At 39.5% G+C, this 72,089-nt stretch overlaps 2 protein-coding genes across 3 annotated transcripts; one reads left to right on the top strand and one right to left on the bottom strand.

Moving 5' to 3' along the window:
• Positions 1-39,463: 39,463 nt before the first annotated feature.
• LOC110625298 (60S ribosomal protein L8) lies at positions 39,464-41,036 on the bottom strand. The gene is made up of 2 exons (XM_021770910.2): positions 40,501-41,036; positions 39,464-39,952 (listed from the first exon to the last, which is right to left on the bottom strand). The coding sequence occupies exons 1-2, from the start codon at positions 40,938-40,940 to the stop codon at positions 39,607-39,609; spliced, it is 786 nt and encodes a 261-aa protein (XP_021626602.1). The 5' UTR covers positions 40,941-41,036; the 3' UTR covers positions 39,464-39,606.
• A 24,292-nt stretch (positions 41,037-65,328) lies between these two features.
• LOC110624933 (protein DEFECTIVE IN MERISTEM SILENCING 3) lies at positions 65,329-69,934 on the top strand. Of its 2 annotated transcripts, XR_002489495.2 has the most exons (9): positions 65,329-65,709; positions 66,110-66,220; positions 66,412-66,526; positions 67,085-67,322; positions 67,714-67,905; positions 67,990-68,310; positions 68,779-69,004; positions 69,500-69,572; positions 69,699-69,934. XR_002489495.2 is itself a non-coding variant. In XM_021770406.2 (8 exons), exons 2-8 carry the CDS (start codon positions 66,125-66,127, stop codon positions 69,515-69,517), a joined length of 1,206 nt encoding a protein of 401 aa, XP_021626098.1. In that variant the 5' UTR covers positions 65,330-65,709; positions 66,110-66,124; the 3' UTR covers positions 69,518-69,934. The 2 variants fall into 2 exon arrangements, 1 of the variants encoding a protein (XP_021626098.1); XM_021770406.2 differs by having other exon boundaries at positions 65,330-65,709; positions 69,500-69,934.
• Positions 69,935-72,089: the final 2,155 nt, after the last annotated feature.

The following is a 72,089-nucleotide window of genomic DNA, read 5'->3' as shown; positions in this document are numbered from 1 at the left end:
TCTAAAGCACCCTTAATTAACATGCAATTAAGAACACTTATAATGGATTGATTTTAAGAGCAGCAAGAATAAGAAACATACAAGTTAGTATCAAACCTTATTTGTGATGCAATGTCAAGAACCAAGATCTCTCTTAAGCTCTCAAAGAAGAATCGCATAAAGCAATTGTATTGAATAATTGATAATCTGTCTACAATATGGAAAAAGAGATGCTTTATATAACATAAATAAAAACCCATGACCTTTGCCACTTCCCACTACTATGCATGGACCCATGATCTGTGCCACTACCCACTACTCTGCATGGATCCATGATCTATGCCACTATCCACTACTGGATAACTACCCACTACTGTTTAACTACCCACTACCAAATAACTACCCACTACTGGTTAACTACCAACTACTAAATAACTTCCCATTATAAATACAAAATTTGAATTGTCAATAAGGACACATTTGGCCTAATTGACTTGGAATGGCCAGATTGTTCTTCCACTTCAAAATGAACTTGCAAAGCTTCAACATATTCCTTTATGAATCCTTGAAGTGCTTCCTTCAATCTCTTGGATCTCAACCTTGTAATTAGTCCTTGAGGCAATGCTAGCTCATCATTTTTGGTGTTGTTGGTCGTGCTTACATCAATAATAAATCATTATACTTAAAATTTATGCTTTCATGAAATGCATCACATCACAAACAAATCACCTCAAGGATGAACTTGTCACCAATAGCCCCCTACATATCCAATAGTGCCAGAACGTAGAATGGGTCCTGGTCTTTTCCCTTACATAACATATCATGACATTCCAATGTGCCAGGGACGTAGAATGGGTCTTCCTGGACTTTCTCTTACATAGTGCCAGGGACGTAGAATGGGTCTTCCTGGACTTCCATACCGTATCATCACCATATCATATCATACCATATGAGGGCTAATGGATCACTCAATGTTCATCCACATCAACAACATAATATGCAATGCAACATATTCGTGAATTCTAATGCAAACAACCTAATATATCTCATGGCATTCATGATGCGTGAATCATGCTAAAACTTTCATTATTTGCTTTGAAACATAAAGAGTCATTCTACTCACCTCAGGCTAGCTTTGAAAAGACACTGAAGCAGCTGTCTCACTGCTGGGGTCCTTGGTTCCTCGGGTCCGAACCTACACAGGTGGACTCAAATGAGGGACCAAACATACATAAACATGACTCTAAAATACTCCCCAAAAACTCCCTAAAATACCTTAAAACAATCATAGAAATCATGCAAAGGAAGGCTGAACAGGGCACTTTCGGCGGCAGGTTCGGCGGCCGAAAGTCCCTCCAGAGCCGAAAGTCATGCACCTTCGGCGGCACTTTCGGCGGCCGAAGGTTCCTTCCAGATTCGAAACTCGTGCATGTTTGGCGGCACCTTCAATGGCTGAAACTCCCTTCTAGAGCCGAAAGTCCACTTTCAGAGGCAGGGTTCGGCAGCCAAAAGTTTGCCTCCACAGGTAGGTTCAGCGGCCGAAAGTGCTTTCGGCTGTCGAACCTGAGTTCTTCCAGCAATGGCAGAACTCAGCCCTCATGCACATTTGCCTCCCAACACCTTCCAACTCAAATCCAACACTTCCAAAACATGCATACACACAAACATAAGCTTATAGGTGTAATACCCGGCTAGAATCCGGCATCGGGATTCCTGCCTTCCGGCGGAATCTAGGGTGTTGGATCTCTCTAGAAGGGGTAAAATGTGTTTTCTAAAATGTTTTCACATGATTTCATGGTTTTAAAAGGAAAGAGAATTTAGTTTTGAAAGGAAAAAGACCAAGGAGGCAATTGCCAGGTTCGGCCGCCGAAAGTGAAGTTCGGCCGCCGAACATGGGAAGGCTTCGGGAGCGCCTTTGGCCTCCGAAAGTCTTGCTTGAACGAGCCAAGGTTCGGCCGCCGAAAGTCAAGTTCGGCCGCCGAACATGCATGAGTTTAGGGGGCACGTTAGGCTGCCGAAGGTCTTTGACCAGGCCACCTATAAAGGGCCCTCAGATCGGAAATGGATGAGTTTTCTCCCCATTCTCGAGCTCAGGTGAGTTTATGCCTTCCTTTGGTCGTTTTCGTGTTTTCTATACCCATCTCTCAAGTTTTTCATGATTTCTACCCTTGTGTTTGAAGATTTAAAGCTTAAAAGGAGTTTTGGGAGCTTGGAGCTTTTGGAGCTTGGATTCTCCATACCTCCGAGTTAGAGATCACGCAACCCTCGATCTTCAAGAGGTAAGTGTAGATCTATGCTTCCTTTTATGTTTTAATGAGTTTTAAGTAAGTTTATTGGAGTTTTGAATGGGTAGAATGGCATGTTTAGGTTTATGTGGGTTTTATACCCAATGTATGTTATATGATGTTTGTGTTGAGGAGTTTATGTTAGTTTATGCTCCTTTATGCTTGTGGGAGTGAGTATGCATGATTGGGAGAGAGTATGTGAGGATTTGGGTATATTTGAGTTTAGTTTTTGGCTTGGCAGAATCGGACCTGTCGTCCAGAGGGGACCAGGTTCGGCCGCCGAAAGGAGTTTCGGCCGCCGAACCTGCATGGGAGGCAGTCTTTAGGCTGCCGAATGTGCCCCCGAAGGAGGGACTTTCGTTTCTGTCCTAGGGTTTCGGCCGCCGAACCTGCCGCCGAACCTACCCGAGTTTCGTCTCTGGAAGGGACTTTCGGCCGCCGAAGGTGCCGCCGAAAGTGCCCTGTCCAGCCTTTTCTTGGGTGTTTTCTATGCATGTTTAAGTGATGTTTAGAGGGGTTTTAGGGGAGTTGTTTATGAGTTGTTAGAATGTGTTTGGCACCTCATTCGAGTCCACCTGTGTAGGATCGGACCCGAGGGATCGAGGAGGCCATCAGTGTTAGCAGTTGCAGAGTCAGTCAGCGTCTGCCAGGAAGTGAGTAGAACTAAACTTAATCTTTTATGTACGAAATCGAATGCATAAAGCATGCTCATGCATCATGATTATATGTAATAGGATGATTGCACTAGTTTCACGAATGTGACGCATTGCATTATTTGATGTTGATTCAGGAGGTTCGGACCAAGGCGACTTCAATAGCCCATATCTGTCATTGAGTCTTGGGTGAGTCTTTTGAGAGCCGGACAAGTACATATAGGAAAGTCCTTGTGAGCTCTCTGTGGACTAGGCACCTTGTCATGTATGTGAAAGTCCTGTGTGAGCTCCTTTGGGGGAGCCGGGCATCGACAGAGGGATTTTTGAGGTCATGTCTGATCCTTGAGAGTAAAGGTTGCTAGCAAAGAAAGAAAGAAACTCTCAAAAACAGTCCGTGGGGAATATTTATTTGCATGAACCCCGAGACGGACCTAGTTATGTGATTTCTTTGTGATATGACGCATTTCATGAGAGCATGTAATGAATGAACTGTTTTTCTATGTTTCTACTCACTGGGCTTCTTAGCTCATCCCTTTCCCCTAACCCCAGTGTTGCAGGTTTAAGTCAGAGCTCAGAAGTCAGCAGGGTAAAGACTAAGAGACGTGTGTTTTATGTAATAGCTTATGTTTATGTATCAGTTTAGTAGTTTTAGAAGTGGACATGTAATATAAGTTGATGTAATGTAAATTGAGATAATGTATGTAACTGATAGTAGAGTTTATGTTTATGGATTAAAGTGTGCTTGGCCCTATAGACTGGTTAGTCCCTGTTAATGCATGGTTATGTCTATGTTATATGTTGAGTTGAGAACCAAACTTGAGGCATGTAATGTTACCCCATTGGAGTATATGATGAGGACTCCAGTGGAGGTTTTATGATTTTATGATGTATGTTTCATGTCAGGATACATGCACAGGTCAGGTTTGGGTTCATCAGATGTTCAGTTTTCATGTTTTTATGGTTAAGTTTTAATCATGTATGGGATTTGACCAGGTAATAGTATGTATGTTTGGCTTGCTACGGGTCCCGGCGGCCTTAAGCCGATCTGGATCCTAGCGCCGGTGGCGGTTCGGGCCGTTACGGTAGGGTATCGGTTTCCGGGCTGTTACAGAGTGGTATCAGAGCTTTGGGCCTCGAGAGTACGGTGTGTTGCACATCGGAAAGAGGTTGGCTTAGAGGTCATAGAAGGGCAAGCACAATAAGAAAGATCAAGAGTAGAATCATGTCCACTAGGATAGGATGTAGAGTCCTGTCTTGATGATGATGTGTAATGCCATGATTTTATGCATGTGCATTAATGTTATGTATGATATGCTATGTATGTATGTATGACATGTATGTAGGTTCATGTGTTTTCATATGAACCGTATGATGCTAATGATTGATTGTATGCTCGTGTGTTGTTCTTCAGAGGAGCCAGAATGCGAGGTGCTCGTCGATCTGTGGAATCGACTGGAGTTCCATCTGAGAGGGAAGGTTTGGACACCTTTCCCCCTGCTCTACCAAGAGCGCAGTCATGGGGAGTTAGCAGATGGGAAATATCAAGGGACCCTGGAAGGTCTTTTGATGCAAGCAGAGAAGGAATGGCTCCAAGAAGGATGTCAGCTAGTATGAGGGAAGTGGAGATGGATGTTCAGAGAAGGGATGTCAGTATGGGAGTCAGAGTACCTGAAGAAGGTATGGGAGATTCTCAGGAGGATGCTCAAACTCAGGATTCCAGAATTTCAGGTTCAGGAGGGATTGATCCCTCCACTCTGAGTACAGCCGCCACTAGAAGAGTGAAGTGGGGCAGAACCCTTAGGGGTAAGAAGAAGAAGTTTTGGCAGAATTTGAAGGCTAGTTTGGGTTTTGGTGGCTCAAGCTCTGGCTCAGGCAGTTCAAGGTGCTTGAGGTGCGGAAGGCCGCACAAAGGAGCCTGTCGGGTTGGAACGACAGCTTGTTTTAGGTGTGGACAGGAAGGACACATAGCACGTGAGTGTCCCACTGCGCCCAGGTTGGCTCTGTCCCAGCAAGCAGTTTCAGGTAGATCAGCTCAGCCAGTAGCTCCAGCCATAGTTCAGGTTAGTGGTCGAGGCAGAGGAAGAGGGTCAGTCCCTCATTCTTCAGGTTCCCGTGGAGAAGGTCCGTCAGTTTCAGCTCGGATCTTCACCCAAGCTCAGCAAGAGGCAGACACATCGAACATGGTGGTGCCAGGTATGCTCACTTTTGAATGTTCTGATGTGTATGTTTTGTGAACCCTAGTGTTTTCTCCTTCTTTAGTTGCTCTAGGAGCCGTCGAGAGGTTGAGTTGATAGCTTCTGGGCTAGAGTGTTCTCTTTGGTCAGTAGACTCTCGTGTGATTCATCTGTGGCAGAGTCAGTTTGCCGGTCCAGTTCTGTGTCAGTTGGGAGTAGATGCCTTCCACTCGACTTTGAGGTCCTAGACTTGATTGTCTGGACGTCAATCGAGGGATGGATTTGGTTTTTCTACTCGTGGTGCTATCTTGGTCTGCAGAAACAAGGTAGTCAGGTTCAGAGGACAGGATGGGTCAAAGATTTTCTTCTGAGGGGACACAGTAGGGATGCCTAGAGGTTTGATGTCAGCCTGTAAGGTTCGTAGGGTGCGTAGGAGGGGTTGTCAGAGGGTTCTAGCTCTTGTTTGAGAGTTCAGCAGTCAAGTCGGGGAACCAGCCTCAGTGCCAATTGTTAGAGAGAATCCTTAGATGTCTTCCCAGGCGAGTTGTCAGGTTTACCATCTGTCAGGGAGTTAGAGTTTGGTATAGGAGTGGTGTCTGGACGCAGAACCATTTCTACCCTTCCTTATAGGATGGCGCCTGCATAGAGAGAGGTAGCAGTAGAGTAGAGGCGAGACTTGGTAGACGAGGGGTTTTGTCCGACCTAGTACCTCACTCTGGATTGCTCCAGTATGGTTGTGGGAAACGAAGGATGAATCCTTGAGACTTTGTAATGACTGTAAGCGGTTAAACAAGGTCACTACCAAGGGCAGGTATTCCCATGTAGGATGGATGATCTATTGGGACAGCTAGTAGGAGCTGTTTGTTTTTCCAAGATAGGTCTGAAATTCGGGTACTACCTGTGAGAGTTAGAGTTAGTTTTGGGTTGTAGTGAGAAGAAGCCAGTTAGTAAAGATGAGAAGAGAAGAGTAAGAGCAGAGAAGGAGGAAGATAGAGAAGGATCAGAGTAGCGCAGCAGAAGCTTGTGGAGTTTAGGAACCTGGGAGTTCTTACTCCAGCTTTTGATGTCTCTCTCTGGAGAGAAGCTTTAGGATTCGCTTGCTTGCTTGCATGCTTGTGTTTGTTGTTTTAACATTCGGGGACGAATGTTTTTGTAAGGGGGGTAGAATGTAATACCCGGCTAGAATCCGGCATCGGGATTCCTGCCTTCCGGCGGAATCTAGGGTGTTGGATCTCTCTAGAAGGGGTAAAATGTGTTTTCTAAAATGTTTTCACATGATTTCATGGTTTTAAAAGGAAAGAGAATTTAGTTTTGAAAGGAAAAAGACCAAGGAGGCAATTGCCAGGTTCGGCCGCCGAAAGTGAAGTTCGGCCGCCGAACATGGGAAGGCTTCGGGAGCGCCTTTGGCCTCCGAAAGTCTTGCTTGAACGAGCCAAGGTTCGGCCGCCGAAAGTCAAGTTCGGCCGCCGAACATGCATGAGTTTAGGGGGCACGTTAGGCTGCCGAAGGTCTTTGACCAGGCCACCTATAAAGGGCCCTCAGATCGGAAATGGATGAGTTTTCTCCCCATTCTCGAGCTCAGGTGAGTTTATGCCTTCCTTTGGTCGTTTTCGTGTTTTCTATACCCATCTCTCAAGTTTTTCATGATTTCTACCCTTGTGTTTGAAGATTTAAAGCTTAAAAGGAGTTTTGGGAGCTTGGAGCTTTTGGAGCTTGGATTCTCCATACCTCCGAGTTAGAGATCACGCAACCCTCGATCTTCAAGAGGTAAGTGTAGATCTATGCTTCCTTTTATGTTTTAATGAGTTTTAAGTAAGTTTATTGGAGTTTTGAATGGGTAGAATGGCATGTTTAGGTTTATGTGGGTTTTATACCCAATGTATGTTATATGATGTTTGTGTTGAGGAGTTTATGTTAGTTTATGCTCCTTTATGCTTGTGGGAGTGAGTATGCATGATTGGGAGAGAGTATGTGAGGATTTGGGTATATTTGAGTTTAGTTTTTGGCTTGGCAGAATCGGACCTGTCGTCCAGAGGGGACCAGGTTCGGCCGCCGAAAGGAGTTTCGGCCGCCGAACCTGCATGGGAGGCAGTCTTTAGGCTGCCGAATGTGCCCCCGAAGGAGGGACTTTCGTTTCTGTCCTAGGGTTTCGGCCGCCGAACCTGCCGCCGAACCTACCCGAGTTTCGTCTCTGGAAGGGACTTTCGGCCGCCGAAGGTGCCGCCGAAAGTGCCCTGTCCAGCCTTTTCTTGGGTGTTTTCTATGCATGTTTAAGTGATGTTTAGAGGGGTTTTAGGGGAGTTGTTTATGAGTTGTTAGAATGTGTTTGGCACCTCATTCGAGTCCACCTGTGTAGGATCGGACCCGAGGGATCGAGGAGGCCATCAGTGTTAGCAGTTGCAGAGTCAGTCAGCGTCTGCCAGGAAGTGAGTAGAACTAAACTTAATCTTTTATGTACGAAATCGAATGCATAAAGCATGCTCATGCATCATGATTATATGTAATAGGATGATTGCACTAGTTTCACGAATGTGACGCATTGCATTATTTGATGTTGATTCAGGAGGTTCGGACCAAGGCGACTTCAATAGCCCATATCTGTCATTGAGTCTTGGGTGAGTCTTTTGAGAGCCGGACAAGTACATATAGGAAAGTCCTTGTGAGCTCTCTGTGGACTAGGCACCTTGTCATGTATGTGAAAGTCCTGTGTGAGCTCCTTTGGGGGAGCCGGGCATCGACAGAGGGATTTTTGAGGTCATGTCTGATCCTTGAGAGTAAAGGTTGCTAGCAAAGAAAGAAAGAAACTCTCAAAAACAGTCCGTGGGGAATATTTATTTGCATGAACCCCGAGACGGACCTAGTTATGTGATTTCTTTGTGATATGACGCATTTCATGAGAGCATGTAATGAATGAACTGTTTTTCTATGTTTCTACTCACTGGGCTTCTTAGCTCATCCCTTTCCCCTAACCCCAGTGTTGCAGGTTTAAGTCAGAGCTCAGAAGTCAGCAGGGTAAAGACTAAGAGACGTGTGTTTTATGTAATAGCTTATGTTTATGTATCAGTTTAGTAGTTTTAGAAGTGGACATGTAATATAAGTTGATGTAATGTAAATTGAGATAATGTATGTAACTGATAGTAGAGTTTATGTTTATGGATTAAAGTGTGCTTGGCCCTATAGACTGGTTAGTCCCTGTTAATGCATGGTTATGTCTATGTTATATGTTGAGTTGAGAACCAAACTTGAGGCATGTAATGTTACCCCATTGGAGTATATGATGAGGACTCCAGTGGAGGTTTTATGATTTTATGATGTATGTTTCATGTCAGGATACATGCACAGGTCAGGTTTGGGTTCATCAGATGTTCAGTTTTCATGTTTTTATGGTTAAGTTTTAATCATGTATGGGATTTGACCAGGTAATAGTATGTATGTTTGGCTTGCTACGGGTCCCGGCGGCCTTAAGCCGATCTGGATCCTAGCGCCGGTGGCGGTTCGGGCCGTTACGGTAGGGTATCGGTTTCCGGGCTGTTACAATAGGGGTCTCAAGACCAGCCTAAACCCCAACCAAAACACATCAAACATACATATACAACACACATTAACCATACAAGCACATAAGCCTTAACACTAAACAACTAACCTAATTATGCATTTCTACCCCATGAATCTTCATGAAACTTAACCAAAATATGAAAAGAGGTGAGGATCTACTCTTACCTCTTGAAGATCGAGAGGAGAGGCGATCCAACTCGGAGATGGGAGAGATCTAGCTCCTTGGGTCTCCAAGCTCCAAAAACTTATCCTAAGCTCACAATTCTTCAAAACCAAGTAAACACTTGTTAAAACTTGAAAGATTTGAGAAAAATCAGCAAAATCAACCATGGGTGTAATACCCGGCTAGAATCCGGCATCGGGATTCCTGCCTTCCGGCGGAATCTAGGGTGTTGGATCCCTCTAGAAGGGGTAAAATGTGCTTTCTAAAATGTTTTCACATGATTTCATGGTTTTAAATGAAAATGATTTGAGTTTTAAAAAGAAAAGACCAAGGAGGCATTTGCCAGGTTCGGCCGCCGAAAGTGAAGTTCGGCCGCCGAACATGGAAAGGCTTCGGGAGCGCCTTTGGCCTCCGAAAGTCTTGTTTGAACGAGCCAAGGTTCGGCCGCCGAAAGTCAGGTTCGGCCGCCGAACATGCATGAGTTAGGGGGCACGTTAGGCCGCCGAAGGTCTTTGACCAGGCCACCTATAAAGGGCCCTCGGATCGGAAATGGGAGAGTTTTCTCCCCATTCTCGAGCTCAGGTGAGTTTTGTCCTCCCTTGGCCGTTTTCATGTTCTTTCTTCATCTCCTTCATGTTTTCATAAGTTCCATAGTTGTTTTGAAGAGTTTTAACGCTTTGATCGAAGTTTTGGGAGCTTGGAGCTTTTGGAGCTTGGATTCTCCACACCTCCGAGTTAGGGGTCACACCACCCTCGATCTTCAAGAGGTAAGTGTAGATCCTTGCTTCCCTAGTGTTTTCATGAAGTTTTATGAAGTTTTTGATGGTTGAGTATGGGTAGATATGCATGTTTAGGTTTATGTGGGTTTTATACCCAATGTATGTTATGTGATGTTTGTGTTAGTTTATGCTCCTTTATGCTTGTGGGAGTGAGTATGCATGATTGGGAGAGAGTATGTGAGGATTTGGGTATATTTGAGTTTGGTTTTTGGCTTGGCAGAATCGGACCTGTTGTCCAGAGGGGACCAGGTTCGGCCGCCGAAAGGAGTTTCGGCCGCCGAACCTGCATGGGAGGCAGTCTTTAGGCTGCCGAATGTGCCCCCGAAGGAGGGACTTTCGTTTCTGTCCTAGGGTTTCGGCCGCCGAACCTGCCGCCGAAACTACCCGAGTTTCGTCTCTGGAAGGGACTTTCGGCCGCCGAAGGTGCCGCCGAAAGTGCCCTGTCCAGCCGTTTCTTGGGTGTTTTCCATGCATGTTTAAGTGGCGTTTAGAGGGGTTTTTGGGGGTATGTTTATGAGTTGTATAGAGTATGTTTGGCACCTCATTCGAGTCCACCTGTGTAGGATCGGACCCGAGGGACCGAGGAGGCCAGTAGTGCTAGCAGTTGCAGAGTCAGTCAGCGTCTGCCAGGAGGTGAGTAGAACTAAACTTAATCTTTTATGCACAAAATCTAATGCCTAAAGCATGAGCATGCATCATGATTATGTATAGTAGGTTGATTGCACTAGTTCACGAATATGTTGCATTGCATTATTTCATGTTGATGTTGAGGTAGGGTGGACCGAGGCGACTTCAATAGCCCATATCTGTCACGAGTCTTGTCTTAGTCCTTTGAGAGCCGGACAAGTACCTGTAGGAAAGTCCATGTGAGCTCTCAGTGGACCAGACACCATGTCATGTATGTTACAGGCCTTTGTGAGCTCCTATGGGGGAGCCGGGCACCGACAGAGGGATTTTTGATGTCATGTCCATCCTCTGAGAGGAAAGATGCATGCAAAAAGTAAGACTCTCAGAAACCAGGGTCCGTGGGGAATAAATCTTGCATAAGCCCCGAGACGGACAAGATTATGTGATTTCTCTGTGTTATGACGCATTTCATGAAAGCATAAATAAGAAGAAGTTAAATGAATAATAATATACCTAAAAATGGAGGAATTAAAGCAAATGTTTTTAGTAAAATGAAATCATAATTAATGAACTGTTTTCTCTGTTTCTACTCACTGGGCTTTTTAGCTCACCCCTTTCCCCTAACCCCAGTGTTGCAGGTTTAAGTCAGAGCTCAGAAGTCAGCAGGGTAAAGATTAAGAGACGTGTGTTTTATGTATCAGTTTAGTAGTTTTTAGAAGTGGACATGTAACATAAGTTGATGTAATGTAATTTGAGATAATGTATGTAGCTGATAGTAGAGATTGTGTTTATGGATTAGCGTGTGCTTGGCCCTATAGACTGGTTAATCCCTGTTGATGCATGGTTATGTAATGTTTTTATGTTGATTTGAGAACCAGGCTTGTTGTATGTAATGTTGACCCAGCTAGAGCATTGATGAGGGCTCTAGCATGGGAAAGTTTATGTTCACAGTTATGTTTTAGCATACGGATCAAGCTTGGTGTATGTGCAGTTTTACAGGTTTTATGTTAAAGTTTTGAACCTGCATGGGATTTTACCAGGTAACAGTATGTATGATGGCTTGCTACGGGTCCCGGCGGCCTTAAGCCGATCTGGATCCTAGCGCCGGTGGCGGTTCGGGCCGTTACAGAGGGGTATCGGTTTCCGGGTCGTTACAATGGGAGGGCATGGACTCACCTCTGGCCGAAAATGGGAAAGAAACTTCCCCATTTTCGGCCATGGGGCTTCTTATAGGGGCTGGCCAGGCCACCTTCAGAAGCCTAAGGTGCCTCCAAAACTCATGCATGTTCGGCGGCCGAACTTGGGTTTCCCTCTATGGTCATTTTCATTCAAAACTCAATTTCTTTCTTACTTAAAATCATAAAATACATGGAAACATTTTATAAAAACATGATTTTGCCCTTCTAGAGGTTTCCGATATCCGAGATTCCACCAGACGGTAGGAATTCTGATATCGGAGTCAAGCCGGGTATTACACCCCCGATAGGCCAAATTTTGGCACAGATTTACCATTATCAAGCACATTCTCATTTCGCCTGTGATCGCGAGATCACCAACCTATTAGTTGGCGATATCCCTTGTCGAGCAGCCGACCACATCATCATCGAATTTTCAGGAAACACTATATTTATATCCATCTTCTTATAGTATAAAAGGAGAACGATCATAGAGGCAAAAATATGCCATCTCTAATACTACTAAAGCTCTGAGTCATCTATTATATTCTATCTATTCTTCAAGGTACTGACTTGAACATCAGAATGGTTGCGTTGGCACCCACCACTACCTCATGCAGGTTTCTTCCAACCATAGTACAGTATCATTTTGACCACGTCATCAGCCTAATCCCATCAATATTATTTGGTTCTGTTGTCAGGAATCCCATTAGATTCTCTCTGATCATTTGGGTTTACACTAGGCTCTTGTTCCCTTTTTTCTCTCTAAAGAAGGAACTTTTCTTCCTTGTTCTTGAAAATGGCCAGAATTGTATATTTCATCACCGAAGCACCTGACAAGGGTAAAGGGAAAAATAAGCGGGTATCAGAGGATATCCTATTTATCCATCAAGAACCATGGATCAGGCAAGAGGTAAGGTTCGACCCTGCAGACAAGGCGACCGGATTCTTCTAGAATGACCTGCTGGTCATTAAGATCCTCTTAAACCGGTATGAGGTAAGAAGGGTACTGGTGAATATAGGTCAGCCTAATCCCATCAATATTATTTGGTTTCGTTGTCAGGAAACCCATTAGATTCTCTCTGATCATTTGGGTTTACACTAGGCTCTTGTTCCCTTTTTTCTCTCTAAAGAAGGAACTTTTCTTCCTTGTTCTTGAAAATGGCCAGAATTGTATATTTCATCACCGAAGCACCTGACAAGGGTAAAGGGAAAAATAAGCGGGTATCAGAGGATATCCTATTTATCCATCAAGAACCATGGATCAAGCAAGAGGTAAGGTTCGACCCTGCAGACAAGGCGACTGAATTCTTCTAGAATGACCTGCTGGTCATTAAGATCCTCTTAAACCGGTATGAGGTAAGAAGGGTACTGGTGAATATAGGTAGTTCTATTAACTTTCTTACCCTAAATATTTTTAACAAGTTAGGCTTGGATAAAAATAGCCTTGTCAAAGTCTACTACCCTTTAGTAGGGTTAGGAGATAAGACCGTGATAGTGCTGGACACCATCAACCTTCCCTTAGTACTCGAGGATGAAAAGTATAGGTAAGAGTTGTATGTAGAGTTTGCGATGGTAGGTATCCCATTTGCATACAATGTGATACTCGGTCGTCCGGTCCTGAACTGCCACAATATTATTGTAATACAAGGCTAGATTCCGGCATCGGAATCCCTACCTTCCGGCGGAATCTCCGTTGGAATCTAGAATTTATGAAGATGCCAGAGGCTTCTAGAGGGGTAAAATGTGTTTTCTAAAATTTTTTACTGATTTTATGGTTTTAAATGGAAAAAGAATTGAGTTTTGAAAAGAAAAGACCAAGGAGGCGTTTGCCAGGTTCGGCCGCCGAAAGTGAAGTTCGGCCGCCGAACATGGAAAGGTTTTGGGAGCGCTTTTGGCCTCCGAAAGCTTTGTTTGAGCAAGCCAAGGTTTGACCGCCGAACCTCAAGTTCGGCCGCCGAACATGCATGAGTTTAGGGGGCACGTTAGGCTGCCGAAGGTCTTCGACCAGGCCACCTATAAAGAGCCCTCAGATCAGAAATGGGCGAGTTTTCTCCCCATTCTCGAGCTCAGGTGAGCTCTTGTCCTCCTTTGGTCATTTTCATGTTTTTCTTCATCTCCTTCATGTCTTTATGAGTTTCATGGTTGTTTTGAAGAGTTTTCAAGCTTAGATCTAAGTTTTGGGAGCTTGGAGACCCAAGGAGTTAGTTCCTCCCATCTCCAAATCAGGGATCACACCAACCCTCAATCTCCAAGAGGTAAGTGTAGATCTTTGCTTTCCTTTAGGTTTTAATGAAGTTTTAAGGGGTTTTAATGGTTAAGTATGGGTAGATATGCATGTTAGGGTTTATGTGGGTTTTATGCCCAATGTATGCTTATGTATGTTTATATGTGTTTATGTGATGATATGTAGGAAGTTTAAGCTAGTCTATGCATGTGGGAGTGAGTATGCATGATTGGGGAGAGAGTATGTGAGGATGTGGGTTGTTTTGATGGTTTTGGCTTATGAGGGTCATAAGCTCTCTATGCATGCTCTATGATGTTCTTTGTTGGAGTTTAAGCTTGTTTAAACTCCTTTGTTTATGGTTATGGGTTTATGCATGTTTTGGTAAGGTTGGGTGCTTGTTTTGGGGTGTTTGAAAGGTTTGGGAGGCTTGAATGCATGAGAAGCTGAGTTCTGCCCTTCTGGGACGAACTCAGGTTCGGCCGCCGAAAGTAGCTTCGGCCGCCGAACCTGCCTTTGGATGCATGGATTGGCCGCCTAACCTTGCCCCCGAAAGTTGAGTTTTGGCTTGAAAGCAGACTTTCGGCCGCCGAAGGAAGGTTCGGCTACCGAAAGTGCTTGACTTTCATCTCTGGAGAGGGACTTTCGGCCGCCGAAGGTGCCGTCGAAAGTGCCCGAGTTTCGTCTCTGGAGAGAGGGTTCGGCCGCCGAAGGTGCCGCCGAAAGTGCCCTGTCCAGCCTTTTCATGGTTATTTTCTATGCATGTTTAAGTGATGTTTTAGGGGGTTTTTGGGGAGTTGTTTATGAGTTGTTTAGAGTGTGTTGGCACCTCATTCGAGTCCACCTGTGTAGGATAGGACCCGAGGGACCGAGGAGGCCATCAGTGTTAGCAGTTGCAGAGATAGTTCAGCGTCTGCCAGAGGTGAGTAGAACTAAACTTAATCTTTTATTTTTAAGAAAGCAAATGCCTAAAGCATGTTCATGCATCATGTGTATATGTAATAGGTTGATTGCACTAGTTACACGAATATGATGCATTGCATTATTTACTGTTGATGTGGATGGACCAAGGCGACCCCAATAGCCCTAGATATGTTATGTTAATCAAGTCCTGAGGAGCCCCTTAAGGGCCGGGCATAATGAAGTCCTGAGGAGCCCGAAGGGCCGGGCACCATGTTATGTTACAGTCAGAGGGAGTTTTAGTGGTCATGTCCAATCCGTTATGTGAATTGTTTGTGCTGTGGCGCATTTCATGAAAGCATGTAATTAATGAATTGTTTTCTTTGTTTCTACTCACTGAGCTTTTTAGCTCACCCCTCTCCCCTAACCCCAGTGTTGCAGGTTTGAGGAAGGTCGGGAAGTCTCAAGAGTTAAGGTTGTGGCTTTGTAATAGCTTAGTATGTTAGTGTGGACATGTATTATAAATTGACATAATGATTTGTAAGAGAATGTAATGTAAAGTTAAGTGGAGTTATGTTTATGGATTAGTACTGTGCTTGGCCCTAAGACTTGGTTAGTCCCTGTTTAATACATGATGTATGTTATGTTGACCCAGCTAGAGTCTTGATGAGGGCTCTAGTAGGGGGTTTCTTTATGTTTTCAGTTATGTCGCATACAGGTCAGGCTCGATATGTACATCAGATGTTTAAGTTTTATGTTAAAGTTTTGATCATGTATGGGATTTGACCAGGTGATAGGAGGTATGTTTGGCTTGCTACGGGTCCCGGCGGCCTTAAGCCAATCTGGATCCTAGCGCCGGTGGCGGTTCGGACCGTTACAGAGGGGTATCGGTTTCCGGGTCGTTACAATTATTATTAACATGGGTACTATGTGTCTTAAGCTTTTAGCTCCCGATAGTATAGCAGCGATCCAAGGCAGTTCAAGATCAGCTAAAGAAGATTATGGATGCTCTACAAAAAGTCTCAAAAAAGCAACCATACCCATCGACTTACTGGAGAAGCCAGAATCTCACATAAAGCCAAAACCCACAGATTCGGTAAAGGAGGTCCAAGTAGGAAAGGAGTAAAATATGCGGTTTGGCACTGCGTTAACCGGGAAAATGAAGGTTCATTTAATAAAGTTGTTGAAGAGCCGAGTAACTACTTTCGCTTGATCTCCAAAAGATGTAATAAGTGTGGACCCAGATCTCATCACCTATAAGTTATCCATTGATAAGTCCGTCAAAGCAGTCCAACAAAAGAAAAAAAAAGTTTGTACAAGAGAGGCAGTAGGTGATCAACGAAGAGGTGGTAAGCTTCTAAGTGCAGGGTTGATAAAGGAAGTCCAGTATCCCACATGGCTGGCCAATGCGGTCCTAGTAAAGAAAGCTAATGAAAATTAGAGGATATGCGTGAATTTCACTAAACTAAATAAAGCATGTTTGAAAGATCATTACCTATTACTGTCCATTGATAGATTAATGGACTTGACCTCAGGATATGCAGTGGTCTCCTTCCTTGATGTCATTTAGGGGTACCACCAAATTATGATGGATATCGATGATGTAGAAAAGACTGAATTCATAACAGATGAAGGATTTTACTACTATAAAGTAATGTCTTTCAGATTGAAAAATGCTGGTGCGATGTACCAAAGGCTGGTGTCAAGAATCTTTAAGGAAATGGTGGGATCAATAGTTGAGGTGTATGTGGATGATATGGTAGTGAAGATTCAATCCTTGAAACACTATCTAGAAGATATCTGAAAAGTTTTTGACGTCCTGGACAATGCGATTATGAAGTTGAACCCTGAAAAGTGTACTTTCAAATTAAAAGCTAGGAAGGAAGTTCATAGGATATATAATGTCAAAAAGAGATATAGAGGCAAACCCTGAGAAGATCAGCGCAATCCAAAACATGGAAGCACCCAAAATCATTAAGGAGGTACAAAGGCTGAATGAGCGGGTCACTGCCCTCAGTCGTTTCATATCATGCTTGGCCAGAAGGTGCCTCCTGTTTTTCAAGGCTTTGAAAGGCAAAGGTAAGTTTGAATTGGGAGAAGAGTATGCAGAGGCATTTGAAAGTCTAAAAACCTTCTTATTGTTCCCTCTGCTGCTAATTCCGTCTATTGAAGGTGAAGTTTTATTTCTATATTTATCTGTGACAAAGGAAATAATTTGCTTAGTACTTATTCGTGAAAACAATAAGGAGCAAAGCCCAGTATACTATGCTAGCCAAGTGTTGAAGGGGGCAGACTTGAACTACCCTCCTCTCGAAAAGTTGGCATTAGCAATTTTCATGTCAGCCACAAAGCTACAATCATCCTTGCAGTCACATACCATAGAATTCAAAAAAGATTACCCTTTGCAGAAGGTGTTACACAGGCTGGAGTTGTCAAGGCGATTATCCATCTGGGCGGTAATACTGTCGGCCTATGATATCAGGTATGTTCCAAGGAAGGCCATGAAAGCCCAGGTGCTAGCCGAATTTTTTGCAGAGATGACTCTGCCGTTAGAACCTTCAGGGTCCTCAAAGGAAAACGTAGAGGAATGGAAGGTCTGGGCAGATGGAGCTTGCGGAGCCGAGGGTTCAGGAATCGAGATCTTATTGCAATCTCAAACAGGGATAAAGCTTTGATATGCGGCCAAACTCGACTTCAATGCCACTAAACAAGATCGCAAGTGTAATACCCGGCTAGACTCCGGTATCGAAATTCCTACCGTTCGGTGGAATTTCGGATGTCGGGAACTTCTAGAAGGGTAAAGGCATGTTTTATAAAATGTTTTCATGTATTTTAATGTTTTAAAGTATGAAACTAAATGAGTTTTTGCATGAAAATAGCATTGGAGGAAAACCCAGGTTCGGCCGCCGAAAGTCAAGTTCGGCCGCCGAACATGCATGCGTTTTGGAGGCACGTTAGGCCCCCGAAAGCATGAGTTAGGGAAGTTCAGGTTCGGCCGCCGAAAGTCAAGTTCGGCCGCCGAACATTTGCATGGATGCGGAGGCACATTCGGCCCCCGAACGTGGCCTGGCCAGCCACTATATAAGGGGCACTTAGCCGAAATGGGCGAGCTTTCTCCCATTTTCGGCCACAGCAAGCTTCCGACTTTCCCTTTTGCAAACCTAGTGTTCTTCCTCCAAATCCCCACCATTTTTCTTGAGTTTTAAACTCACATTGCAAGTTTTGAACGTTTAAAACAAGTTTTGGAGCTTTGGGAACTCAGGAGCTCATCTTCTTGGATCTCCAAGTTTAGGTCGTCTCCCTCTCGATCTTCAAGAGGTAAGAGCCGATCTTAAGCTCCTTATGTGTTTTCAATAAGTTTTATGCTAGATCTATGGGTAGAAATGCATGTTAGGTTATATGTGGAGTTATGGGTTAATCTTGATGTCTTGGACAATGTATGTTGTTTTTGTGTGTTTGAAGTGTTGTAGTTGGGGTATTTGATGTTTTGAGGCCCCTAGGAACTTGTATGCATGTTTTAACTGAGGTATATGCATGATTGGTGAGTTTGGAGGCGAAAATGCATTTGGGAGCCAAGTTTATGCCCTTCGGCAGAAACCAGGTTCGGCAGCCGAAGGCACTTTCGGCCGCCGAACATGGCTGGTGAGGCAGGCCTTTCGGCTGCCGAAGTTGCCCCCGAAGGGAGACTTTCGTCTCTGTCTGGGACTTTCGGCCGCCGAAGGTGCCGCCGAACATGCATGAGTTTCGTCTCTGTCTGGGAGTTTCGGCCGCCGAAGGTGCCGCCGAACCTGCCTGACTTTCGGCTCTGAAGGGACTTTCGGCCGCCGAACCTGCCGCCGAAAGTGCCCTGTCCAGCCATTTCTTGCATGTTGTTATGTGATTGTTTCATGATGTTTTAGGGGTTTTTGGGGAGTATATTAGAGTTATGTTTATGTATGTTTGGTCCCTCATTGGAGTCCACCTGTGTAGGTTCGGACCCGAGGAACCGAGGACCCCAGCAGTAAGCCAGCTGCTTCAGAGTTTGTCAGAGCTAGCCAGAGGTGAGTGGAATAAACCTTAAGTTTTAAATAAATGAAATATGAATTTTGAGCATGATCCATGCATCATGAATGCCATGAGATATAATAGGTTGCTTGCATTAGTATTCACGAATATGTTGCATTGCATTTATGATGTTAATGTTGATGTGGATTGGTTATTGGATGATCCTTTAGTCCTCATATGATATGATTGATGTTATGGCATGTTATGGTATGGAAGTCCAGGTTGTACCCATTCTACGTCCCTGGCACGATGTAAGAGAAAGTCCAGGTTGTACCCATTCTACGTCCCTGGCACAGTTGGTCCATATGATATGTTATGATAAGGGAAAGACCGGTTGACCCATTCTACGTCCCGGCACAGTTGGACCTATGTAGAGGACTATAGGTGACAATACCATCCGAGATGTGATTTGTTGTGATGTGTTGCATTCCATGAAAGCATAAAATTTTAATATATTGTTTTATACTATTCTGCTCACTGGGCTTTGTAGCTCACCCCTCTCCCCTAACCCCAGATGTGCAGGTACAGGGTAGATCAGAAGGTTAGCCAGAGTTTTGAAGTATGTCTTATGTTGTAATAGTTAGATTGTGGACATGACGATTGTACTAAGATGTAATGTATAAATATTCAGAATGTTATGTAATGAGGTTATTGAGGATAGAGTTGTGCTTGACCATAATGTATTGTTAATCCCTTTTGTCTATACATGATCTTATGTTATGATGTTTATGTAAACTAACTCAACACAGGCTGTTTTGCCTTTAAGGCTTGATGAGATCCCACAGAGGGACTATGTTATGTATATGATCAGAGTATGTACAGGTTGAGTTAGCTGATGACAGTATGTATGAGGAAAAGTTTTAATTTTGATGCATGTTGTTGATCATGTACGGGATTATACAGGTTTACAGGTTATATGTCAGGCTTGCTACGGGTCCCGGCGGCCTTAAGTCGACCCGGATCCTAGCGCCGGTAACGGTCCGATTTTCGGGTCGTTACAGAATGGTATCAGAGCCCTAGGTTCATATGGTCGGACCTAGAGTGTCGGGCTCATAGATGTTATAGAAGGTCAGGCACAATAGGAAGGTCATGTCCACTAGGATAGGATGTTGAGTCCTGTCTTGCATGATGATGTGAAATGCCATGACTTTATGCATGTGCAGTAATAATATGATATACTATGTGATGTATGTGATGAGGTTTCATGTGTGCTCACATGAACCATATGATGCTAATGTTGGTATGTTGTGTACTGTTTTCAGAAAACAGGATGAGAGGAACTCGTCGATCTGCACGGTTGACTGGAGTGCCACCTGAGGATGAGGGCACGAGCGCCCGTCCTCCTACATTGCCTAGGGCAATGTCTTGTAGAGCCAACAGAGAAAGAGTGTCAAGGGACCCTAGAAGGTCTTTCGATGCTAGCAGAAGGGGGACTGATAGAGGAGGAAGTTCTTCAGATGTGAGGGAGGTTATGGAAGAGGATCAGAGGAGGGATGGGAACCTGGATGTGAGCATGCAGGAAGAAGGGACAGGGGAGTCACAGGGAGGCGTTCAGGCCTCGGGGTATGATTTTCCACCCCATTATCCACCCTTCCCACAGGGTTCAGGGTATCCGATGGGAGGTACATCGGATTACTCCAGCTTTTACCCCTACCCTACCTACATGCCTTATCCACCTTTCTATCCACCCTACACACAGTACCCAGCTTATCCACCCTCACCCTTCTATCCAAACCCGGCAAACCCCACCTCGGGGAATGCTGCACCTCCACCTCCACCACCTACAGAACCAGCAGCCCCAGTTACTCAACCTCCTAGACCTAGCTCAGTTGATGGGAGCAAGGTAAAGATGACAGACTACCTCAAGTTAGATGCTCCCAAATACAAGTCAGGGGATGACCCCTTTGAGTATCTGAGAGTGGTGAAGACGATAACTGATGAGCTAGGGGCAAGTGACAGTAGGGCCATTCAGATGGCAGGGTTCACTTTAAAGTGCAAGAAGGCACGGGAATGGTTCAAGTGTTATGTGGACCCGAGACTAGACGGTATGACGTGGGAAGAATTTGCGAATGAGTTCGCTGGATGGGCTTTTCCAGACAGTTCTAGAGAACTGAAAATGATTGAGTTTGAGCAACTGAGGCAGTCAGAGCACATGAGTGTAGAGGAGTTCACGGATAAATTCTTGGAGCTATTGCCTTTTTCAGGGCAAGCTCTAGATTCAGATACGAAGAAAGCCAAGAAATATGTTATGAAGCTGCATTCCAGGTATTCCTCGTTGGTTCAGTCAGCTGAGAGAGAAAGTTTCCACACTGTGGTGGATATGGCTCGAAGAATGGAGGCAAGTGCTATAGTTGAGGGGTCAGTGAAGCAGTCAGTGACCCAGTCTTCAGGGGTTAAGACCCCAGGCAGAGGAGGACCAGGGTTCTCTTCTCAGAGTTCAGGCAAGAAGAGGTGGGATAACACCACCAGGAAGTCGAAGAAGAATAAGTTTTGGAACAAGTTGAAATCCGGTTTGGGATTCGGCGGTGGCTCGAGCTCAGGCTCAGATGGTACAGAATGTCAGAGATGTGGAAGACCGCACAGGGGAGTGTGTCGAGCTGGGACTAACACATGTTTCAGATGTGGACAGGAGGGACACATGGCTCGGGATTGTCCTAGAGCACCTTTTATGGGCCAGCCCCAGCAGACAGCTTCTGGTAGTGTGGCACAGCCAGCAGTCCCAGCCACAACTCAGGGCAGTGGCAGAGGTAGAGGGAGAGGGGCAGCCTCTTCTTCTGGTTCCCGAGGTGAAGGTCCATCAGCTCCAGCCAGGATCTTCACCATGACACAGCAGGAGGCTAACACATCCAACACCGTGGTGTCAGGTAATCTCGTCATTGGGTGTTCTGATGTGTATGCATTAATGGACCCGGGTGCATCTCATTCATTTATTGCTCCGAGAGCCGTTGAGAGGTTGGGTCTGATAGTCTCTGGGTTAGGGTGTCCTCTATGGGTCAGTGGACCCAAGTGTGACCCGTCAGTGGCAGTGTCAGTCTGCCAGTACAGTCCAGTTTTTGTTGAGGGAAGATGCCTCTCCGCCGACCTTGTGGTTCTAGATTTGACAGACTTTGACGTCATTCTAGGGATGGATTGGCTATCTACCCATGGTGCTACCTTGGACTGTAGGGACAAGGTAGTCAAGTTCAGAGATCAGGACGGGTCAGAGGTCGTCTTCAGAGGAGACAAGAGGGGTACACCTAGAGGTCTAATATCAGCTCTTCAGGCTCGTAGGTTGCTTAGGAAGGGATGTCAGGGGTACTTAGCTCATGTGAGAGAGCTAGATAGTCAGGTCAGGGAGCCAGCCTCGGTGCCAGTTGTCAGAGAGTTTCAGAATGTCTTTCCTGATGAACTTCCAGGTTTACCACCTGCTAGGGAGATAGAGTTCGAGATAGAGTTGGTACCTGGAGCTAGACCGATCTCTATCCCTCCCTACAGGATGGCCCCAGCAGAGTTAAAGGAGTTAAAAGAGCAGTTGCAGGAGCTGGTAGAAAAGGGTTTCATCCGACAGAGTACCTCACCTTGGGGTGCTCCGGTCTTGTTTGTGAGGAAGAAGGATGGATCCCTTAGACTTTGTATCGACTACAGGCAGTTGAACAAAGTCACTACCAAGAATAGGTACCCATTGCCAAGGATCGATGATCTATTCGACCAACTAGCCGGAGCAGGTTGTTTCTCCAAAATAGATCTAAGATCGGGGTACCATCAGCTAAGGATAAGGAATGAGGATGTGCCGAAGACAGCCTTCAGGACCAGATATGGGCATTTTGAGTTCCTTGTAATGTCGTTCGGGTTAACAAACGCCCCTGCAGCATTCATGGATCTCATGAACAGAGTATTTAGTCAATACCTGGATCACTTTGTTATTGTCTTCATAGATGATATCTTAGTGTATTCCAGGAATGCAGAGGAGCATGCCCATCATCTGCGGTTGGTCTTGCAGACTTTGAGGGAACATGGCCTGTATGCCAAGTTCTCTAAATGTGAGTTCTGGCTGAGGAGCATTTCGTTCTTGGGGCATGTAGTGTCAGAGAATGGGATTGAGGTGGACCCCAAGAAGACAGAAACTGTGGCTAACTGGCCTAGACCCACATCAGTGACAGAGATTAGAAGTTTCTTGGGTTTAGCAGGTTACTACAGGAGGTTCGTTCAGGACTTCTCTAAGATAGCAGCTCCTCTGACCAGGTTAACTAGGAAGAGTCAGAAGTTTCTGTGGACCGACCAGTGCGAGGAGAGTTTCGAAGAGCTTAAGAAGAGGTTGACTTCAGCACCAGTTTTAGCTCTGCCATCTAGTGGAGAGGACTTTACAGTCTTTTGTGACGCGTCCCGTGTGGGACTGGGTTGTGTACTGATGCAGAATGAGAAGGTGATTGCTTATGCTTCTAGGCAGCTGAAGAAGCATGAGTTGAATTACCCCACACACGACCTTGAGATGGCAGCAGTAATCTTTGCACTCAAGATGTGGAGGCATTACCTCTATGGGGTGAAATGTGAGATCTTTACATATCATAAGAGCCTGCAGTACATCTTGAGTCAGAGGGATTTGAATTTGAGACAGAGGAGATGGGTGGAGCTGCTGAGTGACTATGATTGCAAGATTCAGTACCATCCGGGTAAGGCGAATGTTGTGGCAGACGCCTTAAGCCGGAAATCACTCGGTAGTTTATCCCACATATCGGCAGAGAGGAGGCCAGTGGTGAAGGAGTTCTATAAGCTTATTGAGGAAGGTCTACAGATGGAGTTGTCTGGTACAGGTGCCTTGGTGGCCCAGATGAGAGTGGCACCCGTGTTTCTAGAGCAGGTGGCTCAGAAACAGCATGAGGACCCGGAGTTAGTAAAGATTGCCAGGACTGTTCAGTCAGGCAATGATAGCGAGTATAGATTCGACAGTAAGGGGATCCTCCGCTATGGGAGCAGACTATGTGTACCAGATGACATTGGGCTAAAAGGAGACATTATGAGAGAAGCTCATAATGCGAGATACAGCATTCACCCCGGAGCCACCAAGATGTATCAAGATTTGAAGAAAGTTTATTGGTGGCCAGCGATGAAGAAAGAAGTGGCACAGTTTGTGTCCGCCTGCGAAGTGTGTCAGAGGGTGAAGCTGGAACATCAGAAGCCGGCTGGAATGCTTAACCCGCTACCTATTCCAGAGTGGAAATGGGAGAATATAGCTATGGACTTCGTAGTGGGGTTACCGGCGACGTCCAACAGATTGGACTCCATATGGGTGATTGTGGACAGACTCACCAAATCTGCTCACTTCATCCCTGTCAGGAGTGGCTACTCTGTGGACAAGTTGGCGCAGGTATATGTGGATGAGATCGTCAGGTTGCATGGGGTTCCGGTTTCGATAGTGTCAGATAGAGGGCCCCAGTTCACCTCCAGATTTTGGCGGAGTCTGCAGAATGCCATGGGTACTAGGTTGGATTTCAGTACTGCCTTCCACCCCCAGACCGACGGACAGTCAGAAAGGACCATCCAGACTATCGAGGATATGCTCAGAATGTGTGTGCTGGACTTTGGCGGTTCTTGGAGGCAGCATCTACCTTTGGTGGAGTTTGCCTACAACAACAGCCATCATGCTAGCATCGGGATGGCTCCATATGAAGCTTTATATGGGAGGAAGTGCAGGTCACCTGTTTGCTGGGAGGAAGTTGGAGAAAAGGCCTTGGCAGGGCCTGAGCTAGTAGAGATTACCAGCAGGGTGGTACCCATAATTAGAGAAAGGATCAAGACTGCTGCAAGCAGACAGAAGAGCTATGCAGACGTCCGCAGAAGACAGTTAGAGTTTCAGGAGGGGGAGTTGGTATTGCTCAAGGTGTCTCCAATGAAGGGAGTGGTTCGCTTCGGGAAGAAAGGTAAACTAGCCCCACGATACATCGGACCCTTTGAGATCTTGCAAAGGATTGGGAATGTGTCGTACAAGCTGGATTTACCTGCTTCGATGGAGAGAATCCATCCGGTTTTCCATGTTTCAATGTTGAGGAAGTTTGTGTCAGATCCGAGCAAGGTTCTTAGTGAGCCTGATGTGGAGGTCCAAGAGGATCTCACCTATGTTGAACAGCCAGTGCGGATCATAGACACCCAGATCAGAAAGTTAAGAAACAAGGAAATCCCGATGGTGAAAGTCCTATGGAACCACCACAACTTGGAAGAATGCACTTGGGAGACACGGGAGTCCATGCTCCAGCAATACCCTCATCTCTTTTAAGGTTAGATCCCTATGTGTTTATGTGCTTATATATGTTGTGTTGTTTGCTATGCATGTGCTAGTTGAGGAACATTCGGGGACGAATGTTCTTAAGGGGGGGAGAATGTAATACCCGGCTAGACTCCGGTATCGGAATTCCTACCGTTCGGTGGAATTTCGGATGTCGGGAACTTCTAGAAGGGTAAAGGCATGTTTTATAAAATGTTTTCATGTATTTTAATGTTTTAAAGTATGAAACTAAATGAGTTTTTGCATGAAAATAGCATTGGAGGAAAACCCAGGTTCGGCCGCCGAAAGTCAAGTTCGGCCGCCGAACATGCATGCGTTTTGGAGGCACGTTAGGCCCCCGAAAGCATGAGTTAGGGAAGTTCAGGTTCGGCCGCCGAAAGTCAAGTTCGGCCGCCGAACATTTGCATGGATGCGGAGGCACATTCGGCCCCCGAACGTGGCCTGGCCAGCCACTATATAAGGGGCACTTAGCCGAAATGGGCGAGCTTTCTCCCATTTTCGGCCACAGCAAGCTTCCGACTTTCCCTTTTGCAAACCTAGTGTTCTTCCTCCAAATCCCCACCATTTTTCTTGAGTTTTAAACTCACATTGCAAGTTTTGAACGTTTAAAACAAGTTTTGGAGCTTTGGGAACTCAGGAGCTCATCTTCTTGGATCTCCAAGTTTAGGTCGTCTCCCTCTCGATCTTCAAGAGGTAAGAGCCGATCTTAAGCTCCTTATGTGTTTTCAATAAGTTTTATGCTAGATCTATGGGTAGAAATGCATGTTAGGTTATATGTGGAGTTATGGGTTAATCTTGATGTCTTGGACAATGTATGTTGTTTTTGTGTGTTTGAAGTGTTGTAGTTGGGGTATTTGATGTTTTGAGGCCCCTAGGAACTTGTATGCATGTTTTAACTGAGGTATATGCATGATTGGTGAGTTTGGAGGCGAAAATGCATTTGGGAGCCAAGTTTATGCCCTTCGGCAGAAACCAGGTTCGGCAGCCGAAGGCACTTTCAGCCGCCGAACATGGCTGGTGAGGCAGGCCTTTCGGCTGCCGAAGTTGCCCCCGAAGGGAGACTTTCGTCTCTGTCTGGGACTTTCGGCCGCCGAAGGTGCCGCCGAACATGCATGAGTTTCGTCTCTGTCTGGGAGTTTCGGCCGCCGAAGGTGCCGCCGAACCTGCCTGACTTTCGGCTCTGAAGGGACTTTCGGCCGCCGAACCTGCCGCCGAAAGTGCCCTGTCCAGCCATTTCTTGCATGTTGTTATGTGATTGTTTCATGATGTTTTAGGGGTTTTTGGGGAGTATATTAGAGTTATGTTTATGTATGTTTGGTCCCTCATTGGAGTCCACCTGTGTAGGTTCGGACCCGAGGAACCGAGGACCCCAGCAGTGAGCCAGCTGCTTCAGAGTTTGTCAGAGCTAGCCAGAGGTGAGTGGAATAAACCTTAAGTTTTAAATAAATGAAATATGAATTTTGAGCATGATCCATGCATCATGAATGCCATGAGATATAATAGGTTGCTTGCATTAGTATTCACGAATATGTTGCATTGCATTTATGATGTTAATGTTGATGTGGATTGGTTATTGGATGATCCTTTAGTCCTCATATGATATGATTGATGTTATGGCATGTTATGGTATGGAAGTCCAGGTTGTACCCATTCTACGTCCCTGGCACGATGTAAGAGAAAGTCCAGGTTGTACCCATTCTACGTCCCTGGCACAGTTGGTCCATATGATATGTTATGATAAGGGAAAGACCGGTTGACCCATTCTACGTCCCGGCACAGTTGGACCTATGTAGAGGACTATAGGTGACAATACCATCCGAGATGTGATTTGTTGTGATGTGTTGCATTCCATGAAAGCATAAAATTTTAATATATTGTTTTATACTATTCTGCTCACTGGGCTTTGTAGCTCACCCCTCTCCCCTAACCCCAGATGTGCAGGTACAGGGTAGATCAGAAGGTTAGCCAGAGTTTTGAAGTATGTCTTATGTTGTAATAGTTAGATTGTGGACATGACGATTGTACTAAGATGTAATGTATAAATATTCAGAATGTTATGTAATGAGGTTATTGAGGATAGAGTTGTGCTTGACCATAATGTATTGTTAATCCCTTTTGTCTATACATGATCTTATGTTATGATGTTTATGTAAACTAACTCAACACAGGCTGTTTTGCCTTTAAGGCTTGATGAGATCCCACAGAGGGACTATGTTATGTATATGATCAGAGTATGTACAGGTTGAGTTAGCTGATGACAGTATGTATGAGGAAAAGTTTTAATTTTGATGCATGTTGTTGATCATGTACGGGATTATACAGGTTTACAGGTTATATGTCAGGCTTGCTACGGGTCCCGGCGGCCTTAAGTCGACCCGGATCCTAGCGCCGGTAATGGTCCGATTTTCGGGTCGTTACAGCAAGGCAGTATTAGCCAGACCATTCTGGCGTTGGTCCCATTATGAAAGGCCACAAGGCAGTTTTTACCAGGCCATTCAAGCGTTGGTTGCACTAAACAAGTCATAAGATGGTTTTTTGCTTGACCATTCGAGCGTTGGTTCCACTATGCAAGGCCATAAGCCAATTTTTACTAGACCAGGCCATAAGGCAGTTTTCGAGGCTATTTAATCATTGGTCCCACTAAATAAGGCCGCAAGACAGTATCAGCCAGACCATTCGGGCATCGGTCTCACTGTGTAAGGCCACAATGTAGTTTTTGCCAAGCCATTCAGTCGTTAGTCCCACTAATCAAGGTCTCAAGGCAATTTTCCGCCAGACCAATTGGGCATTGGTTCCACCATGCAAGGCCACAAGGCAATTTTTGCCAGGTCAAGCCATTCGGGCATTAGTCCCACTAAACAAGGTCGCAAGATGGTATCAGCCAGACCATTCAGGTATTAGTTCCACTAAGCAAGGCCATAAGCAATTTTTGCCAGGCGATACCGTAAGGCAGTTTTCACCAGGCAATTCGAGCGTTGGTCCCATTGAGCAAGGCCACAAGGCAATTTTCGCCAGGTCAGGCCATAAGGCAGTTTTCGCCAGACTAGGCCACAAGGCGACTCTCACCAGACCATGAATTTAGGCGTTGGTCCCATTAATTGAGTTGTCTTCACTAGATAACAAGAAAGGCGGATATACCAGACCCAAAAAGACAAAGGATGAAGGTTTCAAATAAAGAACTAGATTGTCTGAAAGATCTTTATTAACAAATCCCCCCAAGGCATTTTATGATGGAAGGACAGCAATCCGCTAGCCACAAGCCCAGGTATTAATCCTATTTTTTAGTAAAATTTTTCAAAAATTATTTTATAACTAAACGGGTGTTAAAGAAGATATGCTTTAGCCCCCTTCGGCAAAATGGTGGCAATAAAGGAAACATACAAAAGCATACGAAACATATATTTTCATTACAAAAGATTGCAAGGAGTCAATAAGGGATTTGAATAAAGACTCTATTACATAAAAAATCTCTATTATATTAGAATCCTTAAAATCTATACCACCCTATGGGAGGGAGCCACCTAAAAGGCCATGAGAAAAGTTTTCCTTCCAACTACCTTTCTGGCCTTGCCCTTGGAGTCAATCTTACATAAACCAGCCCCTATACCAAGGATCATAGCACTGAAAAGTCGCTATAGTCGTATTGGTTGCAATCCTCATAGCTAATATGCTTGCACATTTATGAAGACCCACCTTCAGTTACTCTTCAAAGACCATGATGATATCCTCCATATAGATTTAGTTACCCTCAGGAACAGAAGAGGAAGGACCTCCATTCCTCTCTCCTATGAGAAAGTATTGTGAGCCAAAAAGAAGAAAGAAGGGTTCTTATACAGTGAAATAGCTGACAAAACTTTGAATGCAATGCAGAAGATAAGACAACCATAAGTAAGCGAAACAACGCTCACAACTGAGATCATCCCACCTGTCCTAAATCGAGAAGGCAAACGGCTACCTTCAAACTTAAACAGTCGAAGACCAGCAGGGGACATCTTATATTACATAACATCTGTCTAAAGTAAGTCATAAGTTATCACCCCAAAACAGAGGTCACATGGGAAGGATCTGACAAGTGAAAAATGCGGTCGCGCCCGAGGAATGGGAGACCCAGACATTTTAACACCTGGTTTATTGTCTAGACTCGCCCTCCCTTGATAGGTTAAATCTTGGCACAAAGTTACTGTTATCAGATATATTCCCACTTCGCTTGTGATCGCGAGATCACCAACCTATCAGCTAGCGATGTCCCTTATTCAGCAGCCAGCCACATCATCGCTGGATTTTCATAAAACACTATATTTATCTCCATTTTCTTACAGTATAAAAGGAGAACGATTACAAAGCCAAACATACACTATCTCTAATACTGCTAAAACTTTGAGTTATCTATTGTATCCTCTTTATTCTTCAAGGTACTGACTTGAGCGTCAAAGTGGCTGCCATGGGCACCCATCATTGCCTCACACTTTTTTTCTTGCAGGTTTCTACTAACTATAGCACAGTATCATTCCGACCATGTCATCAGCCTAATCCATCAACATCACTAACATAATTCATGTCTCACTCTTTTTTTTTAAACCCATTCTATTTATTAGCATAATTTAAAAAGTTGCCAGATTGACATTATGCTTAGAAGGTCGACAAATCAATTTAGAAAAGGCATAAAGAAAGTTTAAGAAAAAATATTTTATTATTTCCATATTCTTAAAACTAAATTAATTTAAATATTATTTTAAATTAATTTTAAATATTTCACAATTAACCTATCTAATAAGATTATTTTTTCCAATAGTTTTAAAAAGCAATTAGTAAGTATATCAAACATATTTAAAAAGTTGGTCGAAAATGATTTTAATCGAAATAAGATCGAGTTAAATTAATATTTCATAATTATTGATAAAAAATAAAAAATATAAATAATAATATAAAAATAATTTTTCAATACAATTAATAGTGAAAAGGTGATTTAAGATAGAATGCATTTGATCAAAAATTAAAAGGATATTAAGGTAAAATTATAATAAAAATAAAAAGATAAATTTTTTAGCAATTAATTCTAAAATTTATTAATGTGATAAGTTGACGTGTAAAGTGATGTGACATTTTTATTAATATTTAAAATCAAATAATACGCTAATTACATTTAGTTTAATTTTAAAATATCAATATTTAATTAATAAAAATATGTATAAGCTGTTATTGCAAAAAATAAAAAATATAAAAAAATTTTAGCAATTAATTTTAAATTTTAATAACATAGCAAGTTGACATGTAAAATAATGTAATAATTTTATTAGTCTTTAAAAATATAAATAATAATGAAATGCAGTTAAAATTATTTTAAAAATTAAAATTTAATCGATAAAAAATTATAGTACATAATTACAATAAATTTAAAATTATATAATTTTTTTGGAATTGTCTCCAAATTAAAATGGGAAAGCCCTTTCATCATCTGGTTTAGACTCGATCACAGTTTGGTTCAAAGTTGGGCCAATCCATAATCAGAACTTCGGGGAAAAAAAATTAATAAAAAACAGTCATACTAAAGCACATGGCTGTTTCATCAGTCTCAAATTTTAAGGCTAAACTATATTTTTTTAGCTAAACGTCTACGCAATTTTATGATTTTTGTTAATTTTTTAATAATTTTAAGTAAATATAAAGGTTTAATTATAATTTTAGTTAAAGAGTGAAAAAGATATAGCTGTTCAGTAAAAAAATAATTTTTTAATATGAGACTCATATTACTAAAAATAAATTATATATTTTAATTCAATTTTTACATAATTTTATAAATTTAGTTAATTTTTTAAAAATATTAATTAAAATTTTTGAACTCACTTTAATCTACCCATATTCATGCAGTAATAAAATAATAATAATTTAATCAAACTATATCTAAATTGTAAAAAATTGACATCAATTCAATCTAAAATTAATAGGCACTTGTTTATAAATTAAGAATAACCTAAATAAAAAAATAAAAATAGGATAAAAATTATTTTCTAGCTAAAATAATTTATAAAAAAATTATTTATAATATCTGTAAATAGTTAATTTTAAAAAAATGACTTGTTTATAAAAATAATTTTTAAGATTAGTACCAATTTTAGTTTAAAATAAAGAGGAAGCTTATTAGTTTGGTAATAAAATACTTTATCCTATTTCTAGGGTAAGATTAATATAGAGTGCGTTGGTTGTTTTGGTTTTTTATTTTTTATTTTTTATTTTTTATTTTTTATTTTTTATTTTTTATTTTTTATTTTTATTTGATAAAAATTAAAAAATTTATTCCGTTGTATTTTTATTTTTATTACTTGTTAGAAAATATTTTTGAAATCAAAATATCAAAAACCGAAAACTACATATGTTAGTTTTCTTATTACATATTTTATCAAACTCTTTTTTTTTACAACTTTTCTCAAATTATTATTAACTATTTCTGATTCAGCAAAAATAGTGTTGTGCTGTAATTGGTTATAACTGCAAGAAAGAGAACGTGAGATGGGCACCCACTCCGACGCTCAAGTCAATAAACTGAAGAATATGGCAAATATAGAGTTTGAGAGTAATTGTGTAAGAGAATTTTGTATCTTTGCATTTTTTATCGTTTCTCTTTCATACTGTAAGAAAATGAAGATAAATATGGTATTTTCTGATAATCCGACGATAATGTGGTCAACTATTTGATAAGGGATCCCGCTAGAAATCACATGATTACAGGCGTAACGGGAGTCCGCTGGATTGTGCATGCTAACAGTAACTCCATGTTGAGGCTTGGTCTCTTCAGGGGAGGGTGAGTTTTAATGATAAACCAGATGTTTAAGATATCTGGGTCTTTCTTTCCTCAGATAGGACTGCATTGCCTACTTATCAGATCCTTATCACGTGGCCCTGTTTCATGCTGACAGCTTACAGCTTCGTTTGGGCAATCATTGTATAATATTAAAGGTACCCCCGCTGGTCTTTGATTCTTCAAATTTGAAGGTGACAGTTATTTTCACAATTTGGGACACATGGCCTTTTGAGATTGGTCTTCTATTGCTCACGCCGTTTTGCTTACTTAGCCCTTCAATGATGGCTGCCCAATTTCTCGAGCCGCATTTGAAGTCTTCCATCAAAATCATCTTGCAAGAACCCTTCTTCCTCCCCAATATTACTTTTTCTCTTATCTAGAATCTTTGCTTTCAAAAAGACTCGGTCACTCCCTTTTTGATTACATTCTCTTACTTTCACGCTAATTTATTTTTTCCTTTTTTAAAAATGAATAGGAATACTTTCTCTTCTTCTCTTGGTGGAAGCCCTACCTCAAGCTCCTCCTCTGACAGCCCCATCCATGCCCCTGCTCCTATTGTTCCACTAAGGGCGACTCACAAAAGTGAAGGAGGTCTAATTAGCGACGTCCCTTCCGAACTATCAGAGCAAGATGTAGATCGTCTTAATAGCCAATACCAAATTTCTCAAGAATCTTTTCGTGTTTTTGCTCTTTCCTCAGGCGTTCATGTGACTGACCTGATTCCTGCAGAGGGTATTATTATAGTCTTTGAGGAGCAGCTGAAGGCGGGTCTTCAAATCCTCATGGACCCATTTTTTATTGATGACCTTCGGTTTCATAAGCTTTCAGTGGCCCAATTGCATCCCAATAGCTAGAGAATCTTGATGGCCTTACAATTCATTTGTCTCAATAACAATATTGAACTGAGCATGGCCCTCTTCTCCCAGTTGTACCAGTTAGGTACTCGTAAAAATGAAGAGTTTTGATCTTTTAGCGGGCAAAAACGCTAGGTGATGTCTGACTGGATACCTTTTTCATTAAAGTAATGGAAAAACAAGTTTTTCGTTATCCATCACGGGACATCCGAGGATTTTGGATGCCTCCAAACGAGCTGGAACCTATGGATGGAATTGAGTAAGGATGGAGTCCAGCCATGGAGGGATGAGGATGAGGCTCTAAACTTTCTTTCGACGATGGCTAAGTTCCCAAAGCAAATTGACATCACCCAGGCGGTGAGGAAAGCCATTTTGTCTTGGCAAAGTCATCTCCAGGCGAGCTAGACTCGAAGTCCTCACCCTCCCAGCCTTCCCAGCCTTGGGGAGAGCACTTCCTTGGTTAGAGATCATGGTATTTTTCTTTCTACCTTCTTTTAGATTTCAAACTGCCTTACTTACTTACTTTTCAATTTTACACAGATATGGCTGGGTCAAGAAGCAAATTTGTTGAAGCGGTGCGTGCTGCTCGCAAAGGCAATGTTGTTCCTGGGGCAACCGGTCCCCCTCCCAAGCGTGCTCGCTAGGCAGAAGAAGTGATCATGCTTTCTCCTCCTCCTTCCTAACCTACAATGGAAGAGTCATTTCCCTCACAGCCCGAGTCTTCTGCAATCAATGCCTCTGCATCTGTACCAATTTTTGAGACTTCTACTGCAGTCCCTGCTTCTACTAAGCCCGTACCTGTGTCTGTGGGAGTTAATTCCTCATGGCCTCCCAGCATCCAGCGCCTGGTATTGGCTCTAACCCAATCACCCTCTCTCCTTGAGGATTCGAACATGGCCGTCCTGTTAATCAAGAATGCCCTGAGGCCTGGGGACCGTCGCCGTTTGAATGAGCTCGAGACAGAAGAGCTTTTTGACAATGTCATGCACTCTGCCCTAGAGAGTGCCTTTTATGCCTATGTGGCCAAAGAGCACAACAAAGTGCTAAGGTGAGAGTTTGATGCTTAAGAAATAGATAGAAGGCTCATGTCAGAGGAGTGTTTGAGGCTGAAGACTTGGGTTGATGAGGTGGAAGGCACTAGAAGGAGATGCTGGAGTCAGTAAACAAACTCTAGGCAAACTTGGGTGAGGCCAATGCTTCCAAACTCGCCTTTGAGAATCGGGCTAAGAGTATTGAGGAACTAATGGCATGCTTCAGCGCCAAGTTCAAAAACTGCAGTCTCAAGTTGAAGAGAACCGGGCTGCTTCCAACAAAATTGAAGAGCTAGAGGCTGAGCTTCAAGAGAGTGTGGCCCGAGGAGGAGAGATGTTCATTGAGGACCAAGATTCTGTGAAGAAGGAGCTAGTGAAGCGGTTTTCTTCTGAGGACTTTGCTTGGATAGACGACATCCTTCCAGAGGAGGAGGAGGACGAGGATGAGCATGAGGTGGGGAAGGTTGATGATGTTGACCAGGCCCCAACAAAAAATATAATAAATGTAGGGAATGTCGATGTACTAGAGACCCTGAAGTCATCCCTCCCCCTTTGTAATCTTTTGAGGCTTTCAATGAAAAATATTTTTTGTCATGTCTTTATTATCTTTGCGTGTTTTTTATGATCAGTACTCATCCATGACCCTCTTCCATTTATTTGTCAATCCAGACTTAAATAATTGATAAAAATTGGTAAGGAGTCAACACCTAATCATGATACCTAGTCTTTGGTTTAATGATTGGTCATAAAATAGCCCATCCTTTTTTTAAAATGGGACCAACACCCGAGCATGTGGCCTGGCGGATACTCATCTTTCAGCATAAAATGGCTTGAAGAAAACTTTACATGGGACTAACATCCAATTGCGGAGCTTGTCTGACACCCGCCTTATATTTGGGCATCCAATGCCTTAGAAATATTTATATGGGACTAATACCTAGTTGCGGAGCCTGTCTAACACCCACCTTGTGCTTGGTCATCCAATGCCTTAGAAATATTTATCTGGGGCTAACACCTAGTCATTGAGCCTAGCGGATACCTACCTTATGGTTTGGCATGAATGCCTTAATTAATGGGACCAACGCTCGGTCTTCTAGTCTAGCAAAATTCGCCTTGTAACCTGCCTTAGCAAAACCTGCCTTGTGGCCTTGATTAGTGGACCAACGCGCAGATTGTGGTAGGGCATTACTCACCTTATGACCTGGCCTGGCAAAATCACCTTGTGACCTTGATTAGTGGAACCAATGCCTGAATTATAGTCTGTTGAAACTCGCCTTGTGATCTAACTTGGAGGAACCCATCTTATGGCCTTGATTAGTGGGGCCAATGCCTAGATTGTGGTCTGGCAGAATCCACCTTGTGTCTTGGCCTGGCAGAACCCGCCTTGTGGTCTTGATTAGTGGGACCAACGCCCGGATTGTAGTCTGGCGAAACTTGCCTTGTGGCATACCATGAATGCTCCTTATCTTTTTTGAAGAAGGCAACCCTATCATTTCTTGTCACTAAAGAACACAACATATGAAAAAATACTTCGTTAATTGTTATTAATAAAATTTTCTCAAGCTACAAATATTTCATAACTCGGGCATCTAATTTGGTCAGCCTATAAGACCCTGGGCGAATAACTTTTGGGACCCTACATAGTCCTTTTCAGTCTTTGCTGAGCTTACAAGATCGACTGTTACATTGTAGTTTTGTAGTTTGCTTATTTTCCCTAATCATCACTAGGTCCTTCCACAATTACATGAATAAATCCCCACAGGTATCCAATCAGGGGTGGTTTTGGGAGTTATTTCATCGGGTTCAGGTCTTCTTTTTTCCCTATCCTTCTTGGAAAACTTTCGAAGAGTGTCATTCTTTATCAGCCTCTTGATCTGGTCTTTCAATACCGTTGTATGACTGTGATCTTCGTGGACACGGTAATACTTGGTTTTGTCTCATCTTTTCGCTTTCTTGGGATTGAGCTTGGACAGCCACCTGACTTCCTTATCGTTTTTTCTGATCCACATTAAAATATGTGTCCGTGAGTCATTTAATGGAGTATAATTCTTATACTTACTCTGATCATCCCTCCTTTGGGAGACGAGATAACTCTTATGATCTTCTTCATGTCCTCACCTCTCTAGCTTTTGGTTCACCCTTTTATCCTCTTTTAATGCTTGGATTTCGTTATCCAGCCTGATATACTTCTGGACTTTATTTATCAACTGTTGATATGTTGCGGCTAGGTTTTCAATTAAGGAATCCATGAATTTAACGTTGCATGTTATTCTTCAATGCTTCACACGCTATTTCATGATTTAACTCCTTCACCTATATTGCTTCAACATTGAATCGTGAGATAAAACTCCTTAAAGGCTCGCCCTCTCCTTAGCGGATCTTCCACAAGTCAAAGAAAAGTTTTTTAGGAGGTATGCAAGTAATAAATCTGGATTTAAATAACATAGTAAACTGCATAAAGTTTTGAATTAAACCTGGGCTCAGATGTTGGTATCATTTCTAAGCCAAACTTGTGAGTGTTGAGGAAAACACTCGGTATAGTACGAATTCATTGACATCCTAAAGCTGCATAGTCATCCTGAAGATCGCCAGGTGACTTCTAAGATCTGTTGTTCCATCATATTTATCCAAGTTAGGCAGCTTGAACTTTGTTGGAAATGTCTCAATTAAGATTTCTTCCGAAAGAGGTGAGGCACCATCCAAGCCGAAGTCCTCCTCTTACTCCTTCTAGTATCTTTGAACAGCCCATACCAACTTCCAGTCTACACCTTTCGGAGCATCGTCTGATTCATCTTCTTGGACCTTGGCTTTCCCTTTGGACCATCTTTTAATCGCCTCTATATGAGCCCTCAGGGTGTCAACAGGGCTTCCTCCCCTGCCCTAGGAGCCATGACTGATGCCTCCCCCCGAGCCTTATATTGCTCGAGAGTAGCCTGCAACTTCTAAATGTATTGGATAATTTGCTCGTTGTTCAGATTGTTGAGATCTGCTTCATTAACTATTGAAGGCGTATTTTGTCTACTGCCAGGGGTGGAAGAAATTATTGCGCCCTCATTGGTTGCAACCTTAGTCACAGCTCGGGAAGTTCTAGCCATTTCATAAGAAAGACAGGAGAGAATTTTGTCTCAAAGAAAAGAACTAAGAGATTGGCTTTAATCCAAATGAACAATAAGGATTCAATGAATCTCTCGATAGTGGAACCAAATGATGCAGCCGAAAATAGAGTTGTACTGTGATTGGTTAGATCTGCAAGAAAGAAAACGTGAGGTCAAACACTCAAGCCAGTAAACTGGAGAATATGGTGAATGTAGAGCTTGAGAATAGTTGCATAAGAGAATTGTGTACCTTTATTTTTGTGATCGTTTCCCTTTTATATTGTAAGAAGATAGGGATAAATATGGTATTTCCTAATAATTCGGCGATAACGTGGTCAGCTGCTTGATAAGGTATCCCGCCAGGTTAACTGGTCGGAGATCCCGTGATTACAGGCGTAATATGAATCCGTTGGATTATGCCTGTTAACGGTAACTCTATGCCAAAACTCGACCTCTTCAGAGGAGAGCGAGTTTTGATGATGAACCGATTGTTTAAGATGTTCAGGTCTTTCTTTCCTAAAATAGGACTGGTTTCCTACTTATTAAATCTTGTCACGTAACCATGTTTCATGGTGATAGCTCATAGTTTATGATGATACCTCAGAGTTTATTTTAGACAACCGTTGTATAATATCAGTTTCAAATTTTCATTTTCGTTAAGAAAATTCATTTTTTTAAAATATACAATCATTTAATTAATTTATAAAATATAATTTTATTTTATTATTATAAAAAAATTTACTTTTTAATCTATATAAAATAGAAAAACTCATTAATTAGTTTCTCAATTTTAAAAAATATATTAAAATGTATTTAAAATATTAAACAATTTACTAATTAGACATCTTTATTAAATTTTATATTATTTAGTCCTTATATTATGAAAAATTTATTAATTGGTCTTTTAGTTTTGTAAACATGTTTACTAATTATTCTCTGAGTGAATTTTAAATTTTTCTTATAAAAATAAATTTCCTATTTAATTTTTGCGATATTAAAAACCTAATTAGTTGGTCTTTCAATTTTAAAAAATAAATTAAAAAATTCCTAAGTTATTAAACAATATACTAATTATTTCTTTCATTAATTTAACTATTAATTATTTTACTATTTAATCTATATGAAAAAAATTATTAATTGATCCCTCAATTTTGTAAAAATATCTATTAATTATTTCTTTCGTATTGAATAAATTTTAAATAATTTTATAATATTTAATGGCTAAAATTAATAGAGAGATTAATTATTATATTATCAATTAATTAATCCGTGAGTTTTTGCACCGAACTAAATAATGATTTTTTATTTTAACAACACTTAACAATTATAATTAACGGAGGGACTAACTAGTAGAGGTTTTAAAATCTCATAAACATATTAATGTATTTTTCAAAATCGAAAAACTAACCAATGAGTTTTTTTAGATTACAGAGACCGACTAATAATTTTTTTTATTATAATATTATATACTTTATAAAAATAATTTATTGTTGATTTCTATATACAATCATTTATAAAATTATTTGTATTTTTATTTTATTATTAAATATTATATTTAAAAAAATAGTTTACTACTTATGTTTATATAAAAATTTATAAACTTATTTTTATATAAACAATTTTAAGAAAACGATTTTTTAAAAAATAAATAATAAAAAAAAACTATTTTAAGTTTTGGAGAAAAAAACAGACATTAACGCACCCTTACTGTTTTTGCATCAAACCAAAAACATTGTTGTTTCAAGTGAGTCCCACGTTAAAAAAAAAACAAAAAAAAAATAATAATAATAATGCTATTTGAAGAGCCACATACTATTACACTATTTCTAGAATGGGTTGAAATTGGCCAGCTGCGTCAAAGCTTAACTAAAATATATACAGATTCACATTAAAATATTATTGCTAAATGAGAATTCGCGTCATTGTGTTTTATTATCATTTTCAACGGACTAAAATTGTAACTAAACTTTCTAATTTAGCTTAAATTATGAAAAATTGGCTAAACAAACAGGTTCAGGTTTTGATTGTTTATTTTCAATTTAAATAAAAAGATATACTTTAATTTTTATTTACTTTAAATATATTTGTTAAATATAATTTTATTTTTTATTAAAAATTAAAAAAAATTATTATTTAATTGCTATAATATAAAAAATTCACTAATTAATTTTTTTAATTTTAAAAAATATATTAAAATATCTTTAATATTTTAAAAAATAATATGATAATTTTAACAATTAAATATTTAAAAAAATCTAAAATACTCTTAAATAGATTAATTAATAACTTTTAAAAATATAAAAAACTAACTAATAAATTTTTTAAAATTATACAGACAGCAAAATTATTGAAAAACCTCATCTGTCTACAAAGTGAAATTTTTTTGAAATTCTTTACCTTTCAAAAGTAAAGAAATACTTAAATTGCTTTAATTATACATTATTTTAAAAAATCCTTTAAACTCCAAAAACTCTACCAACAAGTATTAAAGGGCTGGGTTGGTTAATGAATTCATAGAAGAAATCAGAACCAAACAACTCATATAAGCACAAGAACTCTGTCAAATTAAACAAAAGCTAATTTCCACATAAATTAACAGACAAGTGACTACAACCGCGAGTTTACGTACATCTAGATCTTAATTGGATCAAGTCACTGAGAATATCCCATTGTAGTATGGCCAGTAAAGAAGTAGCCTGTTCCTACAACTAATCTAATTAATTTCGACTAGTTATCATAATGAATTCCACAGGATCCAATCACAAATAATGCACCATAAGAATTATTCCTAAGCTGCTTCTCAGAAACATAAACCAGCACGAAAATATTGATACATCTCAAATCAATCAGAAATCTAGACCAGCAGGAAAGCAGAACTGAAATCATCAAAATTCGTATCATTTATCAAAATACAAAGCATGTAATATTCCAGCTACAAAAACAAATGCTAAACTTAAAAAAACAAAGCTTATAGGTACCCACATGAGGGAACTCCAAATATTGATGCTCCTTAAGCACCCTTGTCTGCTTTTGCAGCTGTGGCAGCTGCTTGTCCTCGGAGACGACCAGTCCTCCTTGCAGCAATAAGACCAACCTTTTGTCCAGGAGGTGCATCACGGCGAACAGTACTGGCATGGCCAATGTGCTGGTGGTTACCACCACCATGAGGATGCTCCACAGGATTCATAGCAACACCACGAACCTTGGGCCAGCAGTTCCTCTTGACTCTGTATTTGTGATATGCATTTCCTGCCTTTAATAGAGGTTTCTCAGTCCTGCCTCCACCTGCTACTTGACCAACCATAGCACGGCACCCACTTGGCACAATCTTCTTAGCTCCAGAAGGAAGCTTGATTCTAAACAAACACAATCAACAGCCACACAGAAAAAAATATATAATCATAAATGGTAAAAGACAGTAGATGCATCAGACCAAAGAAACAATTAAATTTGCAGCTATAAAACTCAATGGTGGCTGTCTTGAAAATAGTTCCAAGTTCAATCTCAACTAAGATATTAACACAGTCGCCTACTTTTGGAGATCTAATCCAGGATGCTCAAATTATTCTGAATACAAGAAAATGCAACAATTTTAGATCCAATAAAAACTTGCACATCTCACAAGTACCTTGAAGAAAAAGAGGAGATGGATCTTAAAACTAATATCTGACCTATACATCTAAAGTAAAAAGCTTAAATCAGCAACAAAACATGAAATAGCAATAACAAGATAATATTCTTTGAAATTAATGGAGATCAAACTTGGAAGATAATTTATGTTCCACAAAAATTCAAAAAGCTCAAACCAATATATAGTTCATCCTTAACGTTACTGAACTAAAAGGGCAATTAAAAGAACTAAAAGCAATGCCAAAACAAACATTAAAGGTTCAAGCAAGATTACCTGGTAGTTCCATTATCAGGGTTATGGCTAATAACAATAGCATAATCCCCGGAACATCTAGCAAAGACTCCTCTATCACCCACATGATGCTCCACATTACACACAACAGCTCCCTCCGGAATCGATCTCAGAGGCAACACATTTCCAACCATCAAATTCGCCTTCTTTCCACAGTACACAAACTGACCAGTATACATCCCTTCAGCAGCAACGAATAGCTCCTTCTGGTGCTTGTAACGAAATGGGTGGCGAAAGGTTACTCTGGCGAGCGGCGCGCCACGACCCGGATCGTGAATAATTTCTGTGACCACTCCTTTAAGATATCCATTGCGCTCCCCAAAGTCCAGGGAGCGGAAGCGGGCGGGACCCTTCCTATGGTGGGTATGGGACTTGAAGACGGAACCAGCACCCTTACGCTGGGCACGTATAACGCGACCCATCTAGGCTTTGAGAGGATTTTGATGAAGGAATAGGTAGCGGCAGCTAGGAAATGGAAAGGGAAGAGCCGGAGGTGGAAATGGTTGCGAGATTATATAATAGTGAGGGTTTGTGAAGAAGAAGCGAGTCTTTTGCATGAAATTAGGGCTTTGGCGGCTTTGATTTTTTATTTGGGCTGTGGGCTATGGCCTGTATCTTTCCCCCCTCTTATTTTTGTTTTCACTATTAATTATGAAAATTCATTTTTTATTTTCACAGAGTATCTTTAGTCGAATTTGTTTATCTAGACTTTCATCTTTGTTTTCTAACAAAAAACAGTTGTGTCTATAAAGGTTGTGAAGTAGCAAATCAATGTTCGAAAGTTGAGTTCACATTCATTTTCCATTTTGTACAGCAATAAATACGGAATACTATATGTATGAAATTTGAAAGACAATTTATATCGACATTATGATATTCTTTATCTAATTCTGCTAAAAAAAAGATCGGTGGCTTTTAGAATAGCATTTCACATATGTTGAAGTAATTATAGGTTGAATTGGGTATAGTTCCCAATTTTATACTAGTGAACTCTAATTTTTTAAGCTGATAAAATAAGTTTTGTTTATCAACTAAAAGCTTCAATGTGCTATTATTATTTATCAAAAAGAAGTAATTAAATAAAAACGATCACTATGTCTTGCATTCACGATAAAGAAATATTTTTTAAATCTATAATAAAGAACGAAAATCAAAATCATTCAAAAATGGTGCTTCTCTCATACATTTAATCAAACAAAAAATATGTATCACAAAACACCCACTATAAATTTCACACATTAAACTAGTCTTCACCTATCTTGGACTCACAAAGAACATAAAAATCATTGACCCATCTCCCTCAACTAACTTTCATTCCAGTTTAGCCACTATTTCCTTTCATCATCAACCAAGGACCCACATCTACCTGTAAAAAAGCTATTAGAGATCCGGTGTAAGCAAGCTTTTTCTCCTATAGGATATTGGTGCCATTGCAAGCATGAAGGTCTCACTATTGAAGAAATCAAACCTAAAATTGAACTCCTTCTATTATTTTCTATGCTTGAATTAATGGAATAATGGTGGGTATTGTAATACCCGGCTAGACTCCGGTATCGGAATTCCTACCGTCCGGTGGAATCTCGGCTGTCGGAGACCTCTAGAAGGGTAAAACCATGTTTTCATAAAATGTTTTAATGTTTTTGATGATTTTAAATGAAAAGGAAAATGAGTTTTTGCATGAAAACAACCTAAGAGGAAAACTAAGGTTCGGCCGCCGAAACTCAAAGTTCGGCCGCCGAACATGCATGCATTTCGGGTGAGCCTTAGGCCCTCGAAGGCATAAGTGAGGGAAGTCCAGATTCGGCCGCCGAACCTCAAGTTCGGCCGCCGAACATGGCATGAATGCTGAGGCACGTTCGGCCCCCGAACGTGGCCTGGCCAGCCACTATAAAAGGGTCCCTTAGCCGAAAACGGGCGAGCTTTTCTCCCCATTGTCGGCCAAGGTGAGTTCTCCGCCGTTCCTCACCAATCTTGAGTCTTTTCCTCCAGATCTTTCAAGATTTTCACAATTTTTTGCTTTCCTTTGAAGATTTTCAAGTTTTGAGCAAGTTTTGGACTTGGAGGCCCAAGGAGCTAAATCTCTCCCAACTCCAAGTTAGATCGCCTCTACTCTCGATCTTCAAGAGGTAAGAGTCGATCTCTAGCTTACATTATGTTTTAAGTAAGTTTTATGAAGATCTTTGGGGTAGAATGCATGTTTAGCTTATAGTTAGGTTTTTGAGTTTATGTTATGTTTTGAGCAATGTATGTTGGATTTGTGTTGCTTGATGTGTTGTAGTTGGGGTTTAAGGTAGTTTGAGACCCCTAGGAGCTTGTATGCATGTTTTGGTTGAGCAAATGCATGATGGCATGAGTTTGAGGCATTTGTGCATGTTTGAACCAAGTTTCTGCCCTTCGGGAGAAACCAGGTTCGGCAGCCGAAAGGACTTTCGGCCACCGAACCCTCTTGTGGAAGCAGCCTTCGGCTGCCGAAGCTTGCCCCCGAAAGGAGACTTTCGTCTCTGTCTGGGAGTTTCGGCCGCCGAAGGTGCCGCCGAACCTGCCTGACTTTCGGTTCTGGAGGGACTTTCGGCTGCCGAACCTGCCGCCGAAAGTGCCCTGTCCAGCCTTCTTTTACATGTTTTGCATGATTGTTTCATGATGTTTTAGGGGGTTTATGGGGAGTAGTTTAGAGTTATGTTCATGTTTGGTTGGTCCCTCATTTGAGTCCACCTGTGTAGGTTCGGACCCGAGGAACCGAGGACCCCAGCAGTGAGTTCAGCTGCTTCTGAGTCAGTAGAGCTTCAGCTAGAGGTGAGTGGAATAACTCTTATGCTTTTAAATAAATAAACCCATTTTAGCATGATTCACGCATCATGAATGCCATGAGATATTTTAGGTTGTTTGCATTAGAAATCACGAATATGTTGCATTGCATAATATGTTGATGATGTGGATGAATGTTGAATGATCCTTTAGTCCTCGTATGTTATGATATGATGATGATACGGTACGAAAGACCAGTGAGGCCCATTCTACGCCCCTGGCACTATGTAAGAGAAAGACCAGTGAGGCCCATTCTATGCCCCTGGCATTATGGAATGTTATGTCATGCTATGTTATGATTATGTAAGAGAAAGACCAATGAGGCCCATTCTACGCCCCTGGCACAGTTGGACCATGTAGAGGACTATTGGTGACAAATTCATCCTTGATGTGATTAGCTGTGATGTGATGCATTTCATGTTATCATATGTTTCAAATGTGTTATTATTCTGCTCACTGGGCTCTAGTAGCTCACCCCTCTCCCAAATTCCCCAGGTTTGCAGGTACGGGTTAGACAAAGAAGTCAAGAAGAGTAATGAAGTCTTATGTATGTAATAGTTAGAATGTGGACATGACAGATTGTATAATGATGTATAGATATGTAATGTAATGATATTAAGGTTAGAAGTGTGCTTGACCATAGTTTATTGTAATCCCTTTTGATGCATGATCTTTGATGTTTTATGAATAAAGATGTTTAGCCAACTCAACACATGTTATGCCACCCATTGGGGGCATTGATGAGATCCCACAGAGGGGTCATTTATGATTATGGCAATGTTCAGTGCATGCACAGGTTGAGTTTGGTGTATGATAGAATGTATGAAAGAAAAGTTTTAAATTTTTATGTATGTTGTTGATCATGTATGGGATTAATCAGGTTCACAGGATATATGTTAGGCTTGCTACGGGTCCCGGCGGCCTTAAGTCGACCCGGATCCTAGTGCCGGTAGCGGTCCGATTTTCGGGTCGTTACAGAATGGTATCAGAGCCCTAGGTTCATATGGTCGGACCTAGAGTGTCGGGCTCATAGATGTTATAGAAGGTCAAGCACAATAGGAAGGTCATGTCCACTAGGATAGGATATGAAGTCCTGTCTTACATGATGATGTGAAATGCCATGATGATATGCATGTGCATTAATGATATGCTATGATGTGTGATGCGGGTTCATGTGTGCCCACATGAACCATATGATGCTAATGTTTATGTGATGTGTACTGTTTTTCAGAAAACAGGATGGGAGGAACTCGTCGATCTACACGATTGACTAGAGTGCCACCTGAGGATGAGAGCATGAGCGCCCGTCCTCCTACATTGCCTAGGGCAATGTCTAGTAGGTCTAATAGAGAAAGAGCAGTAAGAGACCCTAGAAGGTCTTTGGATCTGGGTAGAAGCAGATCAGTCAGAGGAACAGTTCAGGGAGGAGCGTCAGAGGACTTGGGGGATGATATGGATGTAGAGCAGAGGAGGGATGGCAGTCTGGGATTTAGCATGTCAGAAGAAGGAATGGGAGAATCCCAAGGAGGCACTCAGGCCTCGGGATTTGTTCAGCCACCTTACTACCCACCCTTCTCACAAAACCCTGGGTATTCGATGGGAGGCACATCGGATTACCATAGCTTTAGCCCTTATCCCACACAGATGCCATACCCACCCTACTACCCACCATATTCACAATACCCAATGTATCCACCCCCACCTTACTATCCAAATCCAGCAAACCCTACCTCAGAAAATGTTGCACCACCTCCACCACCTACAGAACCAGCAGCCCCGGTTACTCAACCTTCTAGACCTCGCTTAGCCAGTGGGAGCAAGGTCAAGATGACCGACTACATGAAGTTGGGTGCTCCCCAGTATGAAAAAGGGGATGACCCGTTTGTGTATCTTGAGAGGGTCAAGGTGATCACAGATGAGATTGGGGCTGATGATAGTAGAGCCATTCAGATGGCTGGGTTCACACTTAAGTGCAAGAAGGCACGAGAGTGGTTCAAGAATTATGTGAACCCGAAAGTGGATAGCATGTCTTGGGAGGAATTTGCAAACGAGTTTGCAGAATGGGCTTTCCCAGATAGTTCAAGGGAGCTGAAGATGATAGAGTTTGAGCAGTTGAGGCAGACTGATGAGATGGGTGTAGAGGAGTTCACAGACAGATTTTTGGAGTTGTTGCCATTTGCAGGGCAAAACCTTGGCACAGACTAGAAAAGGTCAAGGTGGTATATCATGAAACTCCACTCCAGATATTCCTCCTTGATCCAATCAGCAGATAGGGAGAGCTTACATGCCATAGTGGATATGGCCCGGAAAATGGAGGCCAGTGCCATCGTTCAGGGGACAGTTAAGCAGTCAGTGGCACAGTCTTCTGGTTCTAAGACCCCAGGCTCTTCTTCTTTTAGTGCAGCAGCTTCAGGCAGCAAGAGGTGGAGCAGTACCACCAAGAAGTCGAAGAAGAACAAGTTTTGGAACAAGGTTAAGTCCAGTCTGGGACTAGGGAGTGGCTCAAGCTCTAGTGCGGATAACGCAGTTTGTGCGAAGTGTGGTAGGCCACACAAGGGAGTATGTCGGTTTGGGACGAACGCCTGTTTCAGATGTGGTCAGGAGGGGCATATGGCTCGAGAATGTCCAAGAGCAGTCCCCATGGCTCAGTCCCAGCAGACAGCTTCAGGCAGTGTAGCGTAGCCAGCAGCTCCAGCCATGACTCAGGCCAGTGGCAGAGGCAGAGGGAGAGGGGCAGCCTCTTCTTCAGCGGGTTTCAGAGGTGAAGGTTCATCAGCTCCAGCATGGATCTTCACGATGACTCAACAGGAGGCAGATGCATCTAACACCGTGGTGGCAGGTAACTTAGTCATTGGTTGTTCAGATGTGTATGCCTTGATGGACCCTAGTGCATCTCATTCTTTTATTGCTCCGAGAGCCGTTCAGAGGTTGGGGTTGATGATCTCTGAGTTAGAGTGTCCTCTCTGGGTCAGTGGACCCAAGTGTGACCCATCAGTGGCAGCGTCAGTCTGCCAATGCAGTCCAGTCTTTGTTGAGGGGAGATGCCTTTCCGCCGACCTTGTGGTTCTAGACTTGACAGATTTTGACGTCATTCTAGGGATGGACTGGTTATCTACCCATAGTGCTACCTTGGACTGCAGGGACAAGGTAGTCAGGTTCAGAGGTCAGGATGGGTCAGAGGTAGTCTTCAGAGGAGATAGGAGGGGTACACCTAGAGGTCTGATATCAGCTCTTCAGGCTCGTAGGTTGCTTAGGAGGGGATGTCAGGGGTATTTGGCTCATGTGAGAGAGCTTAGCAGTCAGGTTAGAGAACCCGCCTCGGTGCCAGTGGTTAGAGAGTTTCTAGACGTCTTCCCAGACGAGCTGCCAGGTTTATCACCTGCTAGGGAGATAGAGTTCGAGATAGAATTGATGCCTGGAACCCGACCGATCTCTATCCCTCCCTACAGAATGGCTCCAGCCGAGTTGAAAGAATTGAAAGAACAGTTGCAAGAGCTGGTAGACAAGGGCTTCATCCGACCGAGTACCTCACCTTGGGGTGCTCCAGTCTTATTTTTCAGAAAGAAGGATGGATCCCTTAGACTTTGTATCGACTACAGGCAGTTGAACAAAGTCACTACCAAGAATAAGTACCCATTGCCAAGGATCGACGATCTATTTGACCAGCTAGCTGGAGCAGTTTGTTTCTCCAAAATAGATCTGAGATCGGGGTACCATCAGTTGAGGATCAGAGAAGATGATGTGCCAAAGACAGCTTTCAGGACCAGATATGGGCATTTTGAGTTCCTTGTAATGCCGTTCGGGTTAACCAACGCCCCTGCAGCATTCATGGATCTTATGAACAGAGTGTTTAGCCAGTACCTGGATCACTTCGTTATTGTCTTCATAGATGATATCTTAGTGTATTCCAGGAATGCAGAGGAGCATGCCCATCATCTGCGGTTGGTTTTGCAGACCTTGAGGGAACATGGCTTGTATGCCAAGTTCTCTAAGTGTGAGTTCTGGCTGAGGAGCATTTCGTTCTTGGGGCATGTAGTGTCAGAGAATGGGATAGAGGTGGACCCCAAGAAGACAGAAACTATGGCTAACTGGCCTAGACCCACTTCAGTGACGGAGATTAGGAGTTTCTTGGGTTTGGCAGGTTACTACAGGAGGTTCGTTCAGGACTTCTCGAAAATAGCAGCTCCTCTGACCAGACTAACCAGGAAAAATCAAAAGTTTCTGTGGACCGACTAGTGCGAAGAGAGTTTTGAAGAGCTTAAGAAGAGGTTGACTTCAGCACCAGTTTTAGCTCTGCCATCTAGTGATGAGGACTTTACAGTCTTTTGTGATGCATCCCGTGTGGGACTGGGTTGTGTGCTGACGCAGAATGAGAGGGTGATTGCTTACGCTTCGAGGCAGCTAAAGAAGCATGAGTCGAATTACCCCACACATGACCTTGAGATGGCAGCAGTAATCTTTGCACTCAAAATGTGGAGGCACTACCTCTATGGGGTAAAATGTGAGATCTTTACAGATCATAAAAACCTGCAGTACATCCTGAGTCAAAAGAGATTTGAACGTGAGACAGAGGAGATGGGTGGAGCTGCTGAGTGACTATGATTGCAAGATTCAGTATCATCCGGGTAAGGCGAATGTCGTGGTAGACGCCCTAAGCCGGAAGTCACTAGGCAGTCTATCCCACATCACGGCAGAGAGGAGACTAGTGGTGAAGGAGTTTTACAAGCTCATTGGTGAAGGTCTACAGTTGGAGTTGTCTGGTACAGGTGCTTTGGTAGCCCAGATGAGAGTGGCACCCGTGTTTCTGGAGCAGGTGGCTCAGAAACAGCATGAGGACCCAGAGTTAGTGAAGATTGCCAGGACTGTTCAGTCAGACAAAGACAGTGAGTTCAGATTCGACAACAAGGGGATCCTCCGCTATGGGAGTTGTTTATGTGTACCAGATGACATAGGGCTAAAAGGAGACATTATGAGAGAGGCTCATAATGCAAGATACAGCGTTCACCCCGGAGCCACCAAGATGTATCAAGATCTGAAGAAGGTCTATTGGTGGCCAGCTATGAAGAAAGAAGTGGCACAATTTGTGTCAGCCTGCGAAGTGTGTCAGAGGGTGAAGCTAGAACATCAGAAGCCGGCTGGAATACTTAACCCGCTACCTATTCCAGAGTGGAAATGGGAGAACATAGCTATGGACTTCGTAGTGGGGTTACCGGCGACGTCCAACAGATTAGACTCCATATGGGTGATTGTGGACAGACTCACCAAATCTGCTCACTTCATCCCTGTTAGGAGTGGCTATTCTGTGGACAAGTTGGCGCAGGTGTATGTTGATGAGATCGTCAGGCTGCATGGGGTTCCTGTTTCAATAGTGTCTGATAGAGGGCCCCAGTTCACCTCCAGGTTTTGGCGGAGTCTGCAAAATGCCATAGGTACTAGGTTGGATTTCAGTACTGCCTTCCACCCCCAGACGGACGGACAATCAGAAAGGACCATCCAGACCATAGAGGATATGCTTAGAATGTGTGTGCTGGATTTTGGCGGTTCTTGGAGGCAGCATCTACCTTTGGTGGAGTTTGCCTACAATAACAGCCATCATGCTAGCATCGGGATGGCTCCATATGAAGCTTTATATGGGAGGAAGTGTAGGTCACCTGTTTGCTGGGAGGAAGTTGGAGAAAAGGCCTTGGCAGGGCCTGAGCTAGTAGAGATTACCAACAGGGTAGTACCCGTAATCAGAGAAAGAATCAAGACTGCTGCAAGCAGACATCCGCAGAAGACAGGTAGAGTTTCAGGAGGGGGATCTGGTATTGCTCAAGGTGTCTCCAATGAAAGGGGTGGAAAGGTAAACTGGCTCCACGGTACATCGGACCCTTTGAAGTCTTGCAAAAGATTGGGAATGTGTCGTACAAGCTGGATTTACCTGCTTCAATGGAAAGAATCCATCCGGTTTTCCATGTTTCCATGTTGAGAAAGTTCGTGTCAGATTCGGGCAAGGTTCTTAGTGAGCCTGATGTGGAGATCTAAGAGGATCTCACCTATGTTGAGCAGCCAGTACGGATCATAGACACCCAGATCAGAAAGCTAAGAAACAAGGAAATCTCGATGGTGAAAGTCTTGTGGAACCACCACAATATGGAAGAATGCACTTGGGAGACACGGGAGTCCATGCTCCAGCAATACCCTTATCTTTTCTAAGGTTAGTCTCTTATGTGTATGTTATGTTGTATGCCTTGCATGTGCTAGTTGAGGAACATTCGGGGATGAATGTTCTTAAGGGGGGGAGAATGTAATACCCGGCTAGACTCCGGTATCGGAATTCCTACCGTCCGGTGGAATCTCGGCTGTCAGAGACCTCTAGAAGGGTAAAACCATGTTTTCATAAAATGTTTTAATGTTTTTGATGATTTTAAATGAAAAGGAAAATGAGTTTTTGCATGAAAACAACCTAAGAGGAAAACTCAGGTTCGGCCGCCGAAACTCAAAGTTCGGCCTCCGAACATGCATGCATTTTGGGTGAGCCTTAGGCCCCCGAAGGCATAAGTGAGAGAAGTCCAGGTTCGGCCGCCGAACCTCAAGTTCGGCCACCGAACATGGCATGCATGCGGAGGCACGTTCGGCCCCCGAACGTGGCCTGGCCAGCCACTATAAAAGGGTCCCTTAGCCGAAAACGGGTGAGCTTTTCTCCCCATTATCGGCCAAGGTGAGTTCTCCGCCGTTCCTCACCAATCTTGAGTCTTTTCCTCCAGATCTTTCAAGATTTTCACAAGTTTTTGCTTTCCTTTGAAGATTTTCAAGTTTTAAGCAAGTTTTGGACTTGGAGGCCCAGGGAGCTAAATCTCTCCCAACTCCAAGTTAGATCGCCTCTACTCTCGATCTTCAAGAGGTAAGAGTCGATCTCTAGCTTACATTATGTTTTAAGTAAGTTTTATGAAGATCTTTGGGGTAGAATGCATGTTTAGCTTATAGTTAGGTTTTTGAGTTTATGTTATGTTTTGAGCAATGTATGTTGGATTTGTGTTGCTTGATGTGTTGTAGTTGGGGTTTAAGGTAGTTTGAGACCCCTAGGAGCTTGTATGCATGTTTTGGTTGAGCAAATGCATGATGGCATGAGTTTGAGGCATTTGTGCATGTTTGAACCAAGTTTCTGCCCTTCGGGAGAAACCAGGTTCGGCAGCCGAAAGGACTTTCGGCCGCCGAACCCTCTTGTGGAAGCAGCCTTCGGCTGCCGAAGCTTGCCCCCGAAAGGAGACTTTCGTCTCTGTCTGGGAGTTTCGGCCGCCGAAAGTGCCGCCGAACATGCATGAGTTTCGCCTCTGTTTGGGAGTTTCGGCCGCCGAAGGTGCCGCCGAACCTGCCTGACTTTCGGCTCTGGAGGGACTTCGGCCGCTGAACCTTCCGCCGAAAGTGCCCTGTCCAGCCTTCTTTTACATGTTTTGCATGATTGTTTCATGATGTTTTAGGGGGTTTATGGGGAGTAGTTTAGAGTTATGTTCATGTTTGGTTGGTCCCTCATTTGAGTCCACCTGTGTAGGTTCGGACCCGAGGAACCGAGGACCCCAGCAGTGAGTTCAGCTGCTTCTGAGTCAGTAGAGCTTCAGCTAGAGGTGAGTGGAATAACTGTTATGCTTTTAAATAAATAAACCCGTTTTAGCATGATTCACGCATCATGAATGCCATGAGATATTTTAGGTTGTTTGCATTAGAAATCACGAATATGTTGCATTGCATAATATGTTGATGATGTGGATGAATGTTGAATGATCCTTTAGTCCTCGTATGTTATGATATGATGATAATACGGTACGAAAGACCAGTGAGGCCCATTCTACGCCCCTGGCACTATGTAAGAGAAAGACCAGTGAGGCCCATTCTACGCCCCTGGCATTATGGAATGTTATGTCATGCTATGTTATGATTATGTAAGAGAAAGACTAGTGAGGCCCATTCTACGCCCCTGGCACAGTTGGACCATGTAGAGGACTATTGGTGACAAATTCATCCTTGATGTGATTAGCTGTGATGTGATGCATTTCATGTTATCATATGTTTCAAATGTTTTATTATTCTGCTCACTGGGCTCTAGTAGCTCACCCCTCTCCCAAATTCCCCAGGTTTGCAGGTACGGGTTAGACAAAGAAGTCAAGAAGAGTAATGAAGTCTTATGTATGTAATAGTTAGAATGTGGACATGACAGATTGTATAATGATGTATAGATATGTAATGTAATGATATTAAGGTTAGAAGTGTGCTTGACCATAGTTTATTGCAATCCCTTTTGATGCATGATCTTTGATGTTTTATGAATAAAGATGTTTAGCCAACTCAACACATGTTATGCCACCCATTGGGGGCATTGATGAGATCCCACAGAGGGGTCAAGTTTATAATTATGGCAATGTTCAGTGCATGCACAGGTTGAGTTTAGTGTATGATAGAATGTATGAAAGAAAAGTTTTAAATTTTTATGTATGTTGTTGATCATGTATGGGATTAATCAGGTTCACAGGATGTATGTTAGGCTTGCTACGGGTCCCGGCGGCCTTAAGTCGACCCGGATCCTAGCGCCGGTAGCGGTCCGATTTTCGGGTCGTTACAGGTATGTGATAGATTAAGGTTGGATTATCAATATGAAGAAAAAAATAGTAATAAAATTTTAGAAATTAATGTGTTTATTTTGATGTTTTTTATAGGGGGCAGCTTGCTTAGTTCCTAGATGAGAGTCCTTAGGTAATAGATAATAATCTAATACTCTTTCGAAGGCGGCCTTTGGATAAGTCTATTCATGAGGTAGAGTTCAACTGTGTGGATTTCTAGGTTTGCTTATATGAGTTGCTGCCAATAGCATAGGCTCATATCAACTCTAAGAGAACTGCCCAACTATTTGAGGGTCTTGTGGCTGTTACAGAATTAGATAAGTTTAACGAAGACATTGCATTTTTTGATTCGTGTTCGACATCATATTTTCAAACCTCTCATTTCTTGGTTTTATTTTAAACATAAATTATATAAAGTTTTTCTATTAGGTATAAAAGACTTCCATTTTTCTATTTTATTTGTTGTATTTTATGACATGTCTTTCGATATTATCCGTCATATTTTAAGACAGTGCTTAATCATCTTCCATTCAAATATGAAATATGGTTAGTGACCAAGTTAGTGCTTTATTATGCCTTTTCTCGATATTTGGATGAGTCTATTGGTTCCTATAGGCAATTTGGTATTGTCCCTCTTTTACCTCTAGCCTATTTTTATAGTTTGTTGTCATTACTAGTTTACCTTTAAAGGACTAAGTACAATAAGAGCATGTTATTTGGGGTGAGCATTCGGTCGGTTTGATTCAAAATTGAATCGAACCGAATAAAAGAAATAATCGAATCGAATCGATTTAGTTCGATTCGATTCGGTCGGTTCGATCGATTAACTTGATTTTTAGACTTTTCATTAATTTTTTTATCATTGATTTTTAGTGTTCTAAAATTCAATTGAAGTGTTTTAATCTTAAATTTTACGAATAAAAAATTAATAATCATCATAAAACAATATAAAAATTAAAATTTAATATCTCTAGTCTACTACTATAATAATATGCTCTACTATTTTACAATTTACACATCATATTCATACATGATATAAAATATAGTCTATAGTGCAATATAAATATAAAGAAAGTTACATAATCCAAAAATCTAAAATTACATGATCCGAACTACTGAACGAGCATAAAATTAAACAATAAAGACATTTCTATTTTTGTCATCAAGTCATCAAGTCTCCAACCACTATATTCTTCAAACTTGAATTAATATTTTACCCACAAGCATAAAAAATATTAGAATAGCTACAAAAAATTATCAAAATCAATTCAATAATAACAAGGAAAAAAATATCTACCTTGAAATCATTCCATTTTATATCAATCATCCAAATTGACGGTGTTTTGACTGATTTCATTAGCACTGCTATTTACCTCACAATTTGCAAATGCTGAAAAAATAATTTAATATTTATCAAGCATGAAACATTTAAGCCAATAATAATATAAATTAAATAAGATTCTACTGAACGAGCACAAAATTAAACAATAAAGACATCTCCATTTCTGCCATCAAGTCTCCAACCACTATATTCTTCAAACTTGAACTGATATTTCACCTGCAAGCATAAAAAATATTAGAATAGCTACAAAAAATTGTCAAAATCAATTCAATAATAATAAGAAAAAAAGGATCTATCTTGAAATCATTCCATTTTATATCAACCATCCAAATTGACAGTGTTTTGATTGATTTCATTAGCACTGTTACTTACCTCACAATTTGCAAATGCTGAAAAAAATAAGAGAAAAATAATTTAATATTTATCAAGCATGAAACATTTAAGCCAATAATAATATAAAAAATTAAATAAGATTCTACATATCTTCTTCAAGTCTTTCCATATCTGCTATTTGTTCTTCAATGGACTTATGACAATGAGATTTTTGAAGTCAATCTTGTGCACATATTAAAGCTTCAATAACTTTAGGGGTCAAAGAACTCCTAAAAGGATCAGGTACTCTACACCTAGTACTAAAAGCTGATTCTGATGCAACAGTAGAGATAGGAACTGTTAAAATATCTCTAGCCATATGGGAAAGAATAGGGAACCTATTAGAATTAAGTTTTCACCAAAGTAATATATCAAATTTATCATTCTCATCCACCACTTGAATACTCTCATTAAGATAGTAATATAGATCTGACTTATTTTTAGTTTCTCCAATCTCAATTTTATGTTTCAAAAATTGACTACCCTAATTCATCCTTTGTAACGCCCTGAAAATCAGGACCGCTACCGGCGTTAGGATTCAGGAAAAAACTCATTTCCTTTTACCCTTAAAACATTAAAACATACTAAAATTCTTTAGAAAAACATATCTACTACCCTTCTAGAGGGTTCTGACATCCGAGATGCCACCGGAAAGTAGAATTCCGATGCTGGACTCTAGCCGGGTATTACATCCTTAATCTCTTTTTTGATCCTTCCTCATCCAAATTTTAAGTTGCAATTAAATGTGTATGACCATCATTTATGTTTGCATTTTCATTAGCAAATATTCTCTTATATTCATCAAACAACTCATACACAACTGATTTAATTTTATGTGTTAAATACAAACCATTTTCATTCCCATACACAGCAGAAAGTGCAAAACCCATAAATTCCATCTTATATCTAGGATCCATCGCAACCGCAATATAAATAAATTTGTTCATTTTATCAGGATCTCCCCAATATTTATCAAACTTCACTTGCATCTTCTCACCCATATTTGCCAAAGTTAGGTCATCACTAATTTTTCATTCTTGTGACAAACAATCAACTGAACTAATCTTATCAAAAAAAATATTAGAAGTGACATATCTATAACTTGAACTCTTTAATGTAAGATCAAAAAAATGACTCAAGAAATCTACAATTTTTCTAATATAGTCCCAATCTGAACTCTCAGGCACACCATCACATTCTTTACTAGACACAAGATCAAACTTAAAACATGGATCAATAGTTCCAAATCTATCAAATGCATTTTCAAATTTTTTCGCAGTTCTCAATATCAAGTAGGTTGAATTCCACCTAGTGGAAACATCCAAAGATAAATGACATTTACTTTGAATCCCTTCCATCTCACAACATGATTTGAACTTTTACAATCTAGCAGGAGATTGTCTCACATATCTCACTGCTTCTCTAACCCTTTTTACTGCTTCAATATTTTCTTTCAATCCATCAACCACAACCAAATTAATTATGTGGGCAATACATCTCATATGAAGATATTTGCAATTTAAAATCCCAAATCCCCAACGATTGAATTTCTTTTTTAAATATGTAACAGTCACACCATTTGAACTAGCATTATCCATAGTCACTGTAAATATTCTCTTAATTCCCCAATTAAGTAAACAACTCTCAACAGTCATACCAATATCATCACCCTTATAACTTCCAATTAGATAAAAACTAAGAATTTTTTTATGAAGTGTCCAATTATCATTAATGTATCCATGTGTATGTGGTAATGCAAATTCTCTTACTAGACTTTTGAAAATAACTCTTCAATTTCTTCCTCTCCTCTAAATATAAGTCATAACAATCCCTTAAAATAGTCCAATGGGATGGAATTCAAAACCTAGGCTGTATGCATTCAACCCATCCCTTAAATCCTTCCCCTTCTACAAACATAAATGGCAACTCATCAATAATTGTCATTTTAGTTAACTTACGTCTAGCCACATCTTGATCAAAATGCCAACTACTTAATGTGCATAATTGATAATTTCCCTCTCCTTCTTGTGTACTATAAGAAAGTGGTTGTAAAGACAATTATGATTGTTTAGTAGTCACACTATGGGGGTTTTTTATGCATGCAGACATGTGATGTCTAAGTGTAGATGTGCCATTTTTTTTTAAATCACAATAAAACTCATTTTCACAATAATTACACTTGCCTTTTTGAGTTCCCGTATCATCAGTAAATTTAGCGAAGTGGTCCCATACAACTGATCTTGGCTTCATACTCTTCCTTTTCATTTTGAAAGTTGTCTCGCCAGCTTCAATATTGCTTGAAGCAACTGGAGGTTGTGACGTAGGATTTGATGGTTCTTATTGATCCATCTGTAAATAAATAAATTATAATATTTTATTTTAGCCTAACAGCCAGCTACAATGGACAGTAATAGCAAATAAGTTAATAATAAATTAGTAAATTAACCTCTATCCAAAGAATATTTTATTTTATTTTAATAATAATAAGTTAATAATAATAACAATGGACAGTAACAGTCAACTAGCTAGCAAATAAGTTAATAATAATAATAAATAAATAAATTATAATATTTTATTTTAGCCTAACAACCAACTACAATGGACAGTAACAACAAATAAGTTAATAATAAATTAGTAAACTAACCTCTATCCAAAGATTCCTCCTTAGCCTTTTGTCCAGCAGAAATAACAATTTCAAATGGAAGAGGAGCTAGAGTAGACTAATGCTCATGCTTTGCTACAGCCACATCAGCACAAATGCCTAACAGCCATAAAAGAAACTATCAGTAGAGAAGAAGGGTGCATAAATGTGTCTGCAATTAGAATAGAGCATTTTTTCCCCAAAATAACAAAGCTTGCATAATGAAAAATGAAGTTATCTGTCAGAGGTACAAGAAAGTCAAATTACCAGTGCCTAATAAATTTCATGATACCAGACCGAAAAAATCAACAGACAAGCGACACATTGAATGACAATATTACATGTTAACAACAAAAAAGGCAACAAAAGGGTAATGACTCACTAGTATTAACCAAAAAGAGGGGAAAAATACTATTCAAAGTCAGTACATCATATGCGGATCAGGTAGTTGGGAGATCTATCAAGTCACACACTTCACAGTTCTAACAAATTGTGCAGAATTAATCATCACTTAATGTCACTACATCTAAGTGCCTCATCAAAGAGAGAAGTAGAAACTAAAAGCACGCACTCATTCACTCCCTTAAATAAAAATGGATCAAGTTGATTACTCAGCTGTACAGCTAAGCCCCATTAGCGAGCAAGCCAACATCTCTTCACGACAACTTCCTCCTATAAGGCACATGAAGCACATCTAATTGATGCTCATGCTCTAGGACATCTAATTTCTAATATATATAAAATCAGGACACAACATCATATGGACAGCAGATCTAATGGAACTTGATTTTCAAAATATTTACTTACCTTCTACGGTTGCCTCAAGTTCAACAGCACACGAACAATACAACCAACTGAATTGTGGGCTGGAGGTGCGAGAGATGTAAGACAGCACGACAGCGATGCAGATGTACGACATAAGTCACACAACAGCACATGACAGTAGCGACAAGCGACGGTCGACGCGGCGTCGATGATTACACGGAGAGAGAGACTAGAGAGCGACGGAGGATTGAGGTGAGGAGGGGTCGGCGTCGCTGAGTCACTAATCCGCAACATATAAGCCGAGTGACCTGACGATGGTCAATCAGTCGATGTCGCGGGGAGGAGAGTGGAGGTTGGACGGTGGAAGCGTCGTTGGAAGTGGTGGATGGAGGCACAGGCACTGTGAGTGTGAGGTGAGGGCAGACGGCGTGGAATCTGGAATGGATAGCGTGAATGCATGACTCTGTGGGCTTTGGTAGATGAGAACGAGATGGCTTTTAGATCTAGGGCAAATAAGGAACTATTAAAAATGACGTAGTATTGGTGATTTCGGTTTGGTGCGGTTTAATCAAAATTTTTAGATCTAAAACCGAACCAAACCAAAATCATCGATTTTTTTTAAATTTAAATTCGAACCGAACCGAATAAAAAATAAAACCGAACTAAATTTTTAAAATTAATTAGTTCGGTCGGTTATTTCGATTTAAACCGAATACTACTCACCTCTACATGTTGTGCATGTGGTCCAGGGTATTCCGTGCACTATATAGAGAGCATATTTCTTCATGTACCAAATACTATCACTTTGCTTTTGTTGATTTTTCATAACATGCATTCAAATCTGAGTGATGTTATTGCTCCCTCGCACGTATGATTTGAAGCATTCATTTTTTTAAAAAAGAAGAAGAAGAAGAAGAAGAAGAAGAAGAAGAAGAAGAAGAGAATGAAGAAAGTCAACAAAGTGAGACATGGCCATCTTCTTAACAAATGAAGGATTGCTACTTTCATTTGGCAATTAATGAAGATACCATGTTCATTCTTATAAATGGGTAAGAGCTGAAGCAAAGGATGCATCGATAAATTTCTTCAAATGTTTTCTCTTAGAGAGTTTTTAGAGTATGTTTCTAAAGCTTGTAGCTTTAAGGAAAAATTAAGAGAGAGAAAGTTTTGAAATTATTTTCAAAGAGGGGAGTGATAAAAACAGTGAGAAAATATTTTAGGTGTTTTCAGAAATACTTTAAGTGCCATTATTTTTTGGATAGATCTTACTTGTAATATTTCTCTTTTTATCTACTATTTTTAAATAGTGGAAGAATTATTTAGAACCTGCCCCGTGGATGTAGCCTAAAATTAAGGGTGAACCGTATTAAAATTCTTGTGTGCCATGTATTTTTTTCTACAATTTTTATTTTTCCTATTTAATGTGGTGTTTTCCCAATAAGAGATATTAGAGTTTGTTCCTATCCGAAGTACTATAAAAATGAAAGTAAGGATAAGCAAGATGATCAACTTAAATAATATAAACTACCACAAATGGAGAAACAAGATATAAGATCTCCTATTTGTAATAAAATTGCATTTATTGACATCTCCATAACTAAATTCAAGAGCAACAATGAGGAATGGGAATATGGGCACCAATAAGTGTGCAACTTCATCTGACAGTTTGAAAGATAATGTTTTTAATCATATTTATGTGAAGATGTATCCCCAATCCCTATAGAATAAACTCGACGAGTTATACATATTAAAACTCAATAATAACAAATCATTTTATTTTATAAAACTTATGAACTTGAAATATCGAAAAAGCACTTCTATAGCAAATCACCTAAATAAGATGCAAGAGTACATGGATCAATTGTTAGAAATGGGCATGAAAGATAATAATGAGATGCTCACTCTTATGTTGCTTGTTTCCTTACCAGAGTCTTGGGAAACTTTGAAGGTTCCACTCATAAACTCCATACTTAAAGGTACAATAAGGGCAAATTATGTGAAAAGTGAAATTTTTGAATGAAGAGTTGTAATGGAGATCACAGAGTTATGCTTCTTCATCTCAGTCAAAGATTCTAATTATATAATCTAGATGAAAAAGCCAATCTAGAAGTCCATAGCCTAAAGATAAGAGCATAGAAAAGTCAAACAAGTATGCCAATATAGAGTGTCATCACCGGAGGAAAAAGGTCATATCAAAAGATTTCATTGGAAGCTCAAAAAGGAGCAGGAGACAATAAAGGCAAACAAGTAAAGAATGATGACATCAATGATGATGAACGTGCAAGTGCCCTTGATGAATTCAATATAGTTTATAATAAAGACATTGTCAGTCTTGCAACTAATAAAACCAGTTGGGTAATTGATAGTGATGCAACTATTCATGCAACTTTTTGGAGGTAATTTTTCTCATCTTACACATTAAGAGATTTTAGTATTATTAAGAATGAGAAATGAAAATATACTCAAAGTTATTGGCAAAGGAGATGTCTACTTGATGATAGTGAATGGGACGAGATTAGCTCTTGGAGATGTCAAGCATATCCCTGGTCTTTCCATATCCGTCATAACATATCATACTCGAGGGTTAATGGGTCATCCAACATCCATTCACATCAACAGTAAATTATACAATGCATCATATTCGTGAATTCTAATGCAAACAACCTAATACATATACATGGCATTCATGATGCATGAGCATGCTTAAACAGTTTGATTTCTTTAAAAAATAATAGATCGGTTCAGTTCTACTCACCTCTGGTTGACGCTCGCCTAACACTGACGCAGTTATTTCACTACAGGCCTCTACGGTCTTCTAGATTCGATCCTACACAGATGGACTCTAATGAGGGACCAAACATAACTATTACAAGACTCTAAACAACTCCCTAAAACCCTCCCTAAAACATACCAAAGCATGCATACAAAACAAGCAGAAGAAAGCTGGGCAAGGGACTTTCGGCGGCAAGTTCGATGGCCGAAGGTCCCTCACAGATCCGAAAGTCGGGGACTTTCGGGGGCAGGTTCGGCGGCCTAAACCCTACATAGATCCGAAGGTTGGAACTTTCGGAGGCGGGTTAGACGGCCAAAAGGCTGCCTCCATAAGCAGGTTCGGTAGCCGAACTTGGGTTCTCCAGCAAGGCAGAACCCGATTCTACCCTATGCCACCAAACACTCCGATCCTCACACCCAACTACTCATAAACACTCATACTCCCTCAACATGCATAAGGGACATAAAAACTAGCCTATTCTCCATCAAGCAATAATAAAAATAACACAAGAGAAAACATTCATTATCAACTTAACTCAGACCCTAAAACTTTAGATTTTCCATGCATTGACAACCCTTAACCCCTTCTTAAAACTTATTTAAAACATAGGAAAAGCAAAGATCTAAACTTACCTCTTGGAGATCGAAAGGTAGCAGCAACCCAAACTTGGAGATGAGAGAAAATCAATCTCCAGAAGTCTTCAAGGTTTAAAACTTAGATTCAAACTCAAATCTTCAAAAACAAGGAAAAACTCATAAATTTTCTGAGAAAATTTAAGGAAAAACAACAAGAGCAATAAAAGGGAGGGCAAGGACTCACTTTTAGCCCGAAAATGAGAGAGAAAGCAACAAGAGTAATAAAAGGGAGGGCAATGACTCACCTCTACCCGAAAATAGAGAGAAAGCTCTCTCATTTTTGGGAAGAAGGCCTCTTATAGGTGGCTGGAGAAACCACCTTCGGCGGCCGAACAGGAACCACCTTTGGCGGCCTGGAGGAGCCTCCTTCGGCGGGCGAACTTGAAGGTTCGTCGGCCAAACCTAGGGTTTACTCGAAAAATTTTCCTTTTTCTTTCCTTAACCCAAAATTCAAAAATTCAAATTCATTTTATGAAAACCTTAATTTTACTCTTCTAAGAGATTCCAGCCTCTAGATTCCGGATTCCAACGGGGATTTCGTCAGAAGATTTAGAATTTTGACGCCAGAATTTTAGCCGGGTATTACAAATATATTCTCAGATAGCAAATAGAAACACATTAAAGCTTCACTAGCGCTGGTCAAAACAAGTAGATAATGTCTAATATTACATTATATCTTTTAATGGGTTTGGATCTGTAAAACGAGTAAATCATCAGTTAATTTAGTAGAAAAAATCTTTGATACTTAAGTCAGTATAGTCTTGAAGGTGTGATCAGTGAAAAGAGTCAATAATGAGATTTGATGCATACCTAAAAGTTGTGCATGTTTATACATATTGGAAATCCAATTCTGATAAGGCTTGAAGATTGTGATAGAGTTCTAATAACAAAGACACCATGTTCGAGCATCTAGATCTCCTATTTTGTAGGAGTTGTATTTGAATTAGGACTTAGCCCGAGGTTTCAGAAATGATGCCTTGTTTATTTTAGATTTCAGTCCATCAGGTATCCGACCTTTCAATATTTAGACTTTTAGGTTTCATACTTTCAAGTTTTAGACTTTTGGGCTTTGAGTTTATATATGGGTTCCATAATATTAGTCCCCCCTTGAGTTTGTGAACCTTTAGGTTAGCTTTTTTTTACAGGAACTAATAACTAAATGAGTTATTTCAGCATTTCAGAATGATTTGACTAAGGCATTTCGGTTTTTGAGAATGACTTGACTAAGCAAGACATTTCAAATTTCGAAATGGCCTGAAAAGGCTAAGCGAGCCATTTTGATCTTTGAGCTAAGATGCTTATATCGTTCCTTGTGCTTCTACCTTTCAGCATTTTAGCCTTTCTTCATTTTGACCTTTCAATATTTTGATCTTTTTTCATTTCAGCCTTCCAACATTTCAACATTTTCACTTCTCAGTATTTACGTCTTTTAGTATTTGGCCTTTCGGCATTTTGGCCTTTATCCTTTTTTGCCATTTCACATTGTGGCCTTTCATCACTTTTTACCTATCGATATTTCGGCATTTCAGCCTTTCGATTTATGGTCTTTCATTTAAGTGGACAAAAAGCTGCCTAAAAGTGAGATGAAGGTCACTTAAGGTAAGCGAAAAATAGACTAAGTGGGTGAAAGGTTGTCAAAAAGTGGATAAAATATTATCTAAGATGGAAAAAATTCATCTAAATGATTTAAAAACCACCTAAAAATGAACAAAATGTCGCCTAAAGTGGGCAAAAAGCTGCTTAAGGATGAGTAGAAAGCTGCTTGTAAATGAGCAAAATATCACCTAGATTAGGCAGAAAGCCATCTAAAGGTGGACAAGAAGTCGCTAAAATGGGCAAAGTGTCATCTAAAGTGGGTAGAATATCATCTAAGAGTAGATAAAAAGTCGCATAAGGATAGGCAAAATGTCACCTAAGTATTTTTCAGAGTAGTATAGAATTTGTTTGAAACTTTTATGCTTTATTGATATCTTCGAAAGTCTAAATTTGTATGAAGCTTAAAAAGAAAAATTTATAAAAAGAAATTAAAGTTTAGTGTTCTACCATTTTTACTAGTGGAATTTGTATTGAAGATTTGCTTTCATCCAATAGTGTGTAACTTTAGAATTTTATCATGATTTCTCTGAAAAGCCGTCCTCTCTGACACTTTGAAACAAATTGTCATCCTTCTTTTCCTGCCTTTAGTGCCTGCTTTTCATTATCCAAGTGGATATATTTCTAAGCTCTCTTTATTTGGTGATGGAAATCTCTTATTGAATTTTTTAATTAGAGACTCGATGAACCTAGTGTTTCGATAACCCTTCTTGATGGCTCCATAGGTAGTTTTATGGTTCATGTTATCGATTTGGATAGTTTCAATACTAGACTTGTCCGTATAACTTTTTAGGGTCTCCAAGTCTCCTTATCTTATTTTCTATAGATCAAAAGATAATTTTTTTAGGAGTAATGCAGGTGATGAATCGTCATTTGAAGGCATAAGCCAACTCCTTAAAGTCATGAATGGACTTAGTGGGCAGGTTTGGTGCTATTTTTGTGCTAAGCCAATAAGGGTTGAACGAAAGATCTGATAAAGGATTAGGCCACTAACATTCTAGTAGAGCATGATTGAATGAAAATTGTCAAGATGGTAACGAGGATTTGTCTTCTTATCATACTTTCTAAGGAAGGCAACTTGAATTTTGGAAGACAAGTCTCAACTAATATCTTAGGTGAGAGTGGAGAAACATCTTTTATTTTAAAATCATCATCCAATTGTTCTTTTTGAATTTTCTTGATGGCATCCAGTTGACTCTTATCGCTAGTTCGGGCTTTTGTTCCTTCGATTTCTTTATTTTTGTTTGACTTCTCGAGAACATCATCTATGTTCTCTTTTGCATTCAGATTCTGGTTTTCTTGTGGAATACTAGCACCTTTGTGTTTTTTCAAAAGTTCTGTCAATAATTTTAACTTTTTAAGGAGCTACTCGCGGGTTGATGATTCATCTTTATGCAGGTTCTCAACTGATATAGATCCAATAGGGCAGATTTATAATAATGGTGTGAAGCAACCTTATATTATTCAAATGAGTTTAAAAGGAGTTCAAAATCATATTCATATGATCCAAATACACTTAGGGCGTGCTTCAATTCATATGGGGTAGATTTAGTGCAACACTTGGAATTATAGGCTTAAGAAGCATAATTAAGCCTATGAGCCAAAGCTACATAAAGGAAAGCCTAAAGTGAAGATCAAGGAAGGTTTTTGTGAAGATTCAAGTCCATTGGGCCTAATTAAAATGTATAAAAGTCCATCAAACCAAGTTGGTAGATTTGAAGAAATATGTGCAATGCATGTGCAATTTAAGGAGTATGTACAAGTCATATGCACAACTCATGGGCAGCTTCAGGGGATATATTATACATGTTATTTGGGTCTTGTATTTTGTAAGCCCATTTATTTGGGTTAGGTTTATATTATTTTATTTGTTTTAGTATTGCTAGTTTAGTTGTTTGGTTTTAGTTTTTGGGCCTTAGTGTACCACCCCCTTGCTATGAGCTATTAAATTTGGCCAGCCTTGTTTGGGCACTTTAAGGATTCGGTGGATTTACCCCAAATGAGTCAGAGTATCGATGGGATCCCGACAATGGAACCAAATGATGTTGTCAAAAGTAATCTGAATGTAACTTGGCATTCTGCAAAAGGAAAGGGTGAGGTGGATGGCGCCTAATGGCAACGACTCCGATGCTCAAGTCAATGAGTTTTCAAGAAGGATGAGTGTAAAGAAAACTTAAACTTAAAGATTTGAGTCTTAGAATGTGTACCTTGAACACTGTATCTGTTTTGCTTTTATACTATAATAAGATAAGATTAGTTACTGATTTTCTTGAGAATCCGACTAGTACCGATTAGTGGATAAAAGATCTCGTGATTGTAGGTATAATGAAGATATGTTGTGTAAAACTTTTAATCGGTAACAAGATGATTTGAGAGGCTCGAACAACTACATGATGCGAGCCTGTTGCCAAACTGAATGCCATTCATCCAATCAACCAGGTCTTTTCTTTAATAGGTTAGTCTAAGCGACTAAGAGTCGTAGTTTATAAGAATTGTGTCATGTGGTCCAATCGTATATTGATAACACATTATTCATTTTGGGCGATCATCAAATCATATAAGATATGACAGTAGGAGTTCATTTTTTTCAATTACAAAACTAGGGTATTAACTTAAGAGAGTAAGCTTTGATACTCTCTTTGTCATATAAAATCGTCTAATTTTATGATTTCAAAATATAATTTATTTATTAATTTACTTGTTAAACTCATATTTAATATGCATTAAAAATAAAATTACTTAATTCTAAAACTAATTTATTAATTTGAGTTGTTTAATTTTAATATATTAATATAAATATATAATATATTATAAAAAAACCAAATAATATTTATTACTTTCAAGTACACTAGCTATATTCTTAATCAATATAACAATAAAACTAATTTTATTTTTCTGGATAAAAAAACTAATTTTTATACGATCTAAAAAGCATACCGTATAAATTATGTTCTTTAATATATATGATTAAATAATATTTAAATAATTATTAATATTTAATTTTATTATATAACTAATTACTCACTATTTTTATTGTAAAAAAAAAATTCAGATATTTGGACCAAATTTGAAATTTTCTTTTGGAGTGGGAGACCAGTTTTTAATATTGTAAGGATCTTGTTATTTTTGGACCTTGTATTTGTATTTATGGGATGAAATCTACACTTTCTGTTGGCCGAAAAAGAAAACCGAAAATTAACCCAAATTGAAGCGTTTCTTAATTATAAGCCGTTGGATTAAACATATTTTGCATCCCTGCCGTCCATTTCAAGCTATAAGTACACGTGGTTCCACCACTGCAGTTTCTTTCGATGATTCCATTTTCTTCGTCTAACCCTAACCAAACAGCCGGCGCCACTCCTGAATTGCTCGACCTTCATCTCTCCATGCATGACAGCCACCGCATCACAACATTCCGTAGCTTCGTTTCTCTTTCTCACTGCTCTCTGCCGCCCCACTTCCCAACGCTCAAATTACTCCCTAACCCTTTCTCATATTCACCTCCCAGTTTTAAAAGAGTAATTCAGATCCTAGACGGCAATCCTTTTCTTACTTCTTCTTCTTATCTTTTCAATCGAAAAATCCATGTAATTAACAAGGTAGCAGCAATACATTCCTTTTTTCGAAGATAGCAGCAATACAGCGTCTCTACAATCAGCCAGTCTACTTTTGTAAGTTTTCCAGTAATTTCAACTTTTTGCCAGGTTAATTATACAGTATTTGCCTTCTTTTACCATCGATCCTTTTTCTCTTCTTTATTATTCTAATTTCTTGCGTTGGGTAATTGGTAGATTTCTTTATTATCTCAAAGTGAATAGAAGCTAATGATCTTTTCCCATTTATTCAAAGAAAAAAGAATTTTTTTTCCCTTTACTTTGTTTGCGTATTATCTTGTCATGGTGGGAGGCATATAGATTTGCCATGCATTATCAATTTACATCAGGAAAATATTCACCTATCAGCTTTCTAGTGATGAATAAATATAAGCACTGTTTCAAATGATGTATATCAATGCAAGGCAATTCCTTTTTGTTTTAGCTTTCTTTTCTTACAAAGAGATTGTTTCTGCAGGATTTACCAGCTCTGATGCAAGTGGATCAGAAAGAAACTAGTATTGTTTCAAGGGATGATGTCCAAAATGGCGAATTTTTACAGTCACAATCCATAATCTACTGCTCTAAGGTTTGAAATAACTTGACACCTTCATAAATTTGTTCTATTGTGTCTTTTAATGAAAATTGAAAAGTACTTTGTCTTATGGTTATGGTTTTCAAGCTCATTGTTTATGTATCGGCTTTTAACAGTAGTTGCTTTGCATTTTGGAAGAAAATAGATCCTAATAAATTCACGCTGGCATTTTGTAACCTGTGCAGAAGCTTCAAGATGATCTACACTTGTTGGGACTCAAAATCAAGCAGCATGAGAATAATGTAAAATTTCTGAAAAATGAGAAAAATAAATTAGAAGACTCCATTCTTGACTTGCAAGGTATACTTATTTTCTTATTCTCTATGGTACTTACTAAAATTTCAGAAGAATCAAAACTAATTAAGTCAGGTACATACATTCCTTATGGACGAAGTTACATCCAAAGATATCATACAATTATCTTCTAAATAGAGTCATTGTATCATGTTTTCAATTTTCGAATTCAATCTAGCCTTGTCACAGTTGCTGATCATCAAAACATCAATGATTGACTCTCCAGATACCATAGGACCTTCTTGATTGCTTCAGGCCCCATTTCCACAGTGCCTGAATGTTTTGAATTTATTTTATTTATATAAATAAATATTATAGTTGGTCATGGATGTTTCTCCAATATAAGCACCAAATAATGTGGATACAAATAGTACCATTCCTGTTAAAAAAAACAATAAAAAACGAATTTAATCTCAACTTTATGTGATGGTTTTTTTTTTTTTTTGGGTGAAAAGTTGTATTGAATTCAGAACCCTTTTTTCTGTGAAGTTATCTTTTTATTTTCCTATATAGGCATGTTGCATTTATCCCCCACATTTTCTCTACTAACCAATTTTCTCTCAGTTGTTCTTGGTAAGTATCATTCTGCGACCCAGCCTAACATTGAAAATGATCACCACCCCTCCAATCAGAGTGAGGAGAAAACCGTAGAACAGATTCTACGGCATGAAAAATCTGCTGCAGGCATCATTTGCCAGCTGAGATTGCGCCATGGCACTCATGCTTCTCATCTTTCATTGACCAAGGACGTCCTTGGCATAGTTGCTACACTTGGCAGGGTAGATGATGTTAACCTTAGCAGGTCAGTTGGTATTTACATGTTACATGCTATCAATGTTTCACAAATTGTTGATTTTGCTCTCCTTCAACCTCTTGTTGGATGTTGATTGGCAGTTTTTCCTGTGAAATACCCATTCTATTGTGTTACTTAATGAAATAGAATAACTGAATTTGTTGTTGACATAAGTATATTGTGCTTGATTTCTGAAAATAGGTGGTGGATTTAGGTTCTTTCAAATTGCAACAAGAGATATCAAACTAGTTTTAGGTCTAAATGAATGCAATGAACTCCCTATTTTCTGTCCTGCTGATGTTTTATCTTAACTAAGGGGCAGTTTGATAATTCAATTGTTACTTGTAATCCTGTATGCACCATTCTTGTTGTACTTTTTCTTATTCTTTCTTGATTGCAGGATTCTTTCAGAGTACTTGGGAGTAGAGACTATGCTGGCAATTGTCTGTAAGACTTATGAAGGTGTTAGAGCTCTTGAAACATATGAAGAAGAGGGCCACATAAATAATGGCTCTGGTCTTCATGGCCTTGGTGCTTCTATTGGGAGGGCTTTGGGTGGTCGATATCTTGTCATTTGTCTTGAAAATTTAAGGCATGAATCTCTTGTGTTGTCTTTTTCAACCTAGAATTTAAGTTTGTAAAAATTCCAAAAGCATTTTTTTTCCTCCTCTTGTAGACCTTTTTCCGGTGAATTTGTGGCCGATGATCCACAAAGGAGGCTTGATCTTCTAAAGCCAAAATTGCCCAATGGGGAGTGTCCACCCGGATTTGTTGGTTTTGCTGTAAATATGATCAATGTGGATTGTACAAACTTGTTTTATGTCACATCTAGTGGACATGGCCTCCGTGAGACTTTATTTTATAAGCTGTTCTCTCGTCTGCAAGTTTACAAAAGTAGGGAAGACATGTTCCATGCCCTTCCTTGTATAAGTGATGGAGCCATTTCATTGGATGGAGGGATGATTAAGGCTACTGGTCTTTTTTCCCTGGGCAATTGGTAAGCAGTATTTAAGTCTATTTTCATCAAGTGTCTGTACTTTGTACGTGAAAATATGTCTTCGGCATTCATGTGAATCAAAAACCTTATGTAAGGATTTCTCTGAATCTTAATAGATTGTAAGTTGTGTAATTGAGTTAATGCCATCTTACTAGTAGGCGATCCTGAAGTAATGTCTGGCCTCCAATGTTCAACTCATGATTTTTCCATGCATCATCATGTATAACACATCACATAATTCTTATATAGATTTATGAATTATTAATTGAATTATAATAATTTTTTTCACATGTTACCTGGGATAATTGTCCTTTGAGGTTTTAGAATTTTTAACTTTATGTCACATCTTACAAGTGGGTAACATGTTTTTCACTGGATTCTACCTTCAATTGTTCAATTTTTATTTTTTTTATGCATATTGTTTTTTTCATGGGGTTTATCTTTGTTCTGGAAATTGTTACTCTGTAGGAATGATGTGGATGTAAGATTCCCCAAACCTTCTGTGGCTTCAAACATACCTGACAACTACAGTGAAACTGAGAAGCAGCTCACTGAGATGAAATGGAAAAAGGACAAAATGCTGGACGATATTAAGCGAGAACAAGCACTTCTGAATGCTGCAAAGTACAATTTTGAGAGGAAGAAGGAAGAGTTTGTTAAGTTTCTAGCTGAAAGCTCAGCATATGCAACACAGGTAATACCTTTAATTTATCAGAATCATCAATAATTGACATCTTACTCTAGAAATAACTTTCATGAAGTATAGCATAGTATACAATGAATAGATATTGATAATAAAATTCTATTGAAGTAGCATCTTTAGTAACGTGAAAATTCTCATATCTAAATCTATTTCCTTTTTCTTCCCTGTCCTTTTGGGAGTGACATTTGTATTGTCTTTGTATGAGTTTAATGACACAAGTTATGTGCGATTTATGCATGTCTAAGTTAGTTGTTTGGTCTGACAAGGATAAAAAATAGTATCGTATGTCACCTCTAGATGTACTAAATGCAAAATGTTGAAAAATTTAGGGTGATTTCTACCTGCTTTGACTAGTTGTGATTATTTGGAACTATTCTTGTTCTAAACATTAGATTGCAATCTAATTCATTTTATTCATATAGTTGCATTTCCCAGAAGTTGTATATAATATGGTTCTCATTTATAGTTTTTGATATATAATGGCAGCATCAGATGCAAGCTTGACATGAAAGATTCAACCCCAGATGACATTTAGATGGAAGAAATTCTTTTTTGAAAGGTAGGAACTCAAATGACACTGGCAGTGTCAACTCATGTTGGAGTTTTTTTTCTCTGAACTCTTTCTATTTCTGGGTTTGGATGAACATTTTTCATTTTCTGATATGAATTGATTCTGGAAATTCAGTGTCCTGAAACACAACTTGTTAGAAGCATCTCTTTGATGCTGACATGCTCGTGGAAAAGCTCTAGTACAAGATTTTCCAACCAGGACACAGAAAGTTCATTTAGTATCAATTTTAGTCTTCTTTTTCCTTTGTTTTCGTCTCTCGACTAGATTGCATATACATGTAAGAATCTAAAGCTGTTAATTTTGCAACATTCTTGCAGCAACAGTTTCATAATCAACAAGTATGTTTATAATCCTGAGTTTGCAGTTTCAATTTTAAATTTGGATGTTTGATTAATCTAGTTTGTTGATCTGACAATGCATAATAAATTTGAAGAGTGGAAGTTGATTAGCTATCAACCACGTGTGTGGCTGGTTCAATCTGATTTCTGGCGATGGCTATGGCGATGGGCAATGGTGTGATCTTCTTGTTGACGAGTTGATCAAACATGAATCTTTGTTAATAATTATAGTTGTTTTATCAGTTTCAAATATAATACAAAATCCTATTATAAAATTACTTCAATGCTTATATTTTTATTATAAAGATCATAATATATATTTTATAATGTAATTTATAATAAAATATTAAAATTATAATACGTACATGAAAATTTTAGATATATAATTTTTATATATAAGTATATAATTAATTTGATTAATTTCTACATTATTATTTATACGTATATAAATCAATTTATAAAAATAAAATTTATACTTGCATATTTATAACAATAAATTTAAAAAATATAAATAAAAAAATAGAAAAAATAAGTTAAATATAATATAAAATTATATTAAAAAATATTTCAAATATAATATAAAATTATATTATTGAAGTATTTTATTACAAAGATTATAATATATATTTTATAATTTAATTTTATGATAGGATATTAAAATTGTAATGTTATAATATTATATATTGAAATTTTAATTATATAATAGCAATCAATCTCTAATTTATTATTTGTATATATAAATTAATTTATTAGAATAAAATTTATAAAAATTAAATTAAAATAGAGAAAAAAATTATATTTTTATTTTAATCTTTAAAAAAAATAACCAATAAAAATATAATAATACAATTAATATATAAGTTATATACAAAATGAAGTATTTTTCTTGATTTTGTGAGGTAATATATAATTTTTTTTCTTATTTTTTAAAATATTTTCAATGGTGGAGACTATTTTATTAAATTTATTTTTTAAAATTCATTCTTCTAAATTTCTTGTTGAGAGGTGTTAGACTGTTCATTTTTAAAAAAATTATCTTTTTTTAATGGTATTTATATACAATAGTGTTATAAATATAAAATTTTATGGAGATTATGATGAAATTATCTGATTTTAAGATGATATTGATGTAATTGGATTACAAATGTTACAATTTATAAATTTTATTATATTTTATAATTAATTTTAGATTAAAAATTTTAATTTGTTACAATTTATAAATTTTATTATATTTTATAATTAATTTTAGATTAAAAATTTTAAATAATAGTAAATTTATTTATTATTTTTTAATTAATGAAATAAAAATAATTTATAATAAATATAAATATGATTATTTTAGATAATCTTATTATACTATTCTTTTTTACTTTGATATATTGTATAAATTATATGTACACTAAAAATAATATAAAAACCATATGAATTTATTATAAATAATAATTTAATTAAATTAATATTTGATTATTATCTAAAAAAATTAATATTTGATTAAATAATTTTGTATTTTGTTTCTAAATGTAATATATTAAAAAAATTTTACTTATTCTTACATTACTTTTCATCAATATTATTATAAATATTTTAATACTTTATACAAAACCTGCTTAATTAAAAGAAAACAAGTATTTCTATAAACCTGTTATATTTTTAATGAACTAGGTTTTTCTTAAAAAAAAATTATAATAAAATAATTATGAGAATTTAAATAGAAAAAGAATTAACAATTTAAATTTTATATAAACTCTACAATTAATTTAATTAATAATATTTAAATTAAATTAAATTAATTTTTTTAAAAAAATTTTAAAATTAAAATAATTTCATGAATAAATCTATAAGGATATTTAAGTAAATTTAGAATAATTTCTCTCTCCTTCGCATATTTATATAAACTATTTTTTTTAACGTCTACTAGTAGATTATTTATTTTTTATTAATAAAATTTAATAATTTATTATTAATTAATTTCATATAAAAAATTACTCATAATATTAATAGAAATAATAAAACATTAATAAATTAAATTAAATTTATTATAAAATTTTAATAGAGCAGCCATCTAAAAATTTAATGATTAATATAGTAATAAAAAAATTAATCTTAAATATCACTGAAATAAAAAATAAAATTCTAATGAAATATTAGAATATTAATATAAATAATA

This window comes from Manihot esculenta, chromosome 10 (genome assembly GCF_001659605.2).
Source record: "Manihot esculenta cultivar AM560-2 chromosome 10, M.esculenta_v8, whole genome shotgun sequence".
Taxonomy (NCBI): domain Eukaryota; kingdom Viridiplantae; phylum Streptophyta; class Magnoliopsida; order Malpighiales; family Euphorbiaceae; genus Manihot; species Manihot esculenta.
This window is presented reverse-complemented; position numbering and strand designations above follow the sequence as displayed.

Excerpts from the sequence above, each read along its gene's own strand:
- LOC110625298 (XM_021770910.2), bottom strand. The coding sequence starts at position 40,940 with ATGGGTCGCGTTATACGTGCCCAGCGTAAGGGTGCTGGTTCCGTCTTC. Across the intron at positions 39,953-40,500 it reads CCTGATAATGGAACTACCAG|AATCAAGCTTCCTTCTGGAG; the intron begins GTAATCTTGCTT and ends GTGTTTGTTTAG.
- LOC110624933 (XM_021770406.2), top strand. The coding sequence starts at position 66,125 with ATGCAAGTGGATCAGAAAGAAACTAGTATTGTTTCAAGGGATGATGTC. Across the intron at positions 67,906-67,989 it reads ATTTGTCTTGAAAATTTAAG|ACCTTTTTCCGGTGAATTTG; the intron begins GCATGAATCTCT and ends CTCCTCTTGTAG. Across the intron at positions 68,311-68,778 it reads CTTTTTTCCCTGGGCAATTG|GAATGATGTGGATGTAAGAT; the intron begins GTAAGCAGTATT and ends GTTACTCTGTAG.